Genomic DNA, 72,089 nt, shown 5'->3' with positions numbered 1-72,089 from the left:
ACAATTAGTCATTAACCAATCATAATTCATTACATATCCAATATCAGAATATTCCTGAATTTGATCTGAATATAATAATGGTTTATTTTAGCTAGACGGATGCGATGGCCCCGGTCTTCTGTCTTCGTTTTCCAGACACCCAACAACAGGTCTGGAAAACGAAAATCGAAGACCGGGGACATGCGTTATGTCAATGGTATAAAATTTTAATGCCAGCTGAGCTGAGCGCGATATATTGCTCAATCAATTATCATTCACATTACGATATCCATACAATTAATCATTTACTTATCAACCAATCATAATTCATCACATATCCAATATCAGAATATTCCTGAATTTGATCTGAATATAATAATGGTTTATTTTAGCTAGACGGATGCGATGGCCCCGGTCTTCTGTCTTCGTTTTCCAGACACCCAACAACAGGGGACATGCGTTATGTCAATGGTATAGAATTTTAATACCAGCTGAGCTGAGCGCGATATATTGCTCAATCAATTATCATTTACTTATCAACCAATCATAATTCATTACATATCCAATATCAGAATATTCCTGAATTTGATCTGAATATAATAATGGTTTATTTTAGCTAGACGGATGCGATCCCCGGTCTTCTGTCTTCGTTTTCCAGACACCCAACAACAGGTCTGGAAAACGAAGATCGAAGACCGGGGACATGCTTTATGTCAATGGTATAAAATTTTAATGCCAGCTGAGCTGAGCGCGATATATTGCTCAATCAATTATCATTAATCATTAACTTATCAACCAATCATAATTCATTACATATCCAACATCAGAATATTCCTGAATTTGATCTGAATATAATAATGGTTTATTTTAGCTAGACGGATGCGATCCCCGGTCTTCTGTCTTCGTTTTCCAGACACCCAACAACAGGTCTGGAAAACGAAGATCGAAGACCGGGGACATGCGTTATGTCAATGGGAGAACAATTGTGTAGGGGGCAAGGTCCAAAGTCCATTCTAACCCGCGCACGTGTTTTGTACACACTTTGCACTGCTTTGTGCACACTTCGTGCGTGAACTACAAACGCTTTCACACGAGTGTGATATGTGTCCCCGGTCTTCGGTCCTCGTTTTCCAGACACCCCCCCCCCCCCCCGGATTCGGGTGAAGGGTTTTCTTTTTTATTAACAGGAATCTGGCTGATTAGGTAGTAAGTTTTGAACAAATTACTGTACAGGAAATTGACCCCCCCCAAAAAAAAAAAAATAATGGTTAAATTTAAAGTTAAAAGATAGTATTTAGCCATTTATTGTAGTTAAAAATGAATTCCTAGTCCAAAATAACCTAGAAATTGACACAACATTGTTTTTAGGACGGCCACCCTTCAATTTTTTACTGCAATGCTAAGTTATAATGTGATAGGATGTCAAGGTAAACAAAATGTGCCTTGCAAACCATTTGGATTTTAGAGATTAAAAATAATTCAAGGGTTCTGGAAGGGTTGCTCTCCGGTCCACAGTAGTCAACAATTCTGCCATTAATCTCCCCTTCACCCTAAAGGCCGCGGTGTGGGGGGGGGCACCTCCACAGCCTTTTCAGTAATAATTCTGCTGCGGGAAATTTTTTGACCGTGCCGCTCACAGAGATTACACTTTCAAGTCTCGAGCATCTTTTGAGACCAAATTAAAAGTTCAACTAGTGCACTGTTCTACATCAAAGGGCTATTGTTTCGGGCTGCTTTTCTTATGTTTGCTATCCTTGCTTCAACAGCACCCCCAAACAAGAATACAAGATACTTACATATCCTCTGATTCCATTGATGTCCTTCAAAATTTTGAGTTGATCCACAAGGCTGTGCGCAAGGCTTTCCTTCACTTGTGATGATGGGCTTTCAAAAAATAGGAGTAAAATAGATTGAATGATATACAAAACAAGATTTGATTTGATTAAAAATGCAAGAGATGAAATTTGCCAAAAAATATTAATAACATGTACTGTAAATATGATCAGAAATACAATAGAAGGTAGATATACAAATTAGACAACTGATAATGTAGGCCACTCACTATTTCTTTTGTATCTTGTTACATTTATGGAATATTTCAATTTTCTCCTCATTGTCATGATAAACAAAGTTTTATTCCTTCCTGAACAAGTGGAACTGCCAGTGTTTTAACGTTTTGTGGATCAACCAAGAGGGGCCTTATTGTAAAATCTGTGAAAATTGAAATATTACATTATTCATACAATAAAACACAAAAGAAATAGTGAGTGACATCATCAACTCTCTCATTTGCATATCACTGAGTTGTGCTGTTTTGTGAAAAATAAGCAAAACTAAAATGTCATTACTTCCTTATTTTACAACAGATTTTCAGTTTTATTCTTGTTTATTTTTTTTTCTATTGAATCAGGGGATTTTTTCTAGGGTGGACTTGACCTTTAGTTTCACTTGGTGCATTTCAGGATAATTAAGCAAAAGTCTGGGGGTGCCAGATGAACTGCTATTTCTAATCACTTGAGTGAGGGTATTTCATGTTGATGGCCAGGTATGAGTGAAGGTTCCCTTCTTTTTAATCTGAGCTTCAAAAAGATGAGAAAAAAAACTGAATTTTGAGCATGCAGCAATCTATAGGGGACGTAATGACTGATCGAAGAGATATGCAGCGGAAATAGGCGCAAACTCAACCCCCAAATACACTTACTTCCATCAATGCTCTTCAATTTGATGGCTGACCAACACTCGGTTGAGTTGAATTCTCTTGCTGTTATTTATTTATTGATATGTTCATATTCCACAATCATCAAAGTACATTTCGTAAGCATGTTTACAATGAAAAAAATGCATAACATATGCAACATTGAAACGCAGCAATGAAATAAAAAAAAAGTGGAGGGGCCCACTAAAAAGCAGAGCTTATAAAATGTAGACCCCCTATCAAAACACAAACAGAGTAAAATAATCAGCAAAATTCTGTAAAATTATATAGATATAAACACTGTAACACAAATGTATTTACACTATATACAAAATTAAATATTGACTTAAAAAATAATCAATACCATCGTGGATAAGTATGAAGTTCACAAATATTTGATTGAATCAATAAGAATTCAGGAGAAGTTTTTTGATGAGTAATTTAAATCGTATAAGATTAGCTACCTCTTTCATTTCTCTGTCCAGAGAATTCCAGAGTTTTGGTCCTGTGAAAAATACAGTTTTGCTAGAAAATGCTGTTTTAGTTTTAGGTATAAAGTGATAGTCATTTGATTGTCTCGTATTATATGAATGTAAAGTATTGTTTCTCATAAATTTCTTTTGTATGACATTAGGTATACTATTTCTATCTAGCTGATACATGAATTGGAATAGTTGCAAGCGGTACAGGTCATTGAGTTTAAGGATACGTTTCTGACGAAACAATTCATCCGTATTAGCTCTAAAGGACATATTGCATATTATTCTCAGTACTTTTTTCTGAAGTAGCAAGACTTTATTTAGTCTCGTTTGAGAGGCATTACCCCATGCCAGAATTCCATAATTAAGATATGGTAGAATTAATGCACAATACAACATGGTTAGCGCCTGTGCTGGAAGAACGTATTTAAGCTTATTGACGACTCCAATATTTCTTGACACAGTTTTGCAAGTATTGTTGATATGAGCATTCCACGTAAGCTTGTTATCTATAGTAAGACCTAAAAAAATTGTTGTTTGCACTTCTTTGATTTCAGTATTATCTAAAAGTATTTGATGCGGTAGATGTTTCAATGAATGACTAAAAAGCATATAATTAGTTTTTTGCAGATTCAGTGACAATTTGTTGGCTTCAATCTAGTTTGTTACTTTTTTAAATTCTGTATTCATAGTGCTCACAAGTACATGTGGATCATGGTGTGTATAGAAAATATTGGAATCATCAGCAAAGAGAATAAATGAAAGAACATGAGATGATTTTTACATATCATTAACATAAAGTATAAATAAAAAAGGGCCAAGAATTCTACCTTGTGGAATTCCACAGGAAACTGGCCTTGTTAGAGATTCTAATTCATTTACTGTAACAAACTGAATTCTATCAGTAAGATAACTCCTAAACCATTGTAAAGCTGTCCCTCTGATACCGTAATTTGATAGCTTACACAACAGTATTTCATGATCTATTGTGTCAAATGCTTTTGAGAAGTCAAGGAATAATCCTACAGTATGATCAGAATTATCAAAAGAAGTAGATATTTTATTTATTAATGTCAATATAGCATGAGTTGTATTATGTTTTTCTGTAAAACTCCAATCAGTTTAGCAAAGTCTTTGAATGAATTTTCTGTATAATATGGAGAAGAGGAAAGATTGTATGCTTTATCATGAATATCAAATTCAACTTGAAGTTCATCAAAATTAATTGTAAGAATATCAGTAGAAAATCTTTCAAATGGAGTATGATGATTTGAGATAATATTGCTTTCATCCTGACTTGGATGATTTAGTAATAAGAAATCATCATTATTCAGATGATAAAATGGGAAATCACGCATATTATCCACCATTATGAAATAGAATATATTGCCATTTTAAACCAAAATCTTTGTAAGCTGAGCATATAAAGCATCTTTTAGATTTGATACCGTCATGACCCCAAATTCGAGTTTGAAAAATACTGCAGTTGTAATAGTTAACAAAATAAAGATTATTTAATACAATTATTAACGGTCGATGAAGAATATTTGCACACAAAAATAAGTAAAATGACCTCCATGAAATGTCTGGTATTGAAACATTATTGAAAGGGCAGTGAAAGAATGCAAAATATACAACGAAAAATAACACAGATATTGATCGATGCGAAAAGTTTTGTTACGTGAATTTCATAAGAAATTAAAAGAATAGGCCTACTGGAAAATGGAATAACATGGATAGTCCTTCTACAGCTTAGAAAAGTCCTCTCTGGAATGAATGATGATGGGTTGACCCTTCTCATTCTTCCGTACATAGATTTGGCCATTCTGGGTCCACATGAACTTGTATCCGGCATCTCGGCGGGCCTTGTTGACATATTTCATTAGCTCCTTAGTGGAACCGATCAAGTTTTCATTGAGGTAGATCTTGCCATCGCTGTTGTATCCAAGATCCTTTGTGGAGAGAGTCTTCAGCTTCCTTCACCCATCCCGTCCTCGAGTTAATGCCTCCAGCAAGCCCCTTCCGTTTCTGCCTTTCAAAATGATGCTTTCAACATCCTGAATAGAAATCAATTTCATAAATCTATTATGATTATCATCATTTTGATTGATATAGCTCAGCCAAACAGCCCTCCATGACCCATATAACATCAATGGGGCAAGATCTATAAACAAGTATGGTCAGTTCCCCCATGTCTGCGCGGTCTCCCAAGTCTGCGCACCCGCCTATCTGCACGATTCTAGTACAAGAAGGTACGCAACGAGCATGAACTTTACACATGCAATACATAGACAAATATTCGTAAAAAAATCTGAATCAAAATGGTGGAAAAATAATGAATTCAGGGCATTTCATGTGACAGCCTCAAAATGCACCCTTTGTCATCAAAATTCCTGAATCGTGTGCAAAGTAAATGAGTGCGCAGACATGGGGTACCATTTTTTTTTCAATCTGAAAATGACTGCCCGAGGTTTTTTCAAGGAAATTCTATATTTTCTTTCATTTTTCAATGATAAATTTGGTACACTTACTCTTAATAATATAAGGAACATTATTAACCAAAATATTTTGTGAAATAAGAATAAATTCATGTTAAATCTTAACTCAAATTGTTAGGTGCGCAGACTTGGGGCCCACCATCATGTTTTACCGTAGGCTTAACCATTAAAAAAATGTAAAAATAGTCAAAGCAATCTATCAATTGAATCATGTACATGGAATGATTTAGCTATAACGGTATAGATCTAACACCCCACATTCATATTTATAGTCTTACAAATACTTACAAATTCATACAGTCATCTGGCCCTCTTTCTTGGTTTTGGTGTCGTTTTGTCTTGCAAAACTGGATCATCATCCTCACTCAGCTCCATAGGCCTCTGAAATTACAAAGTACAAAAAGCAATTTAAGGACATTCCACTGCTAAAGTGAGATCCATGCCATTTTCACCAAAGTACCGGTATGAAAAGTAACAAAAAATATTGCCAGATATTTAAGTTTTCTACTTTATTCATGCCATCTTTCATTGTATGGCAACTTCCGGGTTGCACATCGCATGCGGTGCAATTCAGCAGCACGCATTGACTTTTTGAATCTCGAATGAAAGGTGGGGGATGTCGAATGATGGGTGTAAAACATGGCGACCCATATCAAGATTTTATTATCTATTGAGATAGAATTATAAAATGAACATTGCAATTAAAAATAGACAAATATATTTAACAAATATTGCTGCAAACATCATTTTCTGAAAAGAAATTTTAGAACAAAAAAATATTGCAGAAAAACCTAACTTGATCTAGAAAAAACATCGAACTATTAGGCGGCACGTGTAGCCTTGTTTGTTTCTACACTAGACTAGTATCACACAGTTTCAATCTAAGTTAGATTGAAACTGAGTGACAGTGACTAGAAACAATCAAGGCTTCAACTTCAAGCATAGGCAGAGCTACCAAGTCTCACGCATTATGCGTGTGACTCAAGCATTTTGGACTCTTGTTCATCCCCTCAAATCTCTGTCTCACGCAACTCTCACAGCCTATCCCCATATAGATATACATTGTACACAATGGCTGTGATGAATCACAGAAAATCTCACGCATAGATCTAGCTGGTCTTTGAACTTGTCATCTCTGCATAGGCCTAGGGTCTATCCCCCAAAACAAGAGAAAGTAAGCCAAACATTACCCACATTATTTCACCACACAGGGGTTACTAACTCAGGACAAGGTTATTCATAACCTTGTACATTTTGGATAAGTGGTCCAACCGTGCGGTAGGAAGAATACCGCACCGCTGAATTCGCATCGCCGACCAGCTACGGACTGAGAAGGCCAGGTACCGGTACGGTGCCTGTAGTAACGCGGTAGCCAATCAATCGCACGCGCACCACTCGCACTCAGTCATGCACTGTCGATCCAACTCACTGCTCTCTAACGTTAGATACGTAGCTAAAGCAAGCTTACTTAATTCCACATTCGACCACACTCGGATCCATCACGATCTACATTACACTTTCTTAATAAAAATACTTCCAAAAATCACACTTACCCTCTAAATTGTTGAAGACTGACGTGACTCGAACCCCCATTCGCAAAGCAATTCCTTGACACTCTCCATTTTCGATATCAAAAGTTTGCGCAAAACTTTTATGACGGCTGATTGGCTGTCTCAAGTCACGTGGTAAATTTATGTACACATCTGTTGTGAAACGGGGTGCTTGGCGGGAATTGACGTGAAATCGTAACCTCTTATTGAAGAAAACTCGAAAACTCTTTACGCAACCCATATTTAACGTAACTCGGGTAAGATTACGCAGGGTTGTGAAAAAAAATACACAACCGCTCGTACACAGCACCGATTTTACACAGCGGTCTAACAGTGTAGAACTGGCGCCGGAACTGGCAAAGATAATATCCTTTTATCAATCACTAATTGAAATCATTTTGGCATGAAAATATTTGGGTTTAATCATATCAACGATAAAGTATAAGCCTAAAATGATGCCAAAAATCCATATAAAATCTTATCAGTTCATAATATTCATTTCGTCGATAAGAGTCCATTAAAATTCTTTAATTATGACTGATATTAACCGGAAAGGCTCTGTCTTTTCCTTGTTGATGTAGCATGTCATGATCTTTGCCACTGTCATTTATGCCTCTGCCATTTCTACCTCTGCTATTGTTACCTCTGCCACTTTTCTTTTGCCATTTTTACCTCTGCCATATTTACCTCTGCTATTATTACCTCTGCCATTCTTAGCTTTTTCCATTTTTACCTTTGCCAATTTTACATCTGCCATTATTACCTCTGCCATTATTGCTTCTGCCACTTTTACTTCTGCCATATTTACCCGGCACCTGATATTTAATCAATTCATAGTACTCATTTCATCGATAGGAGTCCATTTAAGGTTAAACATTTTGAATTATATTTACAAAAAAGACCCTGTCTTTTCCTTGTTGATTTAAGGCATGTCATGAATTTTCGCATACATTCGTAATTCCGAAGCTTCGTAATTCCGAAGGTTCGGTTATTCCGAAGGTTCGTATTTCCGAAGGTTCGTAATTCCGAAGGTTCGTAATTCCGAAGGTTCGTCAATCCGAAAACGAAATAAGGTTCGTAATTCCGAAGGTTCGTTAATCCGAAAACGAAATAAGGTTCGTAATTCCGAAGGTTCGTTAATCCGAAAACAAAATAAGGTTCGTAATTCCGAAGGTTCGTTAATCCGAAAACAAAATAAGGTTCGTAATTCCGAAGGTTCGTTAATCCGAAAACGAAATAAGGTTCGTTAATCCGAAAACGAAATAAGGTTCGTTAATCCGAAAATTAAATAAGGTTCGTATTTCCGAAAATGAAAATAATTCATTTTGGTAACGAAAACGATGTTGTCATTACAAGATTACACGATATTATGCAATGATAGTAATAACGATCGATGATGTGTGTTGGGGCCAAAGCATGTATTTCATTAAGAATGGCGCCCTGATCAAGCATAGGCTAATTTCGATTTTATCTGAGCAATTGCTGCCTATAAGCAAATGGTTTAATTAAAGATGCAGGGGATCAAAAAACTGTGTTGGAAGCGTGCGAGCAACCTCTACATAATAGGATTTGTATTGGAGGGGATGTCATTTTTAATAGCAGCTTCTGCTGGTAATAAAAATAAAAATAATACTAATAATGATCCTTGTGAGATGTTGAAAGCGCGAATCGCAAGCTGAAACTAGTAGACATTTCATGTAACAAGACGTGAAGTGAGCATTCGGAGCATTTTTTGTAATCGTGAGAAAGATGTGTATCTTTCTAAAGAATTAATGCGAGGGCGAGTTGTAATTTGTTTATATACTGACCTGGGGCCCGTTGCATGAAACTTTTTACCTGAGAAAACTCAGGTTGTTTTTACAGGAGTTTTTGCCCTGTGCTAAAGTAATTGGCGGAAATCAGACTAACCTTAGTTTTCAGTTTTTACCGGAGTTTTCTCAGGTAAAAAGTTTTATGCAACAGGCTTCAGAAAGTAATCTTTTAAGGACTGCATTTAGTGACTCATGAATAGAATATATATCTCACGAACTAAATAATGAGAGCGCGAACCGCAAGCTTAAAATTTGTGATATTCCAACCTGAAAACTGGACATTTCATACTTCTTTTTTGTAACCAAGAATAGAATGAGTTCCTCAATAAACAATACTTGATGCGAGCGAGAAACGTGAGCCAAATTTTTCCGATTTTCCAACCTGAAAACTGGACATTCTATAGCATTCTTGTAAAAAAAATAATAATAGCTGGGAGAATAGTTTTCAGAACTGAAGTGGCTTCCCTGGGTAAATGATATCTTTATCAATGTCATCATTCTAGGCCCACATGAAATTTCCAAAAGTTTGAGCACGTGATTCGCTCGCAACATCTCACAAGGATGCCCTTTTCACAGTATTGACCAAAAAGGTGAATTTTACATCTTCAGATTTGACTTTTTCCCCCAAACCGCTTGCTCTCTACGCTCGCAGAAATGATACGTAAATATATAACTTTAGCATGTTTAGTGATCACTTAAAAAATTGTGCTCAATTTAGTTACTACAAAAACACACAACCTCTTTACACAGATGATAATCTAATGGTGAAAATATCCGTTTGCACCAAATTGCCCCTATTGGCCCCTTTTTTTTACTTTGCCACCCCCCCAAAAAAAAAAAAAATACGTTCCGCCGCCATTGGCTAAAACACGATCGTCTTCATGGCTAACTGCAAAAAGTTCTTAAAATGTCCCCTTTAGATCAGATCAGAGCTTATATATTTAAAAATTCTGTTCGCGCTTCTTGCTAGCAGTTATTATCTAAATTTAGTTACATAGGCATCTCGCTTTGAAGATCACAAACATATTGCCCATCATATTAACAAAAATATAGCTCGCGCTCGCATTATTTAAAAAGGGTTTATCATGTTATTACATATTTACTTTATTTTATAAGGATAAAGCTAATTATTGACTGTTAGGACTACCCTTTCAAAGAAACAAACAAAAATCAACTTTAAACTGCCGATCAAGGAAAATATGGCTAAAAAAAAATTCCCCCCCCCCCCCTCTATTTGACGAAAGTTGGATCCGCCGGGAGGGAGGCAGGGGGCATCAAAAATGGAATAAAAAACAGGGGAATTAATATTTTCCAAAATGGGAAAGTTCCTTTTTCAAAAACAAATATGCCGTTTTTCATGTTTTTTCGAAATAAAATACTCTTTTTAAAGTATACAAGTTAAGTTAAGTTTTCAGGCTGGAATATTGAAAAATTTCAGCTTGCGCTTCGCACTCTCATTCGATTGGTGAAATATGCATCCTAAAGAGGTCACTAAACAGGTTCCTTTTCTGGTCAGTATGTTTAAGCTCGCGTTTTGCGCTCGTGTTAATTCTTTAGTTAGATGCACATCTTTTTAATGACAGCAGAAATCTGCTCGGATTTTTAAAAACTAATTTTCATTTTTTATTGAAATAACCTAAAGTTTAGCTTGTGATTCACGCTCGCAACACCTCGCAATAATGCCATTTTAAGAATAACTGACCACAAAAAACGTTATACAACTTCACCTTTGAATTTGTTTTACCAAGCCGCTCGCTCATTATACTCTCTCCCGAAAAATAAAGCCTAAATATACATTTTGCCATAATAAGAAGTCACTTCAAAAAAGTTATTCTCTACTTAATCACTATCAAACAGACAATGACTTCAAGCAGATGATAATCTTAAGGTGAAAATATCACCACAGTCCCAATTTTGACGTATGAGTTTCATTTTTTGGCTTTACCCCCAACGAAAATTCGTTCGGCCGCCCTTGCCTTCCCATCCTCATATGATAATTGAACGGCAACAGTGTCCCCCGCCCCCCTCCCCTTGCCTCTGCTTTCCCGGTTTTCATTTTTCGGATTAACGAACCTTATTTTGTTTTCGGATTAACGAACCTTATTTTGTTTTCGGATTAACGAACCTTATTTCGTTTTCGGATTAACGAACCTTCGGAAAAACGAACCTTATTTTGTTTTCGGATTAACGAACCTTATTTCGTTTTCGGATTAACGAACCTTCGGAAAAACGAACCTTATTTCGTTTTCGGATCAACGAACCTTCGGAATAACGAACCTTTTTTCGTTTTCGGATTAACGAACATCGAGGTATAGGCAATTTACGTGTTTCGGAATTACGAACCTTCGGAATAAAGAACCTTCGGAATTACGAAGCTTCGGAAATACGAAGTGTAACCATGAACTTTCGGAATTACGCCACAAATGTTCGGATTAACGAACCCTTTTTCGTTTTCGGATTAACGAACATCGAGGTATAGGCAATTTACGTGTTTCGGAATTACGAACCTTCGGAATAAAGAACCTTCGGAATTACGAAGCTTCGGAAATACGAAGTGTAACCATGAACTTTACCTCTGTCACTTTTGCCGCTGACATCTTTACCTCTACCAACTCTGCCGCCATGTTAACCTCTACCATTATTACCTCCCTGTGCGGGGGGGGGGGCTGTCCCATGGTTATTGCTGCACACATGCTTGACCAAATTATTTCCACACACCGCCCCCTAGACAAGTTTATCCTTGTATGCAAGTTTTCGCGAGATTGATTTTCAAATTGTGGCCCCTAAACAGGTTGTTACCAAAATATGACACCTTAAAAGTTTCATGATCCGTTTCCCGTCTCTCAGGCCCGTTTCCGGGGTCGTTGCTTGCAATCGGGAAGAACGCGAACACTTCAGAAACGAGTATGAAAAAGATTGTGGAAAAAAACATATCTTTAATACGTTTGGTCAGTCTTAAGAAAAGTTTTTGACAAAAAAATCACTAAATACATTTGTTCCCGTGATTGAAGTCTTTTTTCAAAACCAACTTTCTTCTTTACAATTCGTGCTTCTGATATCATTAACCAGTGCTCACGTAGCTTGAGTCTAAAACTGAAAAAATAACATTTTAAACATTTCATTTCTTTTTTCAAGCATCACTGGCCATCCCCGAGATTTTCGCCTCTGTCATTTTAACCTGTGTCACTTTGAACTCTGCCATTAAAATCTCTTCCATCTTCACATCTGTTATTTTTACGGCAGCCATTTTACATGGCTCTCTTAAATCAAGATTCACCAGATCTATCTGACTTCGGAAAGGGGGAACATTGATTATAGCTACGCTTACTATTAACCCGTTGCCAACGGGAGCCGGCTATATACGGTTCCCTAAAACTCATTCATGTACGGGAGCCGTATATAGTCGGTTCCCCAAAGGCTATTACTCGCATCCATTTGCAGGCTTTAAAAATACAATTTCATACTATGTTTCTGCCTTTTCTGTGTTATAATTACAATGTCCATTAACTAAACTACACATTCCAGAAAGTCATACGTTTTTACCTTTTGTTTCTATAGTTTATAAAGCATTATAAAACGAGTTATGCTTCGAAGATAGTCCAATATTGGCGTACAGTGGGCACTGCCGCGATGGAAGCTTGATTTCAATGATTTTCAGTTTCGCAGAACCACGTATATACCGTTATCAATAGAAGTGAGGGAAAATAATGGGAGCAGCGAAATGCAACCCCAAAACGCACGCAGAGCTCCGTGCGTGCGCTGATATGATCAACGATAGATCGAAAACGATCGATACTATATTAGATTGGGAGGGTTGGGGGGGGGGTAATGACAAGGGCTGAGTTTGTGTTTGAATTTATTTGGGTGAAGAGGCCGAGGTGATGGGTCAAAAATATATATGCTGATGGCTTCAATTCGTTTAGGTTTTATTAATGATTTATGTATTTATTTTTGTATGTGGAAAATTTCTTTTATGTTTTTTATTTGACACTGGAAAAAAATCAATATGTTGGAATTTTCTGTAGAAGTTTCTTCTTGATGCATATAATTATCATCAATGTTATTTATAATTATGTATTGGAAGATGTCTGACATTGTGTTTTATTGTAACATTCATGAAAATATTATGTTTCAAAGTTCTATTTGTTATATATATTTTATTTTGTATATGAATTGAAGTTGTCAATAAAAACTACTCAATACAAAAAAAATTGCTTGTGAGGTTTCAAAATGGCGCCGTTGATAAAATATAGGAAGAAAAACCATGGTTTCAGTTTATAACATCGATTTTTGTTTTCTTCTTTCATTTAGGTGCATTATTTTGCCTCTTGAAAATGGCTGTCATAATATTCAAGTTCATGAACTGATCAAGCTAGATCAAACTAGAAGAGAGTTCACGACTTTAAGTTCATATCGATTTCTATAATCCTAAACAAAAAGTGTATACAGCTGGCTATTGAGAATACCTCGGATCGTACGTACACTCTATTTTGTTCTAACGATACGGATGTGGTAATTGATGGAGGCATGGCCCCCTTTCCTTTGAAAATCACAAAAGGGCATCCAGCGAAGGTCAATAAAGTTGCCACTTACTAACAATGTAAAAGAGTGACTTGAAAGGGAAGGATGTACGGATGAGTTCACCCTTTGTCAGTTTGGTTTAACACCAAAGAGTGATAAACGCCGTGACATAATAATCGTGCTAATGAAGACTAATATGTGTTATTTACGATGTACAAAGTATATGAAGCATGTTTTATCCATATAATCTCATTATATGAATTTTCGAAAAATCTAAGGTTTCCCCCAATTGATTTTATTCTGATTGAGCATGTTATCGTGGTTTGGTTTGACCTGCATATAAAAAAATGTGATGCGATAGGAATCCAGAGCATGGAGTAAATATGCATTCCATGGATAAATTATTCGAGAAGATAGAGGGAATTAAAAGCAGAATATATTAAAATAAAATATTTATGTTTATGTCTGCAAACAGGCCTATAATGCTTTTCACGGAACAAATGATGTAAGCCGGGTAATGAATAAGTAGAGCGCCTTGATCACAATGTTTAGTGGATATTATATGAATTATTAATCATCATCATGCGGCTCGTTTATTTTTTTTGTATTGCTTGTTAGAAGGGTGCGAGAAAAACGGCATAAAGCATATTCTGATTCCTTATACGTCCATTCGGTTATTTGTTTCATTTTTGGCCGTACTCCATAGAATATAACAGACGCTCAAGTTTAATAAAGATAAATATGAGATAAAGCAATCAGTACATGAATTAATTAATAAAGACAATTAACTAATTAATTAGAGATAATATATCACTCAATATGAGCTGGAATATGATATTTAGGCAGGCGAGAATGGCCTTTCTATGTATCTTTTTTGAAGCACGCTCTTCCTCTTACAGTTCTCTAATTAACTCGTTATATTTGTATTTTCATCGGAGCTCTTATGGATTGTTGGCTACAAGGAAAAAGGTAGTGGAGAAATAAAACAAGAATTATTTTAATACATCGAAATTCTGTAAAGGTGAATGTACCGGGTGAGAAACTATATACACTTACGACATTTTAGAATTTTACTTTGGCAATGCAGGTTATTATTTTCAGAGTCCTTTTTCATCTTGACGAAATTGTATATTAAAAAAAACTGAACGCAGGAAATAATAATTTCCGAACGGAAAGTTCCTAAAATGTTAATAAAATCATATTGTCCGAAAATTTGACAGTGAGTGTAGCGAATCAAATAGGGGGGGTTAAATGATGGAATATAATTCATATGCACTAGAATTAGAAAAAAGGGTATAAAATAGTAATGGTGTAACTTGGGTTGCGATTTCATTGCTGACCTCTATCTCCTCCCCCCTTTGCTTGTCAGAAAAAAAGTAAAGAAAAAGTAGCGCATTTATAGTCCCTTCCACCGAGAATTCCTTGGCTTACCGCCGATCTCTGACAAATAGATTACCAGCAAAACCGAAAATGTCTTTCTGGTCACACTCATTTTTTTTCCATTTTAAATTGTCCAACATATACTTAAGTTATTTTTTCTTGCATTTTCCATGCATTACTAATCATTTGTTGATCATCAAATCCTTTGCACATAAATGTCAAGAAAATAACCACACACGTTCTAAACTAGTGAAATAAACTGAGAATTGAGTAAGTTCACAATAAATAAAACGGATTGCAGGGACTTATTGTATATTCTTGGATAATGAAAGAAAGGCAGAATGTCTTGTTTATAATACAATTTTAATTGCTAGAATCATTTGATACATAATATTCATTTTTTTTTACATGGCAACGTCACCGTTGGATTTTGAATTAAGGAAATAATTTGGAGGTTTTTGTTGAACATTTCTCGACGACGTAAAATCTAGACATCATTTGAAATTGATTATGGGCCGAATATGCCAGGCACCTATCCTAATGTAGGTTGGCTTATTTCGAAAGGGTGGGTGCTGTCGCGTTAGGGTGCGTCAACGCGAACGCGAAGATTCGTCCAAAGCCCCCCCGGTTTGGCCGAAAGGGTGCGTTGGGAGCGCCACGTCGCGTCGCGTTCACTGGAACGCGCCCTTTCGTCCAAAGCCCCCCCCCCCCCGGTTTGGACGAAAGGGTGTGTTTAATAATAATGAATAAATAAATACAAATATTTATAAGAAAGCTGAACAAACAAAAAAGACGAGTGATATGTGAAATTTGCATTGGAACATAAATCATCATATGGCACAAACATTCTTTTTAAGGTAAAAAAAAAACAATGACGGCATGCTGCATGAGGATTTTTCGGTGGAAATGTTTTATGGTGTAAAATTGATACATGTAAAAATTATGACTGATTTCAAGGTTCTTTTAAATAAAAAAAAGTAACTTACCTTCAATTTTATACTTTGCAGGTGTGTATTTATTACAAAGGAAAACATTCGTATACCTGGAGATATTTGGTGTCCCCCAAATTATAAAACTTACGGCAGATGTGTCCTGGAAGGGCAAGGCCAAAATTGATGTCGGGTCAGCATTCACAACGTTTAACTCTTCAGACCCTACCTTACTATATTTTACACTTGAGACCCTGCCTCAGTATATTTTGTGAGATGTATCTGTTGTGTATGTGTGCGTGTTGTGTGTATAATAATAATAATATGTGTGTGTTGTTTGTATAATAATAATAATAATACTTATAATAGTAAAAATAATAACAATAATAATAATAATACTTATAATAATGATAATAATAATAATTTTCACCCCAAAGAGTGAATTTATGGTAATGAATTTGGAGTGAAAAATTGGCGCCAAGTGGCTTATTGCAAGGGTGGGTATCTGATGTTATTATCATTATTATTATTATTATCATTATTATTATTATCATAATTATTATTATTAATATCATTATTATTATTATTACTATTATCATTATTATTCATAGTTGAACTTTTCTTTCTTTTCCTCAAATTGTCAATGCTTTAAATGATTGAAAATCCACTATTTTACGTGCAAATTGGCAATGTTTGACGAAATACCTTATATTCAGCTTTCTTATAAATATTTGTATTTAATCATGGGGGATGGGGTAGGCTAACTTGAATAATTGGATGATAGATGATAAATAATCTTCATAATAATTGTCATATACCACCTTGCAAATTTTAATCGAGAAGATTATGATTTCTTGTTCAGAAAGTATTACTTGTATGCATATTAAGATACTTTGAAGAGTCATGTTTTGGCGGGCATACTTTTAAAAGGAAATATCATATTCTTCATTTTTTTCATTTTGCAAGAAGAGAAAAACAGAGAGAACAAAATAAAGCAAAATAGGATGACGGGAGTCAAAGAATAATGAGAATAGGTAAGAGAAGATAAGACGACGAAGAAAAAAACGAAAAAGAAGAAGCACAAGCAAATTCATAACAAGAATAAATAGAAGGGAAATGGAAAGAGAAAACTTAGGAAATGGAGGAGGTGTAGGATTACACAATTATCAGTGAAGAAAAAGGAGGAGGAGAAAGGGAAAAGGGAGCATTATAAAAAAGGGGGAAAACAAGGAGGATTTCATTTGCAAGAGGAAACAAAGCAAGACCAGGGCCGTCGCCAGGGGGGGGTGCGGAGGGTGCGAACGCACCCCCCTTCAGAACAAAAAAAATAAATAAATAAAAAAAAAACCGGAGGGGGGGGGGTAGGGATACTTGAGGGCTATTTTGAAATAGATCTGGCCGGCGGGCTATATAACTGCATGAAATTGAGTTAATACGTTGTTTTTTGTGGTTTTTTTTTCATAAAAAGCACCCCCCACCCTAGAAAAAAGCTGGTGACGGCTCCGAAGACTATATACCTTTCGTCCAAACCGGGGGGCTTTGGACGAAAGGGCGCGTTCCAGTGAACGCGACGAGACGTGGCGCTACCAACGCACCCTTTCGGCCAAACCGGGGGGGCTTTGGACGAATCTTCGCGTTCGCGTTGACGCACCCTAACGCGACAGCACCCACCCTTTCGACATAAGCCATGTAGGTTCTATTTTTAGTATGGGTTGGGCTTGGAGGGCCGGGTTTGGACATATTTCTGTGATGACGAGATAATACTCAGAAGGGAAAAAATAGAGAGAGGGCCGGGGGGCAAGGAACGGGAGATGGAAGAAGAGAGGGAGAGCATAACCCACTTGTCTGCGCAGTGTTGTAGTACATTTTTTTCGATTAAAAGCGCCTCGTATGAAATTGAACCCTCCCCTCCCCTGCGTAAGCTACTGATTGAATAGAAGGGAAAAAAGTAAAGGGAAAATAGAGGAGAGAGAGAATGTAAGTAGAGGTTGACTAGAGGTAAGGGGATTAGAGAGAGTAGAGGGGGTGGCATTCAGCGAAACTGATTCTTCTGTCGGGTTGCGCCAAAAAACATGATAATAACAATAATATTTTTCAATCGAATTAAACTAATTTTTTTTATTCTTTACATGTAAAATACTCAAATGTTTACATAATATCAATGATAACAATTATAAACATTACTATCAACACTAACAATGATAATAACAAATAATAAAAGAAAATATAACAATCGGATAATAAAAATAATATTAATAATATTGATAATAATAACAACAATGGTTAAAATTATGAATATAATAATGATAAGACAAAGAAAAAGATTTTTAAAAAAGCAGACGAAACATAAAAAAAGATGGAAGGGAGAAGATAATGGTGATCATGGGGGATGGGGTAGGCTAACTTGAATAATTGGATGATAGATGATAAATAATCTTCATAATAATCGTCGTATACCACCTTGCAAATTTTAATCGAGAAGATTATGATTTCTTGTTCAGAAAGTATTACTTGTATGCATATAAAGATACTTTGAAGATTCATGTTTTGGCGGGCATACTTTTAAAAGGAAATATCATATTCTTCATTTTTTTCATTTTGCAAGAAGAGAAAAACAGAGAGAACAAAATAAAGCAAAATAGGATGACGGGAGTCAAAGAATAATGAGAATAGGTAAGAGAAGATAAGACGACGAAGAAAAAAACGAAAAAGAAGAAGCACAAGCAAATTCATAACAAGAATAAATAGAAGGGAAATGGACAGAGAAAACTTAGGAAATGGAGGAGGTGTAGGATTACACAATTATCAGTGAAGAAAAAGGAGGAGGAGAAAGGGAAAAGGGAGCATTATAAAAAGGGGGAAAAACAAGGAGGATTTCATTTGCAAGAGGAAACAAAGCAAGACCAGGGCCGTCGCCAGGGGGGGTGCGGAGGGTGCGAACGCACCCCCCTTCAGAACAAAAAAAATAAATAAATAAAAAAAAAAAACCGGAGGGGGGGGGTAGGGATACTTGAGGGCTATTTTGAAATAGATCTGGCCGGCGGGCTATATAACTGCATGAAATTGAGTTAATACGTTGTTTTTTGTGTTTTTGTGGTTTTTCTTCATAAAAAGCACCCCCCCCCCCCTAGAAAAAAGCTGGTGACGGCCCTGAAGACTATATCAAGGGAGAAGGGGGGTCTATAAATAGGAAGTATAAGAACAAAAAGATGAGACAGAGATCGAACAGAAGAAGAAAGGAAATGAGGATAAGATAAGAAAAATATCGAAAAAGAAGAAGAATATGAGAAGAAATGAAATGAGAATAATAATTTCGATAATAATAAGAAGATCGAAAAAGAAGAAAAAGGAAGAAGAAAGGAAGGGAGAATATTATGATAATAGTAATATCGAAAAAGAAGAAGTCCAAGAAGAAGAAGAAGTCCAAGAAGAAGGTCGAAAAAGAAGAAAAAGGAAGAAGAAAGGAAGGGAGAATATTATGATAATAGTAATATCGAAAAAGAAGAAGTCCAAGAAAAACTTCAAAACCCACATCACAAACAATACATTCTCAAAGAAGTCACTCTGTGCGGACATAATTATAGCACTGGAGCGACAGGTGAGCTCTGAACTCCGTGCAGCCAAAACAGGAAATGAACTACGCATGCGCGAAAACTATCGATCGATCAATTCATCATCGTGGATCGCACACACGCTTTTGTAATCAACGATCCAGCTCGCACGCACGGAACAATGGAGCTGTTCGAACTTGACATGGTCGGCTGATTAAATCTCGTTTGGGGTGTTAGAACCTATTCTACTATGCCGTCGCGAACGGGTTAAAAATGTATATATATATATATATACATATATATATATATATATCAGACAAGAATAAAAAAGAATAAAAAAATATATATAAAAAAATATATATATAAAATATATATAAAATGTATATATATATATATATATATATATATATATATATATATATATATATATATATATATATATATATAAGCTTTACAATGGTATGCCATTTGTATCTTGCATTTGTGATCAAGTTATGATAAATCATCGATAAATCGTTGTTTGTGTGACGCACTGTATATACAGTGGGTCCCAGAAAAAACGAAACCGAGATTTAGCGATCATTTATCATTATTTGTTAATAAATAAAATAGACAAATGACCTACCGATTTAAAGCTTAGAATCTCTTCTTTCCTCCGATATTACTTCGATTATTTCTCATTCACGCATGGGTGAGCAAATACAATTTTAAGAAAGGATATCAAAAACTCATTTGGGCTGGGGATATCTGGATTTCAAAAAGAAAACCACATTTTTGAAAAGTTCAATATCTCTTCTTTGATTTGATATACAAATTGCAGAAAATGGTCAAGAAAAAATAAAGTTCTGGTCATTTGAAATAAGGCTTGAATTTCAATAATTTCATAAAATGAAGAGGTTCTCCAGGCTGGCTTTCAAACTCACTCAACACTCCGTTTTGTTGACAATCAGCCATGCATTAAATCTTTTGTTCACCATGCGAAAGCTTCTGTGGGAAACCGGTGAAAACACGTTTATCTCATGAAATTATGGAAATACAAGCCTTATTTCAAATGACCAGAACTTTTTTATTTCTTGACCATTTTCTGTAATTGAGGTACCAAATTAAAGAGCAGATATTGAACTTTTCAGAAATGTGGTTTTCTTTTTGAAACCCAGATACCCCTCGCCAAATGGTTTTTTGGTATCCTTTATTCATATTGTTTTTGCTTACTCATGCGTGAATAAGAAATAACCTAAGTAATTTCAGATGAAAGAGGAGATTCTAAGCTTTAAATTGGTAGGTCAGTATCTATTCTATTTATGATTAAGTTATGATAAATGGTCGCTAAATCTCGGTTTCGTTTATTCTGGGACGCACTGTATATATATATGTATATATGGGAGAGGCCAATTCTAATCTTAAGTTCTTGCAGTAGAAATTTGTTGATTCATGCCAAAAGAATAGAATAAGCGGTGGAGATACTTTACCATGGTCCTTTGATATCCTATTGAACTGTTAAAGAAAAGGGAGGAGAATTTTGAAAATGTTCCATTGTCGATCATATATATATATCCTTAACAAGTTATATATTATATGGCCCATGTTTTCCTCTGTTTTTGTTATTGATTTTTTTTCTTTACTTACAGTTATAAAATGTGGTAATGCATATAAGAAAAAGTATCCCTTTTTGTCGTTTCAGGTTACTTTGAGCTACAGTATTAAAAAAGATGAGCATAACATAATCAATATGACGGCCATTTTGACCGATGATCCTACAAGGTACGATATCATTTATTTCTGTATATCGTGATGATTCACTGTGATTCTTAATACAAACTTCAGTTGTGGTAACGATCTCAAGATGAGTTCAAAGAGGATTCAATAAAGTAACCATTCGAGTCTATTTATAAAAGGAAAATATGTTTAAGAATTGCTCCGAAAGAAATACCCAATTGCTGAGAAATAAATAAACGGGTAGGGTATTTTTAAAATACAATATTAATACACTATCCCAGATTTTTTTTTCTGTGTTAGTGATTATCAGACCCGTTGGTTTTGAAGCTGAGATGACGTGATTTTACAAAGATTAATTTACAGTTAATTTATGAGATCTGGATTGATGGTAATTTGTGATAAATTCTTTATAATTTGATTTTTTTCATGAAAGTATTGTTTGCTGTAGGCAGTTTATTTTGTCTTAAAAGGGGACTATATCGGGTATACTAAAACCACAAAAAAGGCCATTGAATTAGAATGTTTTTTTTTCGAGTGTTATTTTCATTTCGAGTTTCGAGTATCAAGTCAAAATTTCAAGTATCAAGTCTGAATTTCGAGTATCAAGTCAAAATTTCGAGTATGAAGTCTAAATCTCGAGTATCACGTCTGAATTACGAGTATCAAGTCAAAATTTCGAGTATCAAGTCTGAATTTCGAGTATCAAGTCAAAATTTCGAGTATCAAGTCTGAATTTCGAGTATCAAGTCAAAATTTCGAGTATCAAGTCTGAATTTCAAGTATCAAGTCTAAATTTCGAGTATCAAGTCTAAATTTCGAGTATCAATTTAAAATTTTGAATCGAAATAAGCTTATATCTTTATGAAAGTTACAGCATAAATTTCCCGTAAATTATGTCCAAACTAATCTTAGTCGATATCGTTACATTGGTTGGGCTTGTCCTTGTTCAAACTAAATCACACCCGATTTCTATCGATGCCCAGCCGGCTAGAAGCCCAAAGTTATCACCGCAGTAACTACAGAGACAGTGCAAAGCACATGCGGTACCGGTACTAAAACCGGTACTAAAAAAAAAACGGTCGCAAATAAAGAAATCAACTTAGATCACACAAAAAACAATATAAAATGTGAAAATAACTGTATTCATGAAAGTTGCAAGGGAAGTAATGAGGTAGACTTAATAATATCACATGTTTGTTGTTTAGTATTCAAGTTAGCCCGTTATATAGTCTAGTACACCTTGCATCGGTTTAACGACGACTCAAAGTTATGACGATGACTCGATGAAAACTGCTTAAACTCGAAAAACTGCTAACAATCGAAAAACAGCTTAAACTCGAAAAGCTTCAAGATCTCACTAAACAATAATGCAGGTCTGGCGTTTAATTCAACCTAAAATTTAGGTGGATATGCTGATATAAAAAGCGAAAACGAAAGAGAGGCCCTACTTTTCGTAAATATTGTGAATGTAAGACCAGGAATAGGCCTACAGGCTATGCCCATAAAAGAATCCGCTTACGTGAAAAGGGTATTTTAAGACTATATTTTCAAGTCTATTAACAAGGTAAACAAAATATGTGAGCGTGAAAAACGAACCAATTTTTGTTATAGACCTACACTCTAAAAAATGAAGTGCTAACTCAGCTCTTAAAGAGCGTGTATAGTGACTGCACTTCGGAGTGCTGATTTTTCTCGTTCAAATTTGAACTAGACAAATCAGCACTCCGAAGTGCAGTCAGTATACACACTCTTTAAGAGCTGAATTAGTACTTCATTTTTTAGAGTGTATAGGCAGGAGAAAGTCAAGACTAAAAATCGGACATTTTAATAATTGAGGATGACCGGCCAGGATGCGTCTCTCACAAAAACTAGGCCTAATGAAAATGCGAAGCGCGAACTGGACCATTTCATTTTGTATTGAGGTTAAAAATTAAAGCAATAGCACCTGATAGGCCTACATGTAATTCTATATTTCGGGGAGAACGGGGCTAGTCCGCCCCGGGGTTAGTCCGCCCACCACGTGATTTTCCACTTTGCTGTGACGGGATGTTGGTTTTGTTGATGATGTTATGTTAACCTGCCCAAGGTAGCAACATATAGGCGAGAGGTCATTTGCTCGGAGTTTCAGAAAATTACGGCGACTCGTCGAGGCCATTTTGTAAAAAAGATAATAAATTTCTCTATTTTATAGACACTCATGAATGCAGTTTAAATATTTTTTAATTAGAAAAGTGTGATATTTTCTTACTGAAATATCCCTTTGATACTTCTAAATATGTTGTACACTTTGCAAAAACAAAAAGAAGTGAAAAGAAAATGGCTGCCCGGGGGCTAGTTCGCACATTTTGCGACGGGGCAAGTCCGCCCCACTTTTATCTACATATAGACTAATAGGCCTACAAAAAAAAACATTGGCAGCGGAAGCCAGCAATTTGACAAGCCAAAAAAAAAGGTTATCAACTAAAGATTTAGGGAGATCGTCCCCCCCCCATCTCAAATTTAGGGGGGAGGGACGTCCCCCCGTCCTCCAACTTCCGCCGACTATGCTTTGAACACACCATTTTATTTCATAAGCAATGTTTTTCCCTATGGGCGAACTCGCCCTGCCTAACCGGCTAGGGTGGGGCAGGCTGTCCTGCAGGGAAAATTTTCTTTACGGCCCATTTTTTTGCAAAAACCGTATACATGTCCTCGCCAAAAATAAGGTATTAGGTGGATATTACCTAGACCTTTTTACATCCTGAAGCACTACCTTCCTGTTAAAGAAATTACGTGTACGATTTTAGAAGAACGTAAAAGGAGGGGGGGGGGGTAGGTTGGTAGGTTTATTTCAGGCACCTCAGGTACCTTATTTCAGGCAAATATTACCCCCCCCCGTGGAAAGAACATGAATAAGGCGCCCCTCCCTTTATAATTATGAAACATGAGTTTGGCGCCCAATATGAATTTGGCGCGTCCGGTCAAACATCAAACTGGTGCTGCGAAGATCGATTCGGCGCCCCCCCCCCTGAATTTGGTGCTCACCTCCATATGAAAAATGAGTTTGGCACCCTATCCCGGGTAAAACATCAAATTGGCGCCCAGAATGTCGAACACCATTTCGTCGCCCCTTGTTCGATCCTTTAAGTTGAAGCATTATTTCTTACTTCCCTTCCTCACTCTTTGTCTGTTTCTCCTTTTTTCTTTCCCCTATTTCCCCATTTTCTTTCCTCAATTTCTCCCTTTCACCTCACTTTTCGCCTATTTGGGGGCCGGGGCCAAGAAATTAAGCCCCCCCCCCCCCCGAATATCCGTTTGCTGATGACTTGAAATCTGCATCATTTTAAGTAGCGATTCTAGCTTTGCCAGTGCTTCCACAACTTAAAACTGAAACTCCTTTAAAAATCCTAGATTTGGTTGAAAGTCCTTGAATTTATGTTTTAAATCAAAATGGCTATATTTGTAATGTACACTCTTAAAAATGCGTGGTTAAAAAACGACCAAAACGTGGTCGTTTTTGACCACGCACGCGTCGTCAACTATGCACACGTCACGCACGTGGTTGAATTGACCACGCAGCAAGTGGTTGCCCAAAATGACCACGAAGCGTGGTTATAACTTTAACCCCAAACGTGGTTCTGTCCTAACCACGTTGCGTGGTCACATTTTCGTAACCACGTTGCGTGGTCACATTTTCGTGACCACGCACGCGTCGTCAACTATGCACACGTCACGCACGTGGTCAAATTGACCACGCCTCGAGTGGTTACCGAAAATGACCACGAAGCGTGGTTATACATTTTTGTGACCACGCATGACCACGCACGCGTCGTCAACTATGCACACGTCACGCACGTGGTCAAATTGACCACGCCTCGAGTGGTTACCGAAAATGACCACGAAGCGTGGTTATACATTTTTGTGACCACGCATGACCACGCACGCGTCGTCAACTATGCACACGTCACGCACGTGGTCAAATTGACCACGCCTCGAGTGGTTACCGAAAATGACCACGTAACGTGGTTATCATTTTAATAACTCCAAACGTGGTTCTGTCCTAACCACTTCGGACGTGGTTATTATTCCTAACCACGAAACGTGGTCGTAACGTGGCCATTCCGCAGCCCTGCTATAGCCACGAAAACATGGTTATTTATGACAATGTGAATAACAAATGACATACATGCACACGAAATCAAGTGAAATTCAACAATTTGCATATATTCTTATAAATAATGGCGAAACAATTAACAAATAGTGTCTTAAGCTTGCATTATTATGGGGCAAGTTGGGATGACAATGAAATAATTGCAATGATTAAGGCAGGAATTAATGATATCTGTTTTACCCAATCGTGCATCCCCATATCCTTCACAATTCAAATCACATGTACAAGTGTAGAAACAAATTATGTCGATCCAATATTCCCATTATAAAATAGAACAAAGCTTCAATGCATAAATCAATTAATATAAATACATTTTCAGCAAATTGATAAACTATATCAAATCGAATGAAACGACTGCATACAAAAAACAAGAGCCCAGAGTGGCTAGGACCTACCCCGAGATTCTCACAATACATTATAAAAACAGTATTCCAACATATATTGTGAATATTTGTAAAACATTCCATTAAAAACATTTTATTAACATTTGATTTATGTATTAACCAAAACAACGTTAAAGGGGTAGTTCAACTTTGGTAGAGAAGGCTCTGGACAACTCACATCTTTAGCGAGGCAACAAAAAACTGAGTTGCAAATTTCAAGGAAAATTCAATTTTAATGACAGAACAAAATTTATTTTGTCAGAACAGTTCATAAATAGCTGAAATATTGATAAATGTATCCCCAATCGTAATAAATCTGGGCCCTAAGATTTATTAGGCTTTTAAAAAAATAAGAACAAATTCTTGAACTATTTGAATATTTTCTAAGAGGTTTTAAAAGTTTTTGATTACTATATTTAATCATTATTGAAGAAAAAATCAAATGTATAGCGCTCTCTTGTATTTTAATGGTTCTTTTAAATGATAACATGCTGGTAACATAATCTTATGTAATTTTCTATACTTTTGCAGCATAATACTAAGTTTGTAATGTTATTTTGCAGGTTTTGATTACTAAAACTTGGCCACACAACAGCTGTACTACCCCTTGAAATAAATCAATGTCATATAGATTCCATCTTTACTTCCAATTTGCAATTTTATGTTGTACCTTCTCCTATGCGATTGCCTAGCCCTAGCCCTATTGTAATTTCCTAACATACAATATTTTCATTGCAATTCATTTCCAAACATAAATGCGAAGAATTTACAATTATTGATTTCTTTGACAAAACAAATGAGTACAAAGAAACCTCGCACACGTCGAAGTCCTCGGGACTGAGAAAAATGCATCAACACAGCTGAAACTCAACTCCTTACTTCGGCAAATCCAATTACATAAGTAAAATCGGGACTTTTCTTTTGCGAGGTTTTCGACTTTACCGACTTCGACACATCCGAGGTTTACTGTGTCTAATAAGTATAACAGACTTCTATAAATATTAAAAAGTGAACATTACAATATAAAATATAACCAGCAATGACCTGTCAGCTGTAAGAGCTAATTCTCAATCCAGAAATAGAATGTAAACATGTTCAACATAGCATACATTATACACAAATTGTAAACAATTGTATCTCATCATAGTCATAGCAATTTGAAATTTACAACTGAGTCCTTTTGTGATCCACAACTGAGTCCAACTCACCAGGTCCAAAAATTCACAGCTTAGTCCTAGTCCTCGACATCACCATCAGTCTAACCAGCATGACCAGGTCCAGGGTTTGGGCATCACGAAATGGATATCAATCTGTCTCAGCAGCTCAACATATTCCAAAACCAGCACAGGAAATGATGAAAACTCCACTCATCTAGGTCTAGACCAGGTCCAAGACAAATGGTCCAGAAATGTAGTCTACAGTTTCCATCAATATAGGCTAGATCCACAAACAATTTTAGACTGGTCCAAATAACAATTGCTCGAAAAGAAAACAATTAAGACTATAGCACAGCAAAGCGTCCAAATATCAATAATATTGAACCAGTTTGCACTCACTAGAACATGTTCAGGCTTCAGCTCTCGTCTTTAGGCCTAGCTCCAAAGTGATAGATCTCCCCAAGATCCCAGTCCGGTAAGTTACTGACTGTTATTCTAACTGCAAAATTCGTCCAAACGCACGGTATCGAACACATGCCATCAGCCAATAATCAGGTCTAACGTTACGCGTCGGCTCCCCCAGGACGAGTGTTCAATACCAGTCCATAACTCCAGTAGAGGTCTAAATGAAACAAGAATTCACTCAGCAAATTCCAACACAAACGTTACTTTAATCGGCATCCATTTTCTACACGATTTCTTCGTGCACCCTAATTCGGGTAACCTTGCACTAGTCTTCATTCAGACTTCTTAATAGGTATACACAACATCTCCCCTCTACTAAAAATGGGGTATCAGCATTAATCTGGTAATTAAAATTTTCAAACACCAAATAATCAAATAACATCAATGGCAAATAGAAGTATAAATACCTTCTAGCATATACATGTGTTTTGAAAAAATAACCCTTACATGTATCCTGAAATCAGACTGTAATCTACATTGTATTTCAAAACATAACTCTGTATCATTTCCATATGTATCCTGGTTGCATAATAAATATTTTTCTTTGTGTGTGTCTTAAAAACCAATGTGTACAGTGCAATTATTTCAATTAAATAAATATGAGTTTCTTTTCTTTACCTGGTAACTTTATTAATATTATTTTTATATGCAAATGCAAGTGTTTAACCTGTATAAACTGTATCAAGGAATTTCAAAACAACTGTTGCAAGTTTCTTTACTTGTATAGAATGCATAAACAGTACACCACATACATGTAATAATCATTTCTCAACTTGCAGTAAAAATAACACACATGGTTGATTTTCATTTTTTTTTTTTTTTTTTTTTTTTTTTTTTTTTTATTAAACCCTTGTGGCATAATTTCAACAAACATAACATATACATGTTCTTTAATCAATGAACCCTAAAAACAATTATGCCTTTCCGTCATGAAAATAATTTCTTTTTCATGCCTAATTTAATACAAAGATTCAATGAGAAACATAATCATGTGTCCAGACTGGTACTCTTTTGTCACGTTTAGGTCTTTCATTAGGACTTCCAGTCTGTTCACTACATGTAGCTGTGTTTGATTTTCTCTGATCAACATGACCACTATCCCTGAACAAAGTCAGTTTTGAGGCATTCCAAATACGTCCGTCTTCCAAGACAAATGTGTACAAACCCTTTTTGGCTACAATTTTCTGTGGTGCCTCAAACCATGAATTGTTTCTTTTCTTGACTCTTTTCACTCTAACCTTATCACCAATGCTAAACTTTGGAATGGAAGCACCCCTAGTTTTGTCAGCGTACTCGCTTGCTTTCTTTTGCTTCGCACCAACACGCCTTCGCATTTCAGTATCTTCCCCGACACGCCTATTGCCATCATTAGCATCATGAATATGTAATGGCGTGACCATGGGTCGACCATGTAACAACTCTGCTGGAGTTGTACCAGTGGTCTGATGAGGGGTAGCGCGGTATGCCATAAGCAATTCAAGGACTGCTTCCTTCCATGGTTTACCTTGCATTGTTGCAATTTGAAGTGTTTGCTTTAACACCCTATTCCAACGTTCAACCTCACCATTTGAACGCGGGTAGTACAATGATGCTTTGGAATGTGAAATACCTAGCTTCTTCAGGAAATCTTCAAATTCACTAGATACAAATTGAACACCATTGTCAGTAACAACTTCACAAGGAATACCTTCCCTAGCGAACACTTGTGTAAGGAATGTAATGACCGAATGTGTAGTCACTTCAGAAACAAAAGCAACCTCTGGCCATTTGGAATAATAATCTATGGCTACAATGGCATATTTGTATGAAGGTTGTGTAGTATTGAATGGACCAGTTATGTCAATACCTATTTTCTTCCAAGGTCCATCAGGAAGAGGGACACTCTGTAAGGGAGTATTACGAGTGTGTGAAACCTTATCACTTGATTGACACAAACTACAATTATGAATAGCATCCTCTACCATCCTATCCATACATGACCACCAATAAATATCACGTAAGCGTTGCTTGGTACGCACTATTCCTTGGTGTGCGGAGTGCGCATTTGTAATCAAGACTGCTTGAAGTGATTTGGGAATGACAACTCTATTACCACGAAACACGCAATCATCAATGATTGTAAGCTCATCGCGAATCATGTAATATGCTTTCAGTGAACTATCCTTGCTTGATTCTTTTGACCAACCATGTGAAATTTTCTCAATCACACGTTGTAGAACGGAATCAGAAGCCGTTGCACGTTGTAACTCGGCTTTTGATATTGTAACTTCCGCGAATATGCTCTGGATCACAACTTCATGATCATCATCTTCAAAGACTGAAGGCGTTGGCTGTGGTAATCGCGATAATGCATCAGCAGCATGATTTTGTAGACCTGGAATGTACTCGACGGTGTAGTTGAATCGTAGCAGACGCGTAGCCCATCGAGCGATCCTCATAGACTGTCGTCCTGTCCCCTTCGTTGACAACAATGTAGTAAGAGCTTGATGATCTGTGCGGAGAACAAAATGGCGGCCCCACACGTACTGGAACCACTTCTCACAAGCCCATACACATGCGAGAGCTTCTTTCTCGCCCACTGAATAATTTTTCTCAGATTTAGTGAGCGTACGGGAAGCGTAAGAGATAGGAACCTCCTTTCCATCCTTCATCTGCATTAGGACAGCTCCTAACCCGTATTCTGATGCGTCAGTTGAAATAACTACTGGTAGATCTGGATCGAAAAGATGCAACGTTGAACAATGTAGGATCTGATCTTTGACTGTAGCGAATGATTCGGCAGCAGCAGTAGACCACACGAACGGAACGTCCTTCTTGGTCAACTCTCGTAGAGGTGCAATTACGCTGGAGAAATTCGGAATGAACTTTGCGTAATATGAAGCTAGTCCCAAGAATGATCGGAGTGTTGCAGCGTCCTCGGGAACTGGAGCATCTCGTATTGCAGCAACGTTATCTTCATTAGGCTGAAGGCCTTTTGCAGAAATAACATGCCCTAGATAGCTGATCTCCTTCAGGTTGAACTGGCACTTCTGTAAGTTCAGTGTTAGTCCTACACTCTGTAGACGTTGTAGAACTGCCCGAAGATTTGTGTCATGGCTTGATGGAGTATCACCGTAGATGATGATGTCGTCAAGGTAGCACTGGACACCAGAAAGTCCAACTAGAATAGACGACATAAGTTTCTGGAATGCTGAAGGAGCTGAAGAAAGTCCAAAGCAGACACGCTTGAACTGAAAGAGTCCTTCATGCGTAATGAAAGTTGTGAGATGACGCGAATCCTCATGAAGAAGAAGCTGATGGTATGCACTTTTGAGATCTAAAGTGCTGAATACACTTGCTCCTCGCATCTCACTCAACAGTTCTTCTATGTGAGGCAGTGGATATTTATCCTCGACTATCGCTCTGTTCACATCTCGCAAATCGACACACAGGCGGATGTCCCCATTCTTCTTATTCACGACGACTAATGAGGAGATCCATTCACTTGATTCTACTGGTTCAATGATATCAGCTTTAACCAAACGCTGTAACTCTGTCGACACTTTGTCTCTAACTGCAAAAGGTAGGCGTCGGAGCTTGTGTTGTACTGGCGGCACGTCCGTTTTCGTCTTCACACGATGCACGTAACCCTTTGCAAGTCCAACATGGTCACTGAAGAGCTCGTTGAATTCACCACAAATCTCTGAGTTCACTGCATTAACCTCGTCTGGCAGCTGTGGTAGCACATGGAACAACTTCATAAGATCACGTCCCATGAGACAGCTTCCTTTTGTAGCAACGAAGAATTCACACATGACTGTATGGTCACCATGAGAAATATTGGCCTTGAACATCCCAACCACTGGAATTTGTTCATCTGTGAGGTAAGTAGTGAGAATACAGTTAGCTCGTGGTGGCAGAAGAGCTTTCCTTGTAAAATGTTTGTCAAAAATGTCAAGAGGAATGATTGACACGCGAGATCCTGTATCAAATAACAAGTCAAGCTTCACTGATCCATTCACCGTAACTGGAAACAAGATTGCATCATTGGATGGGTGGATAGTCAAAACCTCAACGTTCTCTACATGTAATTGAGACTGTTCTGAAGAAACTTGATGAACAGCTTGCTGTCGGGACCTACACACTTTAGCAAAATGTCCCTTTTTCCCGCATGAATTGCAAGTTGCTTCTCTAGCTTTACAAGAGACATCATTAGCTTTGTGCCTCTTATCACCACAACGGTAACAAGTCAAAGTTTTCTGTTCAGGTGGATTCTTAACACTGGCAGTTGACTGTTTCCTCGCACCAGGCTGTTTCTGTCTACGCTTGGGCTTAAACTTGACTGCGTTCACACTATCTGCAGGTGTATTTAGTGCTCGAGTCTCTCGTGACGCAGATTCCATCTGACGTGCAATTGTCATAGCAGACTGAAGAGTAAGAGACGGCTCGATCAGAAGCCTTTCCCGAATTCGCTCTGAGTTGGTCTTCTCAACCAGTTGATCCCGAATGAACTCATCTCGAAGATCACCAAATGCACAGGTAAGTGACAGAGACCGGAGTGCAGAAATGTATGTTTCCACAGGCTCGTCTGGCATCTGGCCTCTCTGTCGGAAACGGTAACGTTCTGCCACAACATTAACCGTCGGTAGAAAGTGATTGTCCAGCCTAGATATTGCTTCAGCGTACGAACAAGATTCACCAGCACCGGTTTCCGTAGTCGTAGAAGATCCTGCAGAAGAGGTCCCCGATGAGGTAGATGTAGAAGGTAAGGTATAGAATACTCGCTGCCCCTCCGGTCCGAGACAGTGAAGAAGCAAGGCACGACGACGGTCCTCATTAAATTTGTTGGCAGCCGATGCGACGAGGTACACGTCAAACAGCCCCTTCCACTGCCTCCATGGCATAGCCGGAGTGCCTGGAGCAGGTAGAAAGTATGGCGGGGGTTGCAAATTCGCCATATCGCTCGTCGCCAATGTTCAATACCAGTCCATAACTCCAGTAGAGGTCTAAATGAAACAAGAATTCACTCAGCAAATTCCAACACAAACGTTACTTTAATCGGCATCCATTTTCTACACGATTTCTTCGTGCACCCTAATTCGGGTAACCTTGCACTAGTCTTCATTCAGACTTCTTAATAGGTATACACAACAGAAGGTGAACGAGATAACGAACGTTCATCCTCAGTCCAAACTACAAATAGGCCTAGTACAAGTGCTCACGAATCACGGTCCTCAATCATCCGACGTCGAAACAGCGGAAGATCCGGCAACTCAGTCCAGACTACAGTCTACACTAGTCCAGGTTTCACTTCAGCAAACCACAGGCACAGTCCTACTTCCATCAGAAGCCTAAACAAAACTGTGAGAGTTCCCTTCCGAGTCCGATCGTGTGACCTCAAATCGATCAGCGATCCAATGCCTGGACAGCCTAGCTAGCCCGATCCCACGTTCGGTCCAGCTCTTTGGTCCAGCTACACAATACACACACGCATTCCAGTCCAGCAGACGGTCCATTCCTCCAAGTCCAACGCTTCCGGTAACCCCGTCAAATGTCCAGTATTTCACATTTCTGACATGAGTTCAGTTCTGCTCGCTGCCACCATGTAATATTACGTTGGTGGAACACTGTATATCACTGAGATGGACACATGAATGATTGAACTCTCAATTATCAAGTTTATTTAACAACGACTCGGAGCACGTAGTTCTTACATCTTGATTTCATGTCGCGTAGCCAAGCAACCCGTAGCAACCACTTAGCAACCACGCGCATGTGCATAAACATATATGATATTCATAACATGAACCACGCTACGTGGTCTTTTTGTCTAACCCCACTGTGCGGGGTCACCAAATTAAAATGACCATTTATAAGCATGGCTAAAATTTGACCACGACTGGGTGAGACAAATAACCACACTATATGGTCATTTTGGCTAACGGTGTGGGGGTTATGTTATATAATGTTATATCGAGCTTTTTACCAGACTGCTAGAGAGCACGAATGCCTGTGAGCAAGCAACCAGGGGACCGAGGGCTTAAGGTCCTCTCCGAGGAACCTGGTAATGAGGATAAATGCCTTACCAAAGGGCACTAGCGCATCGGCACGGGGAATCGAATCCGGGTCACCGGAGTCCGAAACCCTCGCTCTATCCAAAATGACCACAAAGTGTGGTTACAAATTGACACGTCAAAGTTTAGGTCAAATGTTTAACCGCGCTATATACGTGGTCATTTTGGCCACTGTGCGGGGTCACCCAAAATGACCATTAAGCATGAATGATTATTTTCCATTTGAAATGTTCTGCGTGTATACGTGGTCGCAATATAATCATCGTGGTTAGTTCTACTTGATGCTGACAAAAATGACCCAAGTTTTGTGACTAGTATAATTATCGTCGATCAAACCGTGACCACGAAACGTGGTCAAATTATGCTCTTTCATCTGACCACGTTCTGCGTGGTCAGTATAACTAATCATCGTGGTTAATTCTAGCAGTGGTTCTGACCAAAGAACCTGTTTCGTCGATCAAACAACCACGAAACGTGGTTAAATCATTTTGACCACGTAAAACCACGCAAAATCCGACCACGCATTTTTAAGAGTGTAGTAGAGTAACGAGCCAAAACTTTAAAGCGACTGATCCAGACAAGTCGTAAGCCAATCGGGCATTTATTAAAAAAGCTGTCATTGTTTTTAAAAAGCATTATTCAGAAAATGATATATACCCCTTTCTAATAATAATAATAATAATATATGTGATTTGTAATGAGCCAAATCCACTCGGCAGAGTGCCCAAGGCGCAGTGAAAGAAGAAAGAAAGAACGAAAGAGAACAGGTACTAATACAATAGAAATAGATCCAGGAACAATTAAGAGTAATTTCATTTTCTTCATTTTTTCTTGGTATTCGTATTCATTTTATTTATTTCTTTTATTATTATTTTTTTTAATCTTTTTTTTTGTGGGGGGCACACCCCATTTTCTTATACCATACAGGTGTGTTGTGTGATACAAAGCTGGATTTTCTTTCCAGTATTCCGACCTGAAAATGGAAATTGTTAATGTTAATACGCCTTATAATAATAGCATGCTTACTTAATTTTTACTAATCGATCAATCCAGTGGAGTTAATATAATTACCCTGCTGAAGAATTTTAAGGACTGTACAGGGCCTCACGCAGAATAATATGAGCGCGGAGTGCTAGCTGAAATTTATGATATCCAGCACCATAATCATGATATGCATGCTTCTACGTTTTAGTTAGTCTGACATCCAGTCTTTTATAAGGTCAAAATTGCAAGTTTTGTAATAGCTAGGCCTATTTATTTCATTATTTTTTTAATATCTTTAATATATTAATATCTTTAATATCTTAATATTCTTGAATTCTACTCTCCTTTCCTTGAATATTCATTGATTTTTCATCTTTCTTTGCAATCCCTTGAATTTTCAAAATTCCTAGTGGTGTAAAGAATTTCTTCTTGTTCTCACAGTATCTCTACTGTAGACTTGATCAACTCAAACTATTCACTGAAACTCGAAAATTAGACTTGAAACTCGAAAATTTGACTAGATACTCAAAATTTTGACTCGATATTCGAAATGTTGACTTGATACTCGAAATTTTGACTCGATATTCGAAATGTTGACTTGATACTCGAAATTTTGACTCGATACTTGAAATGTTGACTTGATACTCGAAATTTTGACTTGATACTCGAAATTTTGACTTGATACTAGAAATTTTGACTCGATGCTCGAAATGTTGACTTGATACTCGAAATTTCGACTTGATACTCGGAGTTTAGACTTGAAACTCGACCCTTAGACTTGAAACTCAAAATGTGGATTTCATATTCGAACTTTAGACTTGAAACTCGAAATTTTGACTTGATACTCGAAAATTAGACTTGAAGCTCGAATCTCGAATGATAGAAATTATCATTTTTTTCATTCCATATCTTCTTGGGTAAAATTGAGACTTTCTTGTATAGACCTGACACTTTTGAGGGTTTGGAGAAACGAGTCTGCAAAACTCCCAAAGCACACATTGTTCTAAGACCGAGGTCTATTTTTTTTTTCTTTTTTTTCCTGGGGGAGGGGTCTGAAGGTTAGGGAAAAAAACATCTAATGTAGCATTATAAGACTTCGTTTCATGATTTTTTTTTGCTCTCTCCCCGTCTCCCCCCCCCCCCCCCTCTCTCTCTCTCTCTCTCTGGATGACAATTTATTTGTCTTCTTTCTACAGTCTACTGTATTTTCTACAGTCTACTGTATTAATAATCGCTGCATGCATAATGTGTGTAACGTAGAACTCATGCAGTTTATAGTTACTATTGTAGCTAACATTTGTCAATTTAATCACGTTTGTCGATACATTGCTGACTTCATCGGGATAAAACGAAAGTCTCAATTTCACAATGCGAAAACCCACAATGACACACCGTTGGAAACTAGTTCGTATGATATCTTTTAGGTAGCTAACAATGACACATCGTTATTTATTTTCAAAGCCCAAATAAGTATGATCATGATTTTCGTATTTGCATTTACTGAAGTTGGAAAAGTAGCGGATAAATTCTAATCGTACGTGTTGATTTTAATTCAGTTATCGACCCGCTCGAATATCAGGTCACACGACCGCTACATTATAACAATCAATCTAGTGAAATGCATTTTATTTGAGTGAAAGAAAAATGGAGTGGAAGATTTATGACCAGAGTAGATGCTCGCTGCTGGGGCAGGGGGCATACGCTGATTTCCAGTCGTACATGCATGAAAGCGGGACTTAATCTCGCAGCATGGTGCGGGTCTGTCACACAAAGCATAGCAATTAGTGTAGAGCAGTTTTCTTCCTTTGATTCTATTCACTATGATGTACAATTATCGAGTGTATGATTTATCGTTAGGTCTTGTGTTACCGGATCCAATTGATCTGTCCAAGAGGCTTCCGAAAACTATGTATTATATTATTCCGTTACAACAACAAAGAAAAGTAAGACATGGTGTCATGCACAAGATGAAATTAAGAGGGGGCCGAGTCGGCCCCGGCCCCCCTATTTTTTGACAACCTGCAGAAAAAAAGTTTACTCTTTACCTTGATAGAAACTACGAAAAACTGAGAGAAAAGTAAGAAAGAGGTATTTTACCCATGATGTGTAATTTACAGCCTCGTAACGACCGGCCCGCGCGTTACCGTTTTACACCCTGGCGAAGGCATTTTCCGGAAAAGTAGCTAAAAAGCGACTAGTGAAGAGTCTACGTCTACGTTTGCTTACATTATCAGCTGGGCGCGCGATCCAAAGTCCACACCGAAGTTATCCGCAGAACATACCGTACTGTCTTGCAAATGCAGCTGCATGAGCTTATACTTTCCAGGTTTGATCATTTGCCTTGCCGACTTGCTGATGTCTGTCTTTCTCTCTATCTGTCTATATATCTATCTCTCAAATTCTATCTCTATCTATCTATGTAACTGAAGTATCTATCTATCTAATAATCTCTGTCTCTCTCATTCTTTATCTAACATCTATCTATCTCAAATCTCTCTATCCATCCATCTATCTGTCTCTCAAATTCTCTATCTCTCTCCCTCTCTAGCATTTCTCTCTCTTTCTCTTTGTCCGTCCATATTTCTATCTACAACATCTCTCTCTCTCTATCTATCTATCCACCTCTCTCTCTCTCTCTCTCTATTTCTATCTATCTATCTGTCTATCTTGTCTCTAATCAGTCTTCTATATCTATCTTTCGGCAGCTTCTAAGTGTATCAATCCATCAAATTTCAATTTGTCTTTCCATTATAAGTATCTGTTTATTTTGATTTTGTCTGTCATTCTATTCATTTAGTTAATAATTTATTTCTATAAAAAAAACTATCATAAACAACGCGACTGCAAAAGCATGTTCGGATTTCACTCCTGACTGCCGCTCTCTATGTACATGAAGTGCCGAGGAACTCTTTGCTCTGATCAGTAACTGCAAATTGCATGCGGTGGTGGACTCGCCTGTGTCGCACGCTGCATGCAACCAGCGACGTGTGTAGACTCTTCACTAGTCGCTTTTTGGCTACTTTTCCGGAAAATGCCTTCGCCAGGGTGTAAAACGGAAACGCGCGACCGGCCCGACCCCGAAAGGAAACATGTGTATCAATATGTTCGGCTCGCACTGCGCGCTCGCATTGTTTAATTTGTGAGATACCTATGCTCTTTGGAAATTATTATCAAAATTTGTCGAAATGCTCCTTTATCATGTCAGTATATCAAAAAATTAAGCTCATGCTTCACGCTCGCATTTTATTGTTTGAGACGCACAGCTTGTTTATTTAAATAAAAACGCGCTTAGACTGTTCATTTTTTCAGTTTAGAATATCAGAAATTTTGAGCTCGCGCTTCGCACTTTCATTATTTATTTGGTGATTTTGTATCCTCTTCAATAATCACTAATAACAGTCCTATTTGAGTCACTTTTCACGTTACTATATGATAAAGCTTCGCGCTCGCATTATATATTAAGACCACATGAGATACCTAATATTGTTTATAGCAATAAAAACTAACATATACTTAAAACTTCAGTCTTTAGTTACAACTACCCCGTGAAAAACCAACAAAAAAAAGCCAGATTGTAGCGGCCAATTTTGATCCGCCCCTGGGAATTTTTCACAACGCTGTGGAAGTACATCCCTTCTCGGGAAACACTTCCGATCAAACAAGACAATAAACAAATTTCATTTCCAAATAAGAAGACGCCATTCGATCACTATTTTCGGAGGCACTTTCCCTTGTCAAGAAACAAAATATACATCCCCTCCCCTTGACAGGAACAAAATCGAGGTTTAATTTGATGTTCCTACTTTTTAAGTCCTACCAATTCCATGCATACATGCAATAAAAGGCAGTAATTGATGTCTCTGTAGTTTAAATGTAATATCGTATATTTATGTTGACATTTGTTTTGTATCATTTTTTTTCTCTTATAGATTGAAATCATTTCATTGTACGATCTCACTTCGAAAGGAAAACAAAATATGTTCGTCGAACTAGTGGCCTCTTCCATGCAGCAGTTTATAAGTTATCATAAGCCACCAGATGTATGTCCCAACTTGAGCCATAATAGACCGCAGTCCATACATCAAGTATTCCTGTTCAACTCTTGTATCTACCGATTTTTTTGTTAAATTTTAAAGAAAAAAAATCACTGAACATTCCATCCTAATCTCATGAAATTTGGCCCACACATTCACCTTGATGTAAAGATGTGCAGGACTCATTTTTGTGTGCATTTGTCAGAGTTTGCATTGCCATGGTAACCATATATGATAACCAGAAATGCAGGAAAACTCAGTCGTTGTGGATCAAACTACTACCTCTGTTTTTAGTCAGTGCTCATAAGAGTTGGAAGAAATATTCATCTTGGGGTAAAGATTCATAGTGAATCTTAAATGTCTTATGAACCAGTGCTTCTCAACCTTTTTCTACTCGAGGACCACTTTGAGATCTAATCTGCATTCAGAAATGTCCGGTAAATGGGCGTCAATTAACTACATACACAATATGCATGCACATGAGATTTACATCGACGTTAGATCGAAAACATCATATAGTAAAGTGTGCATGGATATGCTTTGCAACATGTTTGATACCAAAAAGTGTCCTTATATTCTGTTTGAGCCAAGTAGACCGATCGGACAAATCATATTAACATATTCAGACAGGTAAACGTGTATAGTTTTCTTCTCTCTCTCTCTCTTGAGCTTATTGCGGCCCACCCGCAGGTGCTCCGCGGCCCACCAGTTAGCCGAGAAGCACCGGTTGAGAAACACTGTTCTAAACCAGGAGCCGTGGAAGCAGGGGGGGGGGGGTTTGGCTGAAGCCCCCCCCCCCCCCAACACTTTTTTTTCCAAAACCATGTACGAAAAACTTAACCCGTTGCCAACGGGAGCCGGCTATATACGGTTCCCTAAAACTCATTCATGTACGGGAGCCGTATATAGTCGGTTCCCCAAAGGCTATTACTCGAATCCATTTGCAGGCCTTAAAAATACAATTTCATGCTATGTTTCTGCCTTTTCTGTGTTCTAATTACAATGTCCATTAATTAAACTACACATTCCAGAAAGTCATACGTTTTTACCTTTTGTTTCTATAGTTTATAAAGCATTATAAAACGAGTTATGCTTCGATGAGAGTCCAATATTCGCGTACAGTGGGCATTGCCGCGATGAAAGCTTGATTTCAATGATTTTCAGTTTCGCAGGACCACGTATACACCGTAATCAATAAGAGTGAGGGAAAATAATGGGAGCAGCGAAATGCAACCCAAAACGCACGCAGAGCTGCGTGCGTGCGCTGATATGATCAACGATAGATCGAAAACGATCGACATGATCGATACTATATTAGATTGCTTTCTCTAAATGGGAAAACTTAAATATTAGACCATGTATTGGAGCCCAGAGCCAGTTCTCCACCGGATAGGGGATGGGGGTGTTCATGGGAGGGTTGGGTAATGACAAGGGCTGAGTTTGTGTTTGAATTTATTTGGGTGAGGAGGCCGAGGTGATGGGTCAAAAATATATATGCTGATGGCTTCAATTCGTTTAGGTTTTATTAATGATTTATTTTTGTATTTGGAAAGTTTTTCTTATGTTTTTATTTGACACTGGAAAAAAAATCAATCATGTTGGAATTTTCTGTAGAAGTTTCTTCTTGATGCATATATTATAATCAATGTTGTTTATAATTATATATTGGAAGATGTCTGACATTGTGTTTTATTGTAACATTCATGAAAATATTATGTTTCAAAGTTTTATTTGTTACATATATTTTATTTTGTATATGAATTGAAGTTATCAATAAAAACTACTCAATACAAAAAAAAAAATTGCTAGTGAGGGTTCAAAATTGCGCGGTTGGTAGAATATAGGAAGAAAAAAAATCATGATTTCAGTTTATAACACATCGATTTTTGTTTTCTTCTTTCATTTAGGTGCATTATTTTGCCTCTTGAAAATGGTTGTCATAATATTCAACTTCATGAACTGATCAAGCTAGATCAAACTAGAAGAGAGTACACGACTTTAAGTTGATATCGATTTCTATAATCCTAAACAAAAGGGTATACAGCTGGCTATTGAGAATACCTCGGATCGTACATACACTCTATTTTGTTCTAACGATACGGATGGGGTAATTGATGGAGGCATGGCCCCCTTTCCTTTGAAAATAACAAAAGGGCATCGAGCGAAGTAAGTTATATTGTTAGTAAGTTGCCACTTACTAACAATATAAAAGAGTGACTTGAAGGGGAAGGATGTACGGATGAATTCACCCTTTGTCAGTTTGGTTTAACACCAAGGAGTGATAAACACCGTGACATAGGCATAATCATGCTAATGAAGACTAATATGTGTTATTTACGATGTACAAAGTATATGAAGCATGTTTTATCCATATAATCTCATTATATGAATATTCGAAAAATCTAAGGTTTCCCCGATTGATTTTATTCTGATGCATGTTATCGTGGTTTGGTTTGACCTGCATATAAAAAATGTGATGCGATAGGAATCCAGAGCATGGAGTAAATATGCATTCCATGGATATATTATTCGAGAAGATAGAGGGAATGAAAAGCAGAATATATTAAAATAAAATATCTATGTTTATGTCTGCAAACAGGCCTATAATGCTTTTCACGGAACAAAATTGATGTAAGCCGGGTAATAAATAAGTAGAGTGCCTTGATCACAATGTTTAGTGCATATTATATGAATTATTTATCATTATCATCATGCGGCTCGTTTTATTTTTTTTAATTGCTTGTTAGAAGGGTGCGAGAAAAACGGCATAAAGCATATTGTGATTCCATATACGTCCATTCGGTTATTTGTTTTATTTTTAGCCGTATTCCATAGACCATAACAGACGCTCAAGTTGGATAAAGATATGAGATAAAGCAATCAGTACATGAATTAATTAATAAAGACAATAAATTAATTAATTAATTAATTAGAGATAATATGTATCAGTCAATATGAGCTGGAATATGATATTTAGGCAGGCGAGAATGGCCTTTCTATGTATCTCTTTTTAAGCACGCTCTTCCTCTTACAGTTCTCTAATTAACTCGTTATATTTGTATTTTCATCGGAGCTCTTATGGATTGTTGGCTACAAGGAAAAAGGAAGGGGAGAAATACAACATAAGAATTATTTCAATACATCGAAATTCTGTAAAGGTGAATGTACCGGGTGAGAAATTATATACACTTACGACATTTTAGAATTTTACTTTGGCAATGCAGGTTATCATTTTCAGAGTCCTTTTCCATCTTGACGAAATTGTATATTAATACAAACTGAACGCAGGAAATAATAATTTCCAAAAAGAAAGTTCCTAAAATGTAATCAAATCATATTGTCCGAAAATTTGACAGTGAGTGTGGTGAATCTAATAGGGGGGTGGGGGTTAGACAATGGAATATAATTCATATGCACTAGAATTAGAAAAAAGGGGTATAAAATAGTAATGGTGTAACTTGGGTTGCGATTTCATTGCTGACCTCTATTTCCTCCCCCCTTTGCTTGTCAGAAAAAAGTAAAGAAAAAGTAGCGCATTTATAGTCCCCTCCACCGAGAATTCCTTGGTTCACCGCCGATCTCTAACAAATAGATTACCAGCAAAACCGAAAATGTCTTTCTGGTCACACTCATTTTTTATTTCCATTTTAAATTGTCCAACATATACTTATGTTATTCTTTCTTGCATTTTTCCATGCATTACTAATCATTTGTTGATCATTAAATCCTGTGCACATAAATGTCAAGAAAATAACCACACACGTTCTAAACTAGTGAAATAAACTGAGAATTGAGTTAGTCCACAATAACTAAAACGGATTGCAGCGACTTATTGTATATTCTTGGATAATGAAAGAAAGGCAGAATGTCTTGTTTATAATACAAATTTAATTACTAGAATCATGTGATACATAATATTCATTTTTTTTTACACAAATACATGGCAACGTCTCCTTTGGATTTTGAATTAAGGAAATAATTTGGAGTTTTTTGTTGAACATTTCTAGACGACGTAAAATCTAGACATCATTTGAAATTGATTATGTGCCGAATATGCCGGGCACCTATCCTAAAATAGGTTTTATTTTTATTATGGGTTGGGCTTGGAGGGCCGGGTTTGGACATATTTCTGTGATGACGAGATAATACTAAGAAGGGAAAAAAATAGAGAGAGGGCTGGGGGCACGGAACAGGAAATGAAGAAGAGAGGGAGAACATAACCCACTTGTCTGCGCAGTGTTGTAGTACATTTTTTTTCGATTAAAAGCGCCTCGTATGAAATAGAACCCTACCCCCCTGCGTAAGCTACTGATTGAAAAGAAGGGAAAAAGTAAAGGGAAAATAGAGGAGAGTAGAGGTTGACTAGAGGTAAGGGGATTAGAGAGGGTAGAGGGGATGGCATTCAGCGAAACTGATTCTTCTTTCGGGCTGCGCCAAACAAACATGACAATAGCAATAATATTTTTCAATCGAATTAAACTAAATTCTTTTATTCTTTACATGTAAATATTCAAATGTTTACATAATATCAATTATAACAATTATAAACATTTCTATCAACACTAACAGTGATAATAACAAATAATAAAAGAAAATATAACAATCGGATAATAAAAATAATAACAATGATTTTGACAATAATAACAACAATGATCAAGATTATGAATATAATATTGATAAGACAAAGAAAAAAGATAAAATAAAAAAAGCAGACGAAACAGAAAAAAAGATGAAAAGAGAAGATAATGGTGATCATGGGGGATGGGGTGGGCTAAATTAAATAATTGGATGATAAAAGATAAATAATCTTCAACATAACTGTCGTATACCACCTTGCAAACTTTTGGATTGGTAAGAACTGCTCCCTATCTAGAAGATTATGATTTCTTGTTCAGAAAATATTACTTGTATGCATATAAAGATATTTTGAAGATTCATGTTTTGGCGGACATACTTTTAAAAAGAAATATCATATTCTTCATTTTTTTCATTTTGAAAGAAAAGAAAAACAGAGAGAGAACAAAATAAAGCAAAATAGGATGACGGGAGTAAAAGAATGAGAATAGGTAAGAGAAGATAAGACGACGAAGAAAAAAAACGAAAAGGAAGAAGCACAAGCAAAATCATAACAAGAATAAATAGAAGGGAAATAGAAAAAGAAAACTTAGGAGATGGAGGAGGTGTAGGATTGCACAATTATCAGTGAAGAAGGAGGAGGAGAAAAGGAAAAGGGAGCATTATAAAAAAGAAAAAAGGAAAAAAAGGAGGATTTCATTTGCAGGAGGAAACAAAGCAAGACTATATCAAGGGAGAAGGGGGGGTCTATAAATAGGAAGTATAAGAACAAAAAGATGAGACACAGATCGAACAGAAGAAAGGAAATGAGGATGATAAGATAAGAAGAATATCGAAAAAGAAGAATATGAGAAGAAAAGAAATGAGAATAATAATTTTGATAATAATAAGATCGAAAAGAAGAAAAGGAAGAAGAAAGGAAGGGAGAATGATAATATTATGATAATAGTAATATCAAAAAAGAAGAAGTCCAAGAAGAACTTCAAAACCCACATCACAAACAATACATTCTCAAAGAAGTCACTTTGTGCGGACATAATTATAGCTCTTGAGCGACGGGTGAGCTCTGAACTCCGTGCAGCCAAAACAGGAAATGAACTACGCATGCGCGAAAACTATCGATCGATCAATTCACTCATCGTGGATCGCACACACGCTTTTGTAATCAACGATCCAGCTCGCACGCACGGAACAATGGAGCTGTTCGAACTTGACATGGTCGGCTGATTAATCTCGTTTGGGGTGTTAGAACCTATTCTACTATGCCGTCGCGAACGGGTTAAAGATGACCATACCATTGTGATTTTCTGCATGATCAGCCACCCCCCCCCACCTTCTGGCTCAGCCCCCCCCCCCTTTGAAAACCGTTACGCGGGCCCTGTAAACTATTAAAATGTTCACGCCAGATTGTGGGTATTAATCACATTCAGTATATTATTTGTAGGCTTTTGGCAGAAGGGCAGGATTGGTCCTTACAAATCTGACATCAAAATAATGAAGGTTAAAGGCGGTGGCCATTAGGAACATGGTCATGGTAAAAAAAAGGGAACCCTTCAAGGGCATAGGCTTGGTGTACACTGGGTGAATGTAAACCCTTCTGCTGAAGCAGAGGAGCTCTGACACTGACAAGCAAAACGTAATGTGCACCCCTTCTACTTTCAACAGCGGGTGTCTGGAAAACGAAGACCGAAGACCGGGGACACGTATCACACTCGTGTGAAAGCGTTTGTAGTTCACGCACGAAGTGTGTACAAAGCAGTGCAAAGTGTGTACAAAACACGTGCGCGGGTTAGAATGGACTTTGGACCTTGCCCCCTACACATGTTCTCCCATTGACATAACGCATGTCCCCGGTCTTCGATCTTCGTTTTCCAGACCTGTTGTTGGGTGTCTGGAAAACGAAGACAGAAGACCGGGGATCGCATCCGTCTAGCTAAAATAAACCATTATTATATTCAGATCAAATTCAGGAATATTCTGATATTGGATATGTAATCAGTTATGATTGGTTGATAAGTTAATGATTAATAATTGTATGGATATCGCAATCACGTACAAGCAGTCTCAACTTAACTGCCGTTTGCAACTATATATATTTATGATAATTGATTGAGCAATATATCGCGCTCAGCTCAGCTGTCATGAAAATTTTACTACCATTGACATAACACATGTCCCCGGTCTTCGATCTTCGTTTTCCAAACCTGTTGTTGGGTGTCTGGAAAACGAAGACAGAAGACCGGGGATCGCGTATAATTTTGTCTAGCTAAGATAGGCCTATAATATTCAGCACCAGTTCAAGAATATTTTGATCTTGGATACGTCATCTGCTATGATTGGCTGCGGATAAGTTATGGTTATTTGTGTGAATGGTTCTAGGACAATTACCTCCCGGACAATTACCCCCCCCCGGACAATTCCCCCGGACAACTACCCCCCGAACAACTACCCCCGGACAATAAGCCCCCCGAGGACACTTACCCCCTGGACAATTATCCTCGAGGACAATTACCCCTCGACAATTACCCTGGACAATAACCCCCGAGGACAATTATCCCCCGGACAATTACCCCTGCCTGAGTACAATTACGTACAAGCAGTCTCAACTGCCGTTTGCAAATATTTGACTACCATTTACATTATACGCGTGTCCCCGGTCTTCGTTTTCCAGACCTGTTGTTGGGTGTGTGGAAAACGAAGACAGAAAACCGGGGATCGCGTATAATTTTGTCTAGCTAAGATAGGCCTATAATATTCAGCACCAGTTCAAGAATATTTTGATCTTGGATACGTCATCTGCTATGATTGGCTGCGGATAAGTTATGGTTATTTGTGTGAATGGTTCTAGGACAATTACCTCCCGGACAATTACCCCCAAGACAACTACCCCCCGAACAACTACCCCAGGACAATAAGCCCCCCGAGGACACTTACCCCCAGGACAATTATCCTTGAGGACAATTACCCCTCGACAATTACCCTGGACAATAACCCTCGAGGACAATTATCCCCCGGACAATTACCCCTGCCTGAGTACAGTTACGTACAAGCAGTCTCAACTGCCGTTTGCAACTATTTGACTACCATTTACATTATACGCGTGTCCCCGGTCTTCGTTTCCCAGACCTGTTGTTGGGTGTCTGGAAAACGAAGACAGAAGACCGGGGATCGCATCCTTCTAGCTAAAATAAACCATTATTATATTCAGATCAAATTCAGGAATATTCTGATATTGGATATGTAATCAGTTATAATTGGCTGATAAGTTAAAGATTATTGTATGGATCGTGATGCATGATAATTGATTGAGGAATTATATCGCGCTCAGCTCAGCTGGCCTTAAAATTTTACTACCATTGACATAACGCATGTCCCCGGTCTTCGATCTTCGTTTTCCAGACCTGCTGTTGGGTGTCTGGAAAACGAAGACAGAAGACCGGGGATCGATCGCATCCGTCTAGCTAAAATAAACCATTATTATATTCAGATCAAATTCAGGAATATTCTGATGTTGGATATGCAATCAGTTATAATTGGCTGATAAGTTAGTGATTAATTGTATGGATCGTGATACATGATAATTGATTGAGCAATTATATCGCGCTCAGCTCAGCTGGCCTTAAAATTTTACTACCATTGACATAACGCATGTCCCCGGTCTTCGATCTTCGTTTTCCAGACCTGTTGTTGGGTGTCTGGAAAACGAAGACAGAAGACCGGGGATCGCATCGATCCGTCTTGCTAAAATAAACCATTATTTTATTCAGATCAAATTCAGGAATATTCTGATATTGGATATGTAATCAGTTACGATTGGTTGATAAGTTAATGATTAATTGTATGGATATCGTGATGTGAGTTATAATTGATTGAGCAATATATCGCGCTCAGCTCAGCTGGCATTAAAAATTTTACTACCATTGACATAACGCATGTCCCCGGTCTTCGATCTTCGTTTTCCAGACGTGTTGTTGGGTGTCTGGAAAACGAAGACCGGGGATTTTGTCTAGGTAATTACCACTTATAGCGTGCTACGGACACGTTTTCGTGCAATTGTACTTCGTTTTCTTCAAGTCGACTTATAAAAAGTTATATGTCGCCATGACGAGATATGATATCTTATAAAAGGTCATATAGCCTATGTGGACATGGCATGATTAAGTTTTTCGCCAAGTCGATGGCACTTAAACGTGTAAAAGGGATGGTCCGGGCTGAAAATATTTATATTTTAATATATACAGTAGAACTCACTGAGCAATGTGCCGAAAATTTTATCAAAATCGGATAGCAAGTAATATTAAGTCATTGAAATTTAAAGTTTAGCAATACATTGTGAAAACAGTCGTCTTGAATATTCATTAGGCGGGCTGATATTGTCACATCTCCACTTTCCGTTTTCATATGTTATTAAATATGATCATAATTTTTACATTATTTCATACTTTTGCAAATAATATGTCTCCCTTATAATGAAATAAGTTGCAGCAATGAATATTTGATGCACTAAATCAGTTGCCAATCCAATTTTTCTAGTTCTTGGATGAAAAAAAATGAATAAACCTAATTTCACATACTAAAATACAAAAGAACAAGTGGAGATGTGACATCATCAGCCAACCTAATGAATATTAATGACGACTGTTTCCACAAAATATTGCTAAATTTTAAAATTCAATAACTTTGTTTATATCCGATTTTGATGAAATTATCGGTATTGTACTCAGTGAATTCTACTCTATTCATTAAGCTAAACATACTTTCAGCCCGGACCATCCCATTAAAAACTCCGTATAAAATAAACCTAATTGTAATAGAAAGCAATGTCATCGACCTAAGACAGGTGGTAAGCGCGCCCTTGGAGAATGCTTTCCATACGGTCGGCGAACATGAAACACAAGTGTGTCGCTTGCTTACTACTTTGCGGTTAAACCCGAGACGTTCCCACGCGTACATTTCGAGACAGCAACATTCAGTACGCGTTTGGAAGAAAATTACCCTGTTTCCACGTGCATCGGCTTTTGGTTCAGAACCAAAAGCCGATGCAGAATTGGCTTTTGGTCTATCTTGCACCGCAGAATCGGCTTACCCTCTCTGGGAATCGACGGGCAGACGACATTTGGATCTCTTAGTCTCGCCTTCACCTCTTGTGGGCGAGACAAACAATGAGAGAGAGAAAGAGAATAAAGAAACAAGAGGAGAAAGGAAAAGGACGTAGAGTGAACAAATCTAATCATCCTGAAATAGGGGTTACACTTCGTAATTCCGAAGCTTCGTAATTCCGAAGGTTCTTTATTCCGAAGGTTCGTATTTCCGAAACACGTAAATTGCCTATACCTCGATGTTCGTTAATCCGAAAACGAAAAAGGGTTCGTTAATCCGAACATTTGTGGCGTTATTCCGACGGTTCGTTATTCCGAAGGTTCGATAATCCGAAAACGAAATAAGGTTCGTTGTTCCGAAGGTTCGATAATCCGAAAACGAAATAAGGTTCGTTGTTCCGAAGGTTCGTTAATCCGAAAACGAAATAAGGTTCGTTGTTCCGAAGGTTCGTTAATCCGAAAACAAAATAAGGTTCGTTTTTCCGAAGGTTCGTTAATCCGAAAACGAAATAAGGTTCGTTTTTCCGAAGGTTCGTTAATCCGAAAACGAAATAAGGTTCGTTAATCCGAAAACGAAATAAGGTTCGTTAATCCGAAAACAAAATAAGGTTCGTTAATCCGAAAAATGAAAACCGGGAAAGCAGAGGCAAGGGGAGGGGGGCGGGGGACACTGTTGCCGTTCAATTGTTATGAGGATGGGAAGGCAAGGGCGGCCGAACGAATTTTCGTTTTGGGGTAAAGCCAAAAAATGAAACTCATACGTCAAAATGGACACTTTGGTGATATTTTCCCCTTAAGATTATCATCTACTTGAAGTCATTGTGTTTCATAGTGATTAAGTAGAGAAAAACCTTTTTTGAAGTTATTTCTTATTATGGCAAAACGTATATTTAGGCTTTATTTTTCGGGAGAGAGTGTAATGAGCGAGCGGCTTGGTAAAATAAATTCAAAGGTGAAGTTGTAAAACGTTTTTTTGGGTCAATTATTCTTAAAATGGCATAATTGCGAGGTGTTGCGAGCGTGAATCACAAGCTAAAACTTTAGGGTATTTCAATAAAAAATTAAAATAAGTTTTTAAAAATCCGAGCAGATTTCTGCTGTAGTTAAAAAGATGTGCATCTAACAAAAAAATTAACACGAGCGCAAAACGCAGCTTAAACATACTGACCAGAAAAGGAACCTGTTAAAGAAAGCATTTAGTGACCTCTTTAGGATGCATATTTCACCAATCGAATGAGAGTGCGAAGCGCAAGCTGAAAATTTGCAATATTCCAGCCTGAAAACTTAACTTGTATACTTTAAAAAAAAAGTATTTTATTTCGAAAAAACACGAAAAACCGCATATTTATTTTTTAAAAAAGGAACTTTCCCATTTTGGAAAATATTAATTTCCCAGTTTTTTAATTTCATTTTGGGGGTGCAAGCGCCCCCTGCCTCCCTCCCGGCGGATCCAACTTTCTTAAAAATAGGGGGGGCAATATTTTTTTCAGCCACATTTTCCTCGATCGGCAGCTTAAAGATGATTTTTGTTTGTTTCTTTGAAAGGGTAGTCCTAACAGTCAATAATTAGCTTTATACTTATAAACAAAGTAAATATGTAATAACATGATAAACCCTTTTTTAATAATGCGAGCGCGAGCTATATATTTTTTTTAATATGATGGGCAATATGTTTGTGATCTTCAAAACGAAATGCCTATGTAACTAACTTTAGATAATAACTGCGAGCAAGGTCGCAAACAGAAATTTTAAATATATAAGCTCTGACCTGATCTAAAGGGGACATTTAAAGAATATTTTGCAGTTAGCCATGAAGACGATGCGTGTTTCAACCAGTGGCGGCGGAATATATGTTCCTGGGGGGGGGGGGGGGCAAATCCAAAAAAAGGGGACCAATAGGGGCAATTTGGTGCAAACGTATATTTTCACCATGAGATCATCATCTGTGTAAAGAGGTTGTGTGTTTTGTAGTAATTGAATTGAGCAAAAAAAATTAAGTGATCACTGATTGATAAATTATATATTTACGTTTCATTTCTGCGTAGCGAGCAAGCGGGTTTTTTTTTTTTGGGGGGGGGAAGAAATCAAATCTGAAGATGTAAAATTCGCCTTTTTGGTCAATTAAAAGGGCATCCTTGTGAGATGTTGCGAGCGAATGACGTGCTCAAACTTTTGGAAATTTCATGTAGGCCTAGAATGATAATAATGATATAGATATAGGGAAGCCACTTCAGTTCTGAAAACTGTTCTCCCAGCTATTATTTTTTTAACAAGAATGCTTAGAATGTCCAGTTTTCAGGTTGGAAATCGGAAAATTTTGGCTCACGTTTCTCGCTCGCATCAAGTATTGTTTATTGAGGAACTCATTCTATTCCTGGTTACAAAAAAAAATATAAAATGTCCAGTTTTCAGGTGGAATATCACAAATTTTAAGCTTGCGGTTCGCGCTCTCATAGTTCGTGAGATATATATTCTATTCATGAGTCACTAAATGCAGTCCTTAAAAGATTACTTAGGTCACTATATAAACAAATTACAGCTCGCCCTCGAGTTAATTCTTTAGAAAGATACACATCTTTCTCACGATTAAAAAAAAACTGCTCAGAATGTTTAAGTTCACGTCTTGTTACATGAAATGTCTATTAGTTTGAGCTTGCGATTCGCGCTTTCAACATCTCACAAGGATCATTATTATAGTATTATTTTTTATTACCAGCAGAAGCTGTTATTAAAAATGACATCCCCTCCAATACAAATCCTATTATCTAGAGGTTACTCGCACGCGACCAACACACTTGATCCCCTGCATCTTTAAACCATTTGCTTAGGCAGCAATTGCTCAGATAAAATCGAAATTAGCCTATGCTTGATCAGGGCGCCTATTCTTAATGAAATACATGCTTTTGGCCACAACACATGCATGTATCATCGATCGTCATTGCATAATATCGTGTAATCTTGTAATGACAACACCGTTTTTGTTACCAAAATGAATAATTTTTAATTTTCGGAAATACGAACCTTATTTAATTTTCGGATTAACGAACCTTATTTCGTTTTCGGATTAACGAACCTTATTTCGTTTTCGGATTAACGAACCTTATTTCGTTTTCGGATTAACGAACCTTATTTCGTTTTCGGATTGACGAACCTTCGGAATTACGAACCTCATTTTGTTTTCGGATTAACGAACCTTCGGAATTACGAACCTTATTTCGTTTTCGGATTAACGAACCTTCGGAATTATGAACCTTATTTCGTTTTTGGATTGACGAACCTTCGGAATTACGAACCTTATTTCGTTTTCGGATTGACGAACCTTCGGAATTACGAACCTTCGGAAATACGAACCTTCGGAATAACCGAACCTTCGGAATTACGAAGCTTCGGAATTACGAATGTATGCGGAAATAGTGCCTACTATTAAACAAGTGAGAAAGGAGTTAGAAATAAAGAGATGGCAAAGTGAAATGGAAATTTTAGGCGGGAAAGGGATGGAAAAGAGGTCAAAATAAACGGGATGTGAAAATGCTAACATGAAATCTGAATAGAAAACAGAAAAACAAGGGGGAAAAGAAAGAAATTAAGAACACAACAGCTAGTGGCTGTGTCAGGGCGGGGGGCTCCCCCCCCCCCCCCCTGAGATTTGCTGTGCCCACCACCCCTGAAAAAAAAATTGGCAGAGCAAAAAAAAAGAGAGAAAGAAGAAAAGATAAAAGGAAAAGAAGAAGAAAATATAAGTGGAAAATAAGAGGAGGAAGACGAGTGAATGAAATAATGTGAGGGGAAGACTTGCCAAAAAAAAATCTTCCATGTTAGTATAAAAAAATCTTTGCTTTTGCTTCGCGCCAGAATTGCTTGTTCGATGAGATTCGTATCTTGCTCAATACATGTAGGCTGATATGGAGCAAGTTTTGAATTTATTATATAAAACATAATTAGCTCGGACATCGAGCTTTCAATATTTTTTTTCATTCACAAATTTAAGTTCTCTGTAAAATGTCTGTTTTATTGTCTACATATCAGCATTTCTTCTAAAGCTCACGCTGCGTGGTCACATTGTTTGATTTGCCAAGTTCCTATTGTCTATAATGTATCATTAAAGAATGTATTCAGAAAGCCCAGATTCTAGGTCTAAATCTAAAACATGCGCGATAGCCTGCATGTTCTTTATTTAAAATCTATTTGAATTATCCAGTTTCATATCATAATATCAATAATTGTCTGCTCGCGCCTCACGATCGCATTAGTAATGATCCCGGGGGGGGGGGCACTTCCATTCACGAGCGGATACCATGCGCGACCATGGGGTCTCGAAAAGCACCCTAAACACGTAATTTCCATATTCTGAAAATGCACCCCTTAACAAGTATTGGCGTGTGAAAACCTACCCTTAACAAGTATTGGAAACAAAACGATACTCTTGGCAAATATTCCCTGAAATGAACTCCTAAACAAATAAAGGAATGTTTTATTGTTACGGGTCCTTCGGTCGTCGGCTTTACCTTATACGACCCTACCTTCAACACCTCGCGCAAATCAGACTCTAAACACGAAGTGTTGGGGCAACATTGTTATTTTGTTTTATCATCCCCGCAAATTTGACCCTAAACACGTAATTTTCCGAGCAAAATAGATACCCTTTTTTCATTATTTTTGTGTTTTTGACACCCTTATCACGTTACGTACGTAACGTGCCCTATCGTGAAAAAGACATCCTTTTTACGTGTTTTTTGGTCGCGCATGGTATCCACTCCTCAATGTAAGTGCCCCCCCCCCCCGGGGTAATGATACCCAATTAACTATATCTTATTTATGATTTACAAAATATGAATAGTGTCCCGCTTTTAGGTCTGAAATCTCTTTTTTTCCTCTCGCGCTTCGCGCTCGCATCCATCGTTTCGTTACATACCTATCCCTTTTATTGATACAAAAAGTAATTACCATTCTTTTAGGTCGAAATGTTAAAAAAATGCTTTATTGAAATATATACCGTCTTCGTGGGTACCTATAAACAGTCCTTAACAGGTCCGTTTTCGATAATTCTAGGACAGTTAATAACAATTTCTGCTCGCGCTTTGCGCTTGCAGTAATTATCTAGTTACATACGCATCTTGTTCAGGTTCACAAACATTGCCCAGAATAGTCAATTTTCAGGTTAAAATATATACATGCAATTCCAAAAATTTTCAGCTCGCGCTTCGCGCTCACATATATGGAACTTAAAATATCAAGATTTGAAGTTAATATACAAAACATATTTTATCTCGGATATCGAGCTTTCATTATTTTTTCAATTTACAAATTGATTTTTTCTTGAAAGTGCTATGTAAAATGTCCTTTTTAGGTCTAAATATTAATATTTTCAGCTCACGCTGCTCAGTCGCATTATTTGATTTGCATAGGTCTACTTCTTTATAAATTCTTACGTACCGTCCTTAAAATGCATCTTAAACGAATTGTTTACTATCATGATTGCCAATTTGTTTAGAAAAACACTGTTTTTGATTATGTCATATTCTTTACAATTTAGTAATTTTGGTACTTAATTTCCTTCTTTAATGTTGCTTTCATCCAAGAGTAAAACACAAAAAACACCTTGTAATTTTACCATTTAGGGCCTAAATGGTGAAATTATAAGGTGTTCTTGTTTATTATCTTTGCATAAAGTTTTTGAGCTTGCTGGAATGTGCACCAATCGTTTCATAATTTTTAGCTTCTTATTAGTTGAATTGTTTTAAAATAACAGGATTATAAGTCCTACTTGACAGTGTTAGTGTTGATAGATGCGTTATCGACTTTCAATATATTTTTACCTATAAAGGTGTCTTTTTACGTTTTATCTATTTGCCTGATTTCTTTCCTGAAATTGAACCCAAAATAAATATTCAAAAAATCAGATCAGTTGGAATCGGAGATATTCAGCATTTGTGATTATTATGACTAATCGTGTTCAATTGATCTATGAAAACTTAGTATGAGGGCCAGTTTACACATTTTCTGATGAATATATGCATAGCCAAACGGGAGATTTCGGGTGCAAGACCCCCCCCCCCCCACCATTTTTCATGATGCAGGAAAAAGAGCAATATCAAAGAGAAATAAAAATTATCAAGGTAAGATAATGTAGAAAATATTTCGAAAAACCTGTGCCACCGACCAAAACTTAAAAAGGGTCCCGCTTCTAACATTGATGCTGGAGAGAAGGGATGACTTTATGGGGGGAAATTGTCCGGGGGATAATTGTCCTCTAGGATAATTGTCAGGGGGGTAAGTGTCCTCGGGGGGGCTTATTGTCCGGGGTAGTTGTTCGGGGGGTATTGTCTGAGGGTGATTGTCCCGGGGGTAGTTGTCCGGGGGGTAGTTGTCCGGGGAGTAGTTGTCCGGAGGTAATTGTCCGGGGGTAATTGTCCTCGGGGGTAATTGTCCGCGGGGTAGTTGTCCGCGGGGTAATTGTCCGGGGGGTAATTGTCCTAGAACCATTCACACAAATAACCATATTTTATCCGCAGCCAATCATAGCAGATGACGTATCCAAGATCAAAATATTCTTGAACTGGTGCTGAATATTATAGGCCTATCTTCGCTAGACAAAATTATACGCGATCCCCGATCTTCTGTCTTCGTTTTCCAGACAGCCAACAACAGGTCTGGAAAACGAAGATCGAAGACCGGGGACATGTGTTATGTCAATGGTAGTAAAATTGCAAATGCCAGCTGAGCGCGATATATTGCTCAATCAATTATCATTCACATCACGATATCCATACAATTAATCATTAACTTATCAGCCAATTATAACTGATTACATATCCAATATCAGAATATTCCTGAATATAATAATGGTTTATTTTAGTTAGACGGATCGATGCGATCCCCGGTCTTCTGTCTTCGTTTTCCAGACACCCAACAACAGGTTTGGAAAACGAAGATCGAAGACCGGGGACATGTGTTATGTCAATGGTAGTAAAATTGCAAATGCCAGCTGAGCGCGATATATTGCTCAATCAATTATCATTCACATCACGATATCCACAATTAATCATTAACTTATCAGCCAATTATAACTGATTACATATCCAATATCAGAATATTCCTGAATATAATAATGGTTTATTTTAGCTAGACGGATCGATGCGATCCCCGGTCTTCAGTATTCGTTTTCCAGACACCCAACAACAGGTTTGGAAAACGAAGATCGAAGACCGGGGACATGTGTTATGTCAATGGTAGTAAAATTGAAAATGCCAGCTGAGCGCGATATATTGCTCAATCAATTATCATTCACATCACCATGATCACGATATCCATACAATTAATCATTAACTTATCAGCCAATTATAACTGATTACATATCCAATATCAGAATATTCCTGAATTTGATCTGAATATAATAATGGTTTATTTTAGCTAGACGGATCAATGCGATCCCCGGTCTTCTGTCTTCGTTTTCCAGACACCCAACAACAGGTTTGGAAAACGAAGACCGGGGACACGCGTAATGTCAATGGTAGTCAAATAGTTGCAAACGGCAGTTAAGTTGAGACTGCTTGTACGTAATTGTCCTCAGGCAGGGGTAATTGTCCGGGGGAGAATTGTCCTCGGGGGTTATTGTCCAGGGGGTAATTGTCCTCGAGGATAATTGTCAGGAGGGTAAGTGTCCTCGGGGGGCTTATTGTCCGGGGGTAGTTGTTTGGGGGGTAGTTGTCTTGGGGAATTGTCCAGGGGGTAGTTGTACGGGGGGTAATTTTCCGGGGGGTGATTGTCCTAGGGGGGTAATTGTCCGGGGGTAATTGTCCGGGGGGTAATTGTCCTAGAACCATTCACACAAATAACCATAACTTATCTGCAGCCAATCATGGCAGATGACGTATCCAAGATCAAAATATTCTTGAATGGTGCTGAATATTATAGGCCTATCTTAGCTAGACAAAATTATACGCGATACCCGGTCTTCTGTCTTCGTTTGCCAGACACCTAACAACAGGACTGGAAAAGGAAGATCGAAGACCGGGGACATGTGTTATGTCAATGGTAGTAAAATTGCAAATGCCAGCTGAGCGCGATATATTGCTCAATCAATTATCATTCACATCACGATATCCATACAATTAATCATTAACTTATCAGCCAATTATAACTGATTACATATCCAATATCAGAATATTCCTGAATTTGATCTGAATATAATAATGGTTTATTTTATCTAGACGGATCGAAGCGATCCCCGGTCTTCTGTCTTCGTTTTCCAGACACCCAACAACAGGTTTGGAAAACGAAGACCGGGGACACGCGTAATGTCAATGGTAGTAAAATAGTTGCAAACGGCAGTTAAGTTGAGACTGCTTGTACGTACTTGTTCTCAGGCAGGGGTAATTGTCCGGGGATAATTGTCTTCGAGGGTAATTGTCCAGTGGGTAATTGTCCTCGAGGATAATTGTCCGGGGGGTAAGTGTCCTCGGGGGGCTTATTGTCCGGGGGTAGTTGTTCGGGGGGTAGTTGTCTGGGGGGAATTGTCCAGGGGGTAGTTGTCCGGGGGGTAATTGTCCTCGGGGGGGTAATTGTCCGGGGTCATTGTCCTAGAACCATTCACACAAATAACCATAACTTATCTGCAGCCAATCATGGCAGATGACGTATCCAAGATCAAAATATTCTTGAATGGTGCTGAATATTATAGGCCTATCTTAGCTAGACAAAATTATATTCGATCCCCGGTCTTCTGTCTTCGTTTTCCAGACACCCAACAACAGGTCTGGAAAACGAAGATCGAAGACCGGGGACATGTGTTATGTCAATGGTAGTAAAATTGCAAATGCCAGCTGAGCGCGATATATTGCTCAATCGATTATCATTCACATCACGATATCCATACAATATTAATCCTTAACTTATCAACCAATCATAACTGATCACATATCCAATATCAGAATATTCCTGAATTTGATCTGAATATAATAATGGTTTATTTTAGCTAGACGGATGCAATCGATCCCCAGTCTTCTGTCTTCGTTTTCCAGACACCCAACAACAGGTCTGGAAAACGAAGACCGGAGACCGGGGACACGCGTAATGTCAATGGTAGTTGCAAACGGCAGTTAAGTTGAGACTGCTTGTACGTGATTGCGCAGTATGAGGTGTATTGTACGTTATAATTGTTATGTATTAATTATGCCCTAGCTGATAACGATATCCTTACAATTAATCATTAACTTGTCAACCAATCATAACTGACTACATATCCAATATCAGAATATTCCTGAATTTGATCTGAATATAATAATGGTTTATTTTAGCTAGACGGATGCGATCCCCGGTCTTCTGTCCGGGGTCATTGTCCTAGAACCATTCACACAAATAACCATAACTTATCTGCAGCCAATCATGGCAGATGACGTATCCAAGATCAAAATATTCTTGAATGGTGCTGAATATTATAGGCCTATCTTAGCTAGACAAAATTATATTCGATCCCCGGTCTTCTGTCTTCGTTTTCCACACACCCAACAACAGGTCTGGAAAACGAAGATCGAAGACCGGGGACATGCGTTATGTCAATGGGAGAGCATGTGTAGGGGGCAAGGTCCAAAGTCCATTCTAACCCGCGCACGTGTTTTGTACACACTTTGCACTGCTTTGTACACGCTTCGTGTGTGAACTACAAACGCTTTCACACGAGTGTGATACGTGTCCCCGGTCTTCGGTTTCCAGACACCCTTTCAACAGCTGATTTTCCAAAACATAGTTCCTCCTCCCCAAGATGTGCACCCCTCCCCATACTACTTTTAGTTTTACCTCCCCATGCTCAAACCAGTCTACGCCTTAGCCCTCCAGGGGTCTTGCATTTTTCAAGCGAGACATTACTCTTTTTTTTGGGGGGGAGGGGGGTGTTGCACCCACAAATGTAATAACGCCCACAAATGTAATAACACTTTACCCACAAATGTAATAACGCCCACAAATGTAATAACACTTTACCCACAAATGTAATAATTTCACCCACAAATGTAATAATGCACTTTACCCACAAATGTAATAATTTTTGATCGCCCACAAATGTAATAATGACTTTACCCACAAATGTAATAAATTTGAAGGGATTTTTGGCAAATCCGTTCTGAACTAAAATCGTATAGTAATGCGTTCATATAGCACAAAAGTGCAAAGTCTCTTTTCCTGACCCGGTTAATCAACAAATTATGATATAAATCCAAAGTCTTTATTCCAGACCCGTTTGTTTCAAAAATTATAATATAAATCCAAAGTCTTTATTCCAGACCCGGTTGTTTCAAAAATAATAATATGAGCCAAAAGTCTTTATTCCAGACCCGGTTGTTTCAAAAATTATAATATAAATACAAAGTCTTTATTCCAGACCCGATTGTTTCAAAAATAATCATATGAGCCTAAAGTCTTTATTCCAGACCCGATTGTTTTCAAAAATGATAATATAAGTCCAAAGTCTTTTCTCCGACCCGGTTGTTTCAAAAATTATAATATAAATCCAAAGTCTTTTTCCAGACCCTGTTGTTTCAAAAATTACAATATAAATCCATAGTCTTTATTTCAGACCCGGTTGTTTAAAAAATAATAATATAAGTCCAAAGTGTTTATTCCAGACCCGATTGTTTCAAAAATGATAATATAAGTCCAAAGTCTTTTCTCCAGACCCGTTGTTTCAAAAACTATAACATAAATCCAAAGTCTTTTTCCAGACCCGGTTGTTTCATGTTTCAAAAATTATAATATAAATCCAAAGTCTTTATTCCAGACCCAGTTGTTTCAAAAATAATAATATGAGCCCAAAGTCTTTATTCCAGACCCGGTTATTTCAAAAATTATAATATAAGTACAAAGTCTTTATTCCAGGCCCGGTTGTTTAAAAATAATCATATGAGCCCAAAGTCTTTATTCCAGACCCGGTTGTTTCAAAAATTATAATATAAGTACAAAGTCTTTATTCCAGACCCGGTTGTTTAAAAAATAATCATATGAGCCTAAAGTCTTTATTCCAGACCCGATTGTTTCAAAAATTATAATATAAGTAAAAAGTCTTTTCACCAGACCCAGTTGTTTCAAAAATTACAATATAAATCCAAAGTCTTTTTCCAGACCCGGTTGTTTAAAAAATAATCATATGAGCCTAAAGTCTTTATTCCAGACCCGCTTGTTTCAAATATTATGATATAAGTCCAAACTAAGATACGATAATGATGTTCCGGTGGAATAAAAATGAGAATCGAGCCTAGTCTTCTCTCCAGACCCAGTTAATTAAAACTGGTGGAATTAAAGTCTTTGTTGTTGTTTTAAATTATACTGAACGTATTGTGAATATACGCGCTATGAGGAAATTGAGAATAAAGCATAGTCTTTTCTCCAGACCCGGTTATTTAAAACTAATAACTAAAACCCTATAGTAGTGCCTTCAAATGGCACAAAAGTCCAGTCTTTTTCCAGACGCAGTAGTTTCAAAAATTGTAATGTAAGTCCAAAGTCTTTTTCCAGACCCAGTTATTTCAAAAATTATAAATATAAGTCCAAACTAAGATACCGTAATGATATTCCAGTGGAAAAAAAGAAAATCGAGCTTAGCCTTTTCTCCAAACCTTGTTATTCAAAAATTGTAAATAACAATACAACAACAACAAAAACCAATAGAGACCCCATAATCTTATTAATGCTGGAACATGGACATATAGCGTAGTCTTTCAGCCAGTCCCAGTCATTTGTTTTTCAAAATAAGGCTAAGAGTAAAAATATAAATAACTCCAAATCTAATACCAAGCAATCCTTGAACCTAAGAACATGTTTTTAAAAAGAGGTTTAGAATGTTGTCTTTATTCCAGACCTAATCATTACAAAAATTACGAAAAAAAAATCTTCTAACATAAGACCCTATCATATTCTCTTGGAATAACATGAGTTGTAAAACGTACTCTTTCCTCCAGACTAGGTTATCTAAGAAATGAATTAAAAAAGAAAATCAAATCTAAAACCAATTTTTAAAATTTATACCCAGTAAAAAGTATGTCTGTACCCCACACCCAGATTATTTTGTATAATAATACTAAGACCCCTACAAAACATTGTAATTATGCATTTGCAAAGAAAACGTCAATTTTCCAGACTTGGTTATTATTTAAAAATAAAATTGTCTAAAGGAAATACCCAATAATCTAACTACTGTGGAATAACATGGAGATCGATTGTAGACTTTCCTCCAGACACAATTATTTCAAGAATAAAAAAACAATAAAACCCAACCCCCAACAACGAATCTAAGAACCAACAATCCTCCAAATTAAGACCAAGTACAAAAGCACATGTTTAGAGCGTTGTCTCTATTCCAGACCCAGTCATTTACAAATTAATTCAAACAATCTTAAAAAAACACAAGAATTTGTCGTATTCTTATTCCTGTTGAATAACATTATTACTATGCTTAGACCTTCGTCTAGAACCAGCTATTTAGAAGATAAACAAATATTGACAAAAAATCAAAGCTAAGACCAATCTTTAAAATTAAACCCAGTTAAAATGCTTGGGTTTAGAGAGTTGTCTTTACCCCACATCCAGTTCTCTTAAAATACAAATTAAGCAAAAGATTAATCTAAAAACTTAGACACAAGCATCTCCCAAACTATAAAACCCTTTGATAAGGCATACCGTAAGTTGGTATACAACTTGTTTTTCTTTGATGGAAGTGAAATAAATAAAACTGAATTGAATTGAATTGAATTGAATAACACAAAACGTCAAATTAATAAAAGGTGTAAATATTCAGATCTGAATGGTACGCGCCTTAAAAACCCAAAATAACAACAACAACAACGTTATTCTACATCAATGATATTGTGGCGTCTTTGTTAATATTGTTTGTCTGTTTTTATCGTTTCTAATAATTTCCTATTTTGAAATAACTGCATGGGTCTAGAGCAAAGACTACACCATATTTAAAGACTGGGCGTTGTGGCGTGCGCCTGTAATCAAAGCTATGTGGGGAAGTTACAAATTGATGCGGAGGTTCGAGCCCTGGTCACGTCTTTCGGATGGTGACGTTAAAGGTCGGTCCCAGACGTAAATAATCATATCTGACTGAGACACGTCTGACAAAACTCAAACACACACACACCCACACACGTTTGCCCCCTGGAAAGATTAAACCTCAAGATGTTGATGGACCTGAATCCACCGACGGGACAGCCTAACTCCGTAACTCTGGTACGGGTGTGGGAGGGGGCTCTTCTTTCTTTGCCTGTCTCTCTTTCAGTCATTTCAAATCATTTTTTCCCTATCTTATCACTTCTTGATCACATAGATCCCCCTCTCTCTCTCTCTTTACTTAACGGGTCAATATAACCCCAGAAAATATATCTTAGGCCACTGAGATTATTGGAATTGTAACTAATAAAAAAAAATGCTGAATATATTACAAATGGTGCTTGGTACACTAAAAATTTAAAGTACCGAAGAACTTGTTAAAACTTTATCCCCTCTTGCTAGAATGATTTTCTTTTATATAATATCTCATAGATCGTCGATCAACAACCTTATCGTTTACGGAAAGTAATCCCCATATTGTGTGCTGATATCTTATTCCTCAGTTTTTTGTTTTATATGTATTTAAAGGTTTTGTGTGTTTTTTTCATAAAAAAAGGAATGAATATACAAGAAATAATAATAATAAACAAGTGGAATGCCTCTGACCGTCTCACCTGCATCACGCGATTCAACATAGCAGCAGTGCTGACTTTAAAAACTACTATAACTCGCACAAGGTGTTAAGTGATACTTGGTTACTCTTATTTCCACGTTTTATGAACTAGACCAATACACTTACAGAGATAGGATGGTAATTCAACAAATACCCCCAATGTGGCCAAAATTCATTGACCTCACATGACCTTTGACCTTGATCATGTGACCTGAAACTTGCACAGGATATTGAGTGATACTTTATTACTCTTATGTCCAAGTTTCAAAAGTCATATCAATAAACTTGCAAAGTTATGATGGTAATTCAACAGATACCCCCATTAAGACCAAAGTTCATTGACCTTTGACCTTGGTCATGTGACCTTAAATGCACACAGGATGTTCAGTGATACTTGATTACTCTTATGTCCAAGTTTTATGAACTAGACCAACATACTTTCAAAGTTATGATGGTAATTCAACAAAAAACCCAATTCGGCCAAAGTTCATTGACCCTAAATGACCTTTGACCTTGACCATGTGACCTGAAACTTGCCCAGGATGTTCAGTGATACTTGATTACTATTATGTCCAAGTTTCATGAATCAGATCCAAAACCTTTTTAAGTTTTGATTGTAATTCATCAGATACCCCCAAATCGGCCAAAGTTCATTGACCCTAAATGACCTTTGACCTTGGTCATGTGACGTAAAACTCATGCAGGATGTTTGGTGATACTTGATTAACCTTATGTCCAAGTTTAATGAACTAGGTCTATATATTTCTTAAGTTATGATGATATTTAAAAATCTTAACCTCAGGTTAAGATTTTGATGTTGATTCCCCCAACATGGTCTAAGTTCATTGACCCTAAATGACCTTTGACCTTGATCATGTGACGTGAAACTCTGATAGGATATTAAGTAATACTTGATCAACCTTTTAGCCAAGTTTCATGAACTAGGTCTATATACTTTCCAAGTTATGATGTCATTTCAAAAACTTAACCTTAGGTTAAGATTTGATGTTGACGCCGCCGTCGCCGTCGGAAAAGCAGCGCCTATAATCTCACTCTGCTATGTAGGTGAGACAAAAAGAAGTAATAAAAATAATACTAAATAAAATTGTTACCCTACTTCTCTTATAGTGGGTCGCAAAAATAGTCAATCATGACTTATTGCCAAATAAAAACATGGAATGGAATGGTTATCCCCTCTTGTTAGAATGTTTTTCTTTTATATAATATATCATAGATCGTCAATCAACAACTTTATCGTTTTCGGGAAGTAATCCCCCTATTGTTTACTGATATCTTATTTCTCATTTTTTTCATATGTATTTTAATGTTTTGTTATTTAGGTTTTTTCAAAGAAAAAAAGGACAAGTCCACCCCAACAAAAACTTGTTATGAATAAAAAGAGAAAAGTTCAACAAGCATAACACTGAAAATGTCGTCAAAATCGGATGTAAAATAAGAAAATTATGGCATTTTAATGTTTCGCTTCATTTCACAAAACAGTTATATGCACATCTCGGTCGGTATGCAAATGAGGAACTGATGACATCACTCACTCACTATTTCTTTTGTATTTTCTTAAATGAAATATGAAATATTTTTATTTTCTCGTCATTGTCATGTGAAATGAAGTTTCATTTCTCCCTGCAACACGTGGAAATTTATTATTTTAACATTTTGTGCTTTAGGCAAGGAGGTCCTAATCGTCAAATTCGTAAAAATTGAAAATAATGTATAATTCAAACAATGAAAACCAAAAGAAAGAGTGAGTGAGTGACATCATCGACTCTCTCATTTGGATGTAGCTGGCTCGTTCATATAACTATTTTGTTAAAAATAAACAAAACTTTGAAATGTCATAACTTTCTTATTTTACATCCGATTTTGATGAAATTTTCAGCATTGTGCTTGTCTGATATTTCTCTATTGATTCAAATCAACATTTTTCTGAAGAGGACTTGACCTTTAATGGTTGCAGGGTCTTTATTTTGTTGTTGTTGTGTTTTTAATCACTTTTATAACTGGGTCTGACAGAAAGACTACGCTACATTTCCATGTAATTCAACATAAATAGGATCGTGGGTCTTTGTTTTTTTTATAATTATTATAATTTTTTAAATAAATGGGTCTGGAAAAAAGACTTTGGACTTATATTACAATTTTTTAATTAACCGGGTCTGGAAAAAAGATTTCGCATTTTTGTGCCATATAAACACATTACTATAAAGTTTCAGCTTTTAGTTACCGGGTCTGGAGCAAAGACTATGCTTGATTTTCAATTTACCATTAGCGTCTGCAGAAAAGACTAAGCTCGATTCTCATTTTTATTCCACTAGAATATCATTAATGTATCTCATTTGGGACTAAAATTATAATTTTTGAAATAACCGGGTCTGGAAAAAAGACTTTGGATTTATCTCATGATTTTTTTTAAACACCCGGGTCTGGAAAAAAGATTTTGGATTCATATCATGATTTTTTGAAACAACAGGGTCTGGAATAAAGACTTTGGGCTCATATTATTATTTTTGAAACAACCGGGTCTGGAATAAAGAATTTGGGCTCATATAATTATTTTTGAAACAATCAGGTCTGGAATAAAGACTTTAGGCTCATATGATTATTTTTTAAACAACCGGGTCTGGAATAAAGACTTTGTGCTTATATTATAATTTTTGAAACAACCGGGTCTGGAATAAAGACTTTGGGCTCATAATATTTTTTTTAAACAACTGGGTCTGGAATAAAGACTTTGGACTTATATAATCATTTTTGAAACAATCGGGTCTGGAATAAAGACTTTTGGCTCACATAATTATTTCTTTAAACAACCGGGTCTGGAATAAAGACTTTGGACTTATATTATTATTTTTTAAACAACCGGGTCTGGAATAAAGACTTTGGACTTATATTATCATTTTTGAAACAGTCGGGTCTAGAATAAAGACTTTTGGATCATATGATTATTTTTTAATCAACCGGGTCTGGAATAAAGACTTTGGACTTATATTATTTTTTTCTAAGCAACCGGGTCTGGAATAAAGACTTTGGGCTCATATTATTATTTTTGAAACAACTGGGTCTGGAATAAAGACTTTGGACTTATATAATCATTTTTGAAACAATCGGGTCTGGAATAAAGACTTTGGACTTATATTATTATTTTTTAAACAACCGGGTCTGGAATAAAGACTTTTGATTTATATTATAATTTTTGAAACAACCAGGTCTGGAGAAAAGACTTTGGACTTATATTATCATTTTTGAAACAATCGGGTCTAGAATAAAGACTTTTGGATCATATGATTATTTTTTAAACAATCGGGTCTGGAATAAAGACTTTTGGCTCACATGATTATTTTTTAAACAACCGGGTCTGGAATAAAGACTTTGGGCTCATATTATTATTTTTGAAACAATCGGGTCTGGAATAAAGACTTTGCACTCATATGATTATTTTTTAAACAACCGGGTCTGGAATAAAGACTTTGGGCTCATATTATCATTTTTGAAACAACCGGGTCTGGAATAAAGACTTTTGGATCATATGATTATTTTTTAAACAATCGGGTCTGGAATAAAGACTTTTGGCTCACATGATTATTTTTTAAACAACCGGGTCTGGAATAAAGACTTTGGACTTATATTATTATTTTCGAAACAACCGGGTCTGGAATAAAGTCTTTGGATTTATATTATAATTTTTGAAACAACCGGGTGTGGAATAAAGACTTTGGGCTCATATGATTATTTTTGAAACAACCGGGTCTGGAATAAAGACTTTGGATTTATATTATAATTTTTGAAAAAAAACGGGTTTGGAATAAAGACTTTGGACTTTTATTATAATTTGTTAATTAACCGGGTCAGGAAATGAGACTTTGCACGTTTGTGCTAAATGAACGCATTACTATACGATTTTAGCTTAGAACGGATTTGCCAAAAATCCCTTCAAATTTATTACATTTGTGGGTAAAGTCATTATTACATTTGTGGGCGATCAAAAATTATTACATTTGTGGGTAAAGTGCATTATTACATTTGTGGGTGAAATTATTACATTTGTGGGTAAAGTGTTATTACATTTGTGGGCGTTATTACATTTGTGGGTAAAGTGTTATTACATTTGTGGGCGTTATTACATTTGTGGGCGATTATTACATTTGTGGGTGTAACAGGGGGTCTTTAGAAAATGAACTCATAAAAGTAAAAGGTAACGGATTATGACTAGGAACTCCTCCCCCCCGAAAAATAGGGGCTGATATATTTTTAGCAGAAAAATGCCCCCCCCCCCCTCTAAAAAGGTTAGTAGGGTTCTTTGCACTTCAGAGTTCTACCATTCATTTGAAGTTTAATGCATTCTGCTTTGATAAAAATTGTTTACGGTACCCAATTATTAATCATTGTTTATCTATATTCTCCTATTCAGTCTTATATTCATATTCCGTTCCTACTCTTTCTTGTTAACTTCATCACATCACTCTTGATTTTGAGCTTCATCATACCATCTCCTTCAGTTTCCTTTCTCCTTTTTTTACTCTCTCTCTTTCTCTCTCCAAGTGTATTTTTTCTGACATATTATAAAGTGTACCTTTAACCATGCAACTAATTTGGAAATAAATAATTATATATATACAAAAAATCTGCACTTGTTTTTGAAATTCACCTGCAAGTAAATTACTCAATAACATACCATATCAAAAATATGCATATGTGCACAATAAATTTAAGCCTTCTATTTTCTCTCATTTTTTTTCAGTATAATTCTGTGGCAGCCCCTGTTTTATACATCCTTCATCTCCCATTGTCAAAAAATGAACATTATGTTTTCGTAGCAAACTTGTTGGATGCAAACTCTGACAGTCATAAAAAAGTGCAAATAATTTTTAATTGGAGTAAGGATAAACTTATAAGGGATATGACTAGAATGTAGTTATATGTTGAGGGACTTTAATTTTTCTACATAAAATTATATTCTAGTCATATCCGTTTCAGATGTTGGTTACTGCAGGAATGGAAAACATTGGTAATAAAACTAAAATTTTCACAGAAGATTTTCGGAAAATAACTACATCCATTTTTGTCAAGCAACAATCATTCCATTCTGAATGCTGCAACCTTGTTAATATGGGTTTGATGTTACCAAAATATGATATCATGACAGTCATTTCTTCCATTCTTTAAACTCAGGCGCGGATCCAGGAGGGGGTCGAGCCGGCCCCGCCCCCCCCCCCCCCCCCTCCCTATTTTTTGACAACCTGCAGAAAAAAGTTTACTCTTTACCTTGATAGAAACTACGAAAAACAGAAAGAAAAGTAAGAAAGAGGTATTTTACCCATGATGTGTAATTTACAGCCTCGTAACGACCGGCCCGACCCCGAAAGGAAACAAAAAAAAAGTGAGGGGAAGAATTGGAAAATAGACTTTATATAAAATTTTTCGCTCGCGCTTCGCGCTCGCATTGCCTGTGTAATGAATCCCATTCAAGAGGGTTAAATGACACGAATATATAACCAGTATATATATATACAATGCGCTCTCGCATTGTTTAATTTGTGAGATACCTATGCTCTTTGGAAATTCTTACCAAAATTTGTCAAAATGCTCCTTTATCATGTCAGTATATCAAAAAATTAAGCTCATGCTTCGCGCTCGCATTTTATTGTTTGAGACGCACAGCTTGTTTATTTAAATAAAAACGCGCTTAGACTGTTCATTTTTTTCAGGTCGGAATATCAGAAATTTTGAGCTCGCGCTTCGCACTCTCATTATTTATTTGGTGATTTTGTATCCTCTTCAATAATCACTAAAAACAGTCCTAATTGAGTCACTTTTCACGTTACTATATGATAAAATTTCGGCTCGCGCTTCGCGCTCGCATTGTTTAGTTGGATACTTATCTTTGTTCATGATTATAAAGACTGCTCTGAATCTTCAGTTCTATAAGGACATAAAATATCAAAGATTTTTAGCTCGCGCTTCGCGCTCGCATTATATATTAAGACCACATGAGATACCTAATATTGTTTATAGCAATAAAAACTAACATATACTTAAAACTTCAGTCTTTAGTTAGGACTACCCCGTGAAAAACCAACAAAAAAGCCAGATTGTAGCGGCCAATCGAGAAAAATGTTGATCAAAATATTTTTCGCCCCCCCCCCCCATTGGCGAAAGCTGGATCCGCCCCTGAAACTAGACATTAAATATTGCTCATAGTATCGACAGAGTGTATCCAAAATGGAGTTCAAAAGATTATGAAGAAAAAAATAATAAATGTCATGGTATTATATTTCGGTGTAGGTGTAAGCATTAAAAATTGAATAGTTGTTGCTAGATAATAATGAATTAAAATAGCAAAGAAAAATTGTACCTAGAAAGGAAGACAAAGAGGGGGGGGGGGGGGGGGAAACAAAACAAGAAAGTATGGTAAAGCTCAAAAGTGCAGAGAATGATGTAAGAAAGTCAGAGTAGGAACTGAAATGAACAAAGACTGAGTATAAGAAGATAAATAAAACATTGATTAATTGGGCACCGGAAACGATGTCTTATCAAAGCAGAATGTTTTAGGCTCTAAATTATTACGCTGAAGTGTAAAGGATTTTTCTCCCCCCCCCCCTCCTTTTCTTGGGGGGGGGGGTTAAGTTCCTAGTCCTAATAATTTCATTTTACTCTATACGTGACATATTTCTAAACCCACCCCCCCAAAAAAATGGAAGGGGTGACTTTGAACCTTTTATATTTTTATCTTGACAGATTTTAATGACCTCCTCCGCCCCCACAAAAAGAACCTATAAATATAATTGAAGGTGATTAATACCCTGCGCTATTATATGACCTTAAAGGGAACTCCAACCTAAAATCAGACAAGTTTATAGGTGAAAGTTTGAACAATATCGGACAAACTATAAGTAAGTTGTGAATATATAAAAGTTGTAAACATTGGTAATCACTATATCCGTGAAGACTTCAAATTGGTCGCATGCGTGATGTCATATAGTGATGTAAGGCAAGGACCACTTTTCCATGTACTGAAATAGTTAATTGGCTAAAAAAATCAAAAGTTTTACTTGAAATTATATCTTTCTTTCATGAGGAATAAAACATTATTCTACCGGGGTTTATATTACGGCCCCAATGGAATAGGGATTTAGGAGAAAACCAAAAATCCTGATGATTAAGTACAATTCTTATAGGAAAGTTGTCCTTGCAGCCTTGCCCCTTGTCATACTTACTTACCCAGTTGCCAATTTGAAATTTACATACTAGCAGCCTTAGGGATCTTAATTTTAAAGCAGCCACACTGTAAAAAAAGTTTGTTAATTTGACTAAAAAAATAGTCATATGGAATGTATAATAGGATCAATTTAATTAGTCAGCCACTTATCATGACTAACATATATTAGTAATCTCGACTAATAAATATTAGTAATTCAAGCGATGTCTTATAGGACTAATCTGTAGTCAAGGGACTTTCATTGCTAGTCAAGCGACTTTCCCTTTTAGTCAGTCAGAGATGACTAAACAAACTTAGTCAATCAGACTAATATTTCTTGGTCTGAATGACTAAACAAACTTAGTCATTTTGAATGATAAATATTGGTAATTCAAGTGATGTCTTATAGGACTAATCTGTAGTCAAGTGACTTTCATTGCTAGTCAGAGAAAGTCAAAGAAATTACTAAACAATCTTAGTCAATCAAACTAACATTCCTTGGTCTGACTGACTAAACAAAGCTCCCAGGGTTAGGTTGCATGTAGCCTATACTATAGATCTTGGTCTAACTTGTTAGTCTAAACACAAGTGTGTAAAATTATACAAGCATGAAAATAGTAGCTGTGATATAGACCTTCGCCCCTCGATATTTCATAACAGAGTCAAAACCCGTCGGAATAGACCTAGATCTATTCTACATGACCAGCAAATTTAGAGAATCAAGCTCTAGATCTAGATCACTGATTCAGAGAACAAAGTTATGATACAACCTTGTTCTCTGTTGCTACTCCCTGCGTGGCAAATTAAGGTTAGCAATGTTTGGCTATTTGTTCTTGGGGACAAATGCTTGATTCTTTTTACAGTCAGTTTCCATTACAACTATTTATCATGTTACTTGGCTCTTAAGTAAATTGAGTTCTTGTAATTATTTTTTTCGAAATTAAAAATAGAGATTGAAAAATAACAATGTTCTTGAAATTTTATTTTCCAACAATAGATTCTCGATGGCCTACACAAAAATGCTTAAATTACAGTTTTCGAGTGCTTATGTGAATGAAAGAAATAGTCCCCAAGTATAGGCCTAGGCCTAATGAAAAAAATATAAATCACAACTGGGTCTAACGTTAGGCCTATATATGGAAATATTTTTGGTTACTAAACTGACATTTTAAAGATTTTTTCAGTGTATGTTTTCTAACATTACAGCATTGCCATTGGCAATCAGGCATAGGCTACATCTAGACCTAGAAGATCTACCTAGATTCCTCAGCCCAGGCCCAGGCTGATGGGTGGTAGCAGTGAACACGTGACCTAGATCTAAATTTAGGTTCAAGGCAGATCCACAAAATTGATAAAGCTCTAAATTTCTCATAACACACAAATATCAAGTCCTAGTATAACATAATTAATAAAAAAAAATTAGGGTCTAGATCTACGGTACCGTACTTAAAACTTAGAAATTCCCTATAATTTCTGAAAAAGTAGCAAAATAGATCGTGTTTATGTGCCAAAAAATACAGAGAAGAAATGGTCCCTCACAGTACAATCATTACATAGGCTAGTGGCCAAAATATAGATATATAGTTTTATAGATCTACTGCCCTGAACTCTGTTGTGCTTCCCAGCGATGCCATGGAAACATGTCACATTGTCAGACCATCGTTTAACTCAGCTGCCAGAAAGTGTCAAGATCCCGCTAAACGAAACTAAACGAACCACTAAATATATGCAGGAACACTTGGGGGCCAACTCACGCATTGAATGTTGTGCACATGCCCGACAGCATGATCTAGCGCCCCGATGCCTAGCTATAGGTCAAACGTTAGACTAGGACTAGGACTTGGCTTTGCTGGTAAAGCAGTAGGCCTACGCTACGGTCTAGATATAGATCTAACAAGTAAGTGGCTGTACTATAGACTCGATATCTGGCTGATGGATTTCAAAAAGCTGGGTTGGATTTGTGGTTATTTAATTTAGATCTAAAGATAGGCTAGCCAAACAAGTTAACTGTACAGTTAGACTTAAACGTTAGATCTGGTTTAGATCTAACAAACTTCGCTCGAGGTAGGTCTAGATCTAGACCTACCTCAAGCGGAGTTCGTGCAGACTCCACTCCACTTCACTACCGCTATACACGTACACTACGCTTCACCTATATACGGTACCCACTCCAGTACCGCTACGTACGGTACCGTAGGTGGAGCGTATTGTCGCGGTAGTGAAGTGGACTCTGGAGTGATCGAGCCTGCACGAACTTCGCTCGAGGTAATCTAGACCTAACGTTCGATCTAACGTTAGGTCTATTTTCTGACTACAATCTAGACCCTGTAGATCTAGGCATACGCTAAGTGAAAATCAAATTCTAACCTGGAAGATGAACATTCATCATTCCTAAACTGCCTCTGTGCTACATAAATGACAGACCAAGTCCATATCGAGCTGGGGCTAGGTTATTAAATGATAACTAGACGAGTCGCGTCGAGATCGATTGCCAGTACAGTGCGCTCATCGGAATGAATGACTTGTTGAATAGGTCAACGTAAATGTTTAATTAGTAATCGTCGGAATGAATTACCAGCAGAATTAAGTCAACGGAAGTGAAACCATCGGAATAATCGAATGACAGACTATGGGCCTATTGCTGAAACTATCAGAATGAATCCGTTGACCTATCCAGCAATCGGTCATTCATTCAGATAAACTTTAGATTCTGTTGGACAAACCATCGGAATGAATGACTTGCTGAATAGGTCATTAATTCCAACTGAATAAGTCAACGGAAACTTTCAATTAGTACAGAGACAAAACATCGGAATGAATGACTTGCTGAATAAGTCAACCGAGTTTGTGGTTTATCGGAATGAATGACTAATAATTGCTGGATAGGTCAACGGAAATTTTAAATTAGTAATTGTCGGAATGAATTACCAGCTTAATAAGTCAACGGAAACTTTAAATTAGTTCAGGGACAAACCATCGGAATGAATGAATTGTTGAATAAGTCAACAGAAATTTTGAATTACCGGTAGGAACCGTCGGAATGAATTACCAGCTGAATAAGTCAACAGAAACTTTAAATTAGTACAGGGACAAACCGTCGGAATGCGAATGACTTGCTGACGAATAAGTCAACGGAATTTGAAGTCAATGACT

General features: G+C 37.0%; 1 protein-coding gene across 1 annotated transcript; it reads right to left on the bottom strand.

Moving 5' to 3' along the window:
* Positions 1-28,235: 28,235 nt before the first annotated feature.
* LOC121412412 (uncharacterized protein K02A2.6-like) lies at positions 28,236-32,201 on the bottom strand. The gene has a single exon (XM_041605222.1). The coding sequence runs from the start codon at positions 32,199-32,201 to the stop codon at positions 28,236-28,238; it is 3,966 nt and encodes a 1,321-aa protein (XP_041461156.1).
* Positions 32,202-72,089: the final 39,888 nt, after the last annotated feature.

This window comes from Lytechinus variegatus, chromosome 4 (genome assembly GCF_018143015.1).
Source record: "Lytechinus variegatus isolate NC3 chromosome 4, Lvar_3.0, whole genome shotgun sequence".
NCBI lineage: Eukaryota > Metazoa > Echinodermata > Echinoidea > Temnopleuroida > Toxopneustidae > Lytechinus > Lytechinus variegatus.
The sequence above is the reverse complement of the archived record's forward strand: the minus strand, read 5'-3'. Positions and strand labels throughout refer to the sequence as shown.

Bases quoted from the DNA above. Each gene is read 5' to 3' on its own strand.
- LOC121412412 (XM_041605222.1), bottom strand. From the start codon at position 32,201: ATGGCGAATTTGCAACCCCCGCCATACTTTCTACCTGCTCCAGGCACT.